Raw genomic sequence first — 72,089 nt, forward strand, 5'->3', positions numbered from 1 at the left:
GTTATCTCAATTGATGCTTATTATATGAATGACACAAAGTCAATATATATAGTCCAAAACTTATTAGCTAAGTGCAGGATGCATTATTGTATATAGTCCAATCTTGAAGGGAATATTATTCATGCTTAGCATGTTTATAAACTCATAAATATGCTGATGAAGTGATGATTAACAAATTGAAACCAAACACATGGAACTATAATGTAAGGTTCCCTCCTTCCTTTAACAAAAGATAGAATGGAAAATTAAAATATCATAAACAAAAGGTGGGAATTACATTCATGAAGCTAAGTTAGCCAATTACTTAACGACAATATACAAAATTAAGGCCCCACAATAAGATTTAATGCGGCGGCTAAAGGAGTTTAAAGTATATTTGCTTTATACTTTAAATAAATTATATATAAACATTAATTATTGAAGGCTTGATGCAAAGTAAATCATTGATGTCAATGTTGGAACCAATCGTTGCAAGTGAGTGGTTTTAGTTTGAGTCTCATATATTCTCTTTTAACTTTTATGTATTATTAGCATAATTCTTTTATACAAATATTTAACTATATATTGTTACATTTGTAAAAGTTTTATTTTTTACAATTAGTATTTAAATAATTCCATAAAAGGTGAATTTAATTAAATGTTTAAATGATCAATGCATCGAAATTAAATCTATATTTTTTTAACTGCATAACTAATTAATAATAAGTTTGATCGATTGCTCTAGAATTAAAGATGTATGGTCTCAGAGTTATCTTTGTGACTGTCTTTCTCCTCAGAATCCTAATGACTTTGGACATGGTGAACTGCATCAACAGAGATGCTTAACCCATTGAAGAATACTGACCGTAATCCTCAATTGCTTGCCATCATTTGTTGAAACTGTTGGAAAGCTCGCAACCAGTTGATTTTTGAAGGTTCTACTTCAATGCCGTCTGCCATTCTAGCAAGCTCTGTCAAGTTGCTCAGTGAAATCCAAAAAACTCCCAGTTTAGGTCGTCATGACGTCATCTCCATGAGGCAAGCTTTTAGTTGCATTCAATTTGATTTATCATTCTTTCTTCTTTGAGATTTTTCTTCTTTTTTCGACCACACACCATTAGATGAATACCTTCAGTGTAGTGTTTTTGGAAAATCCCCACCTTTCATTATGCTGTTCTGCTTTTGGACATCTTTATATTCCATTTTTCAATAATTAATAAAATATAACCTATTATATTTGAAAAAAAAAACTAATTAAGAATAAAATTACTATTCACACATTCTCGGGCCACCCAATGAGTTTTAAAATTCATTATATTTGAAAGGCTTTAAACGTGGCTTTTTAGATTGAGTGATCTAATTATCTAATATTTCCTTAGAAAATTTGGCGTGGAATTTCTTTGATATCCCTTTCATTGAATATTGTAATTTTTTATTCGATAATTTTAGAAACTACAACTAACTTCTTGAATTTTTTTTTTAAAAAAATTAATATTTTTTATTAATAGTAACGATCACTGAATCGTCCTGTTTAATTACTTCATCAGTAAATATTCATATGAAATATTTTATTTAATAAAAATTTAAGGGGAAAAATGTTTACACTACTACTATCAAATGTAAAGTTAATTTTACAATGATTTTACTTCTTTCTTTACCTTTTTTTTTTAATTACATGATAATATCAGAAAAAATAAGAGATATTTCATAAATAAGAATAAACAAATTCAATAATAAAAGACTTTTAAATTCAATGGATAGACACCGAAGAAATACTTTTTTTTTAGTAATTCGTTAACTAGTACTAATATAAAAATAAAAATAAAAAGTAAAAAACTTGTTGCATAAGTAATAACACAAGCATCCAATAATTGATTGTTTAAATAATTGAAAGTAATCAACCCTACTCAGTAATAGAACGTTAGGGGTCTCTTTGATTTAATTTGTTTTTTTTTTTTTTTACTTTTATTTTCAATATATTCTATTTTTAAATTTTTATAAAATAAAATAAAAATACAAATAAAATTATATTTTTAATTTTCAAATTCTGTTTACATTTTTTAAATTCTAAATACAAAAATCACTAAAAATAAAAAATAAAAACACAAACTAAATATTCTTCAACGGATACTTTTATGGTAAAAACTCAGGTGAAGTCAATAGTTAATACCTGAGAGCCGTTAGATGAAAATTTAGTCAAATAAGTCACAAAATTTAACGGCTCTCATATATCAACTTCACGTGAAGTCGACTGTACCTGAGTTTCCATCTACTTTTATATATACCACTCTTTAACAAAAACCTAAACAATAAAGTAAAATTAAAGAACGTAGTGTATGAACAAATGACACATTTCATGATTTAACCTCGTGATTTGAGGAACTAATTATACTAATTAATCACCTTTTGCAAGATAGAAGAAGCTCCTATGATTATAGCTATACCCTAAGATGATTTTTATAATATTGCATTAGATCACGCCAACATACATTTTATTGTTTCACGCTTCACCGGCATGCATGAATGTACAAATTTTGAGGTCATATATATATATTGCTATTTATGAGCCTAATCCCCAAATGTTCATAGCAACTATATATGTATATAAATAGGTTTTTTTTTATATATAATTATATTTAGTACTTCTAATAATGATGATATACGAGGTGGGGTACCACAAAGGGCAAGAAAAAACTTTCCCAAAAGGGTAAGGAGCCATTAGGGTTACCCTTTTTGGTGTGACAAGAAGGATATGTTGTTAACATTACTAGTTGATTCCATGTGTTTTAAATGACAAGAAGTGACATTGTGATAAAAACACAGTTTTATTTTGTGGATTAAAGAAGTGCCACTTGCATCATCATCAACACCAATTATGGTGAGCATCTTCTTTCTACCATTGCCAAATCCTTTCTTTTCTACTCTTTCTAGAAAAAAAAAAAACACACACACACATATATATATATTAAATCTAAATATTTTTTTAGTTGTCAACGAGTGAGTGGTACTCACTCGACTTACTCAAATTGATTTAAATTAAATCCAAATATAAATGAGTTGATATAATATTTTATTATAAAAATTCAGGTACAGTCGACTTCACGTGAAGTTGATAACTAAAAATCATTAGATAAAAATTTTGTTAAATCAGTCAAATCATCTAACAACTCTCAACTATCAACTTCACGTGAAATCGACTACACCTGAGTTTCCACCATATTTTACACTTTTTTATAAAAGAAATAACTAATTCTTTCTTTTATTTTTTTTTTTAATTAATATTGCTGCTAAAAAAAAGAGGTCAATCTTTATGGACTAGCACGTTCTCCACAGGGATCCTTCCAGATGTGCTACTACCACTTTCGGCAAACCTAATCTGGGCATTCATAATGCCCATCAACTCATATATGATTCCTCCAATAATCCAATTTCAACAACATATTTTAATATATATATATATATATATATATATATATATATATAATTTACGATAAATTATTAGTGCAGTGAATGTGTTATATTTGTAAAAAAGTTATATCTAGAAAATTTTATTTTATTTTAATAACATTCAGTTTTCACAATGACCTAGTATATGGAAATATTCAGAGATTAATTCAATTCATGATATTATATATTCAACTTTATCCTTACAGGTTAAATCACATTATTGACCCTAAATTGTAGCAATTTTTTTTTTTTGGTTTCTCATGGTATCCCTAATCCGACAGGTCAAGGACTAATCCGTTGTGAATCTGAGCTCCATTTAAGGGTCTGCCGCTAGCTAATGGGTTGCTGTATGCACAAGGCGGGATTCGAACTCCCGACACTTGCTTAAGCGTACGAGTGAGCTGATCACTCGACCAATCCAAGTTGGTTAAAAAAAAAAAAAAAACAGAAGAGTCCAATATAACCGCTTTATATTATTCCTTATTAGTTACTATTTATAAGACTATGATAGATTGGTTAAATAAATTATATTATATAATAGAAAAAGAATAAGATTCAAATGCAGTAGTGAGACATAGAGAAGATATATATTGAAATCAAAATCCCACATTGGATGGTTGGGGTTGCTTTGCACTTTGCAGTGGCATATGATCAATTGGTTCATATATGTGGATTCCATAAACCCTAATAACAATAATCCCTTATTATTATTATTATAGACTATAGAGTGAGAGAGAGAAAAAAGGGGCATGTCCTTCGGAATTCGGTACAACCAGACATGTAGTGTGTTGGGAACAGGCCAACAAAGACTATTCAGTCAAACCACACCAGCCTCTCATTCTTTCTTTGCCTTATCACAAAAAAATAAAAATAAATAAAAATAAATAAAAAAAATAAAAAAAATAATGCCGATATGGAGATCTTTCTTTCTTTTTTTTTTTCCTTTAGTGAATGATTGGTATTTTGATTTTTGATTGGTTGAATTCGACCTAATTGAAGTTTTATAAAGAGATTAAATTTTTGTAATAAAGTGTATTTTTTTTATTATTTTTAATACTTGAATTCAACATTCTAATTATTATAAAGTTGTTTTGTTACCATCTTAACCAATACAATATTAATAGGATAATGGGAAAGAAATCAATTAGAAAACCAATTTTTTTAGTAAATATTAGTTAATTTTTTAAAATTATATTTTTTATCTTAAATTATAAATTTCAAATCTTAAACTTTTAATTATTCTAGATTTTAAATTTTAAATCTTCTAAAAATATGAGAGTCTTACTTTTACAAAAATATTTTTTGATAATTTAAAAAAATCAATTAATGTTGACTAGTTAAAAGTTAATTCTCTATAATTTAATAAAAACATTATTGCATATTTATTGAATAGTTTAATAAAATATATTTCATTTACTTATAGAATAATATTCATATTCAAATTCAAATAAAAAATATAAAATCATCAATAGTAAATAATAATGACATACGGTGTATCAGAGCACAGTATCACTTTATAAATACATAAATTATAATCTTTTAAAAGTATTTTAGGAAAATCCAATAACATCTCTTGTATGGAGTAGTAGTAAGGTCAATTCTATTGTTTTTAAAAAAAAAAAATATTTAAAGAACATTGTATTTTGATTGGTTATTAATAATTTGTGATGAGAGAAGAAAGATGGTGGGGTGGGGTTAGAGGGTTTTGCCAACTAAGGGTGATATGAGGATGCATGTGACTTGAATTTGGAGGCATGTGCTATGATCACACACAGGCATTCACACACATCTTTTGCTGTGCACGCCAATCCCATATTGGCTCAGTGTGGCGGTGTAGCAGTGTCTTTCTTATCCCCACCTTTGCATTTCAACTCAAAAAGGACTCATTTCTCTTCATTTTTTTTTTATAATTATTTGGTAAATTATGGTTTTTAATTATTTAATATTTATATATATATTTATTTTATTTAAAAAATATAAAATAAAAAATTATATTTTATTAAATAATAAAAAAATAAAATGATTTATTCTCAACTCAAATAACTACTGTTAGTGTGCTTTTTAGGGTTACCTAGATTTATGCAACCTAAATTTTATATTGGCCAAACTTAGGTGTAATACACATACATGAAGATAGAGAAGTGTCATAAGTTTGTATTGGCAATTTAAAGAGAAAAACAAATGGATCCACCAATTTTTGAATTTGATATAAAAGGTAACTCAGACTCTCAGATGATCTAATTTATGGGATAAAAAATCAGATTCTTTAATTTTTGTTTTAAATAAATTAAAAAATTTAAAATATAAAAATCGAACCTTTTGATACTGTTTCTTTCTACGATTTAAACAAAAATCTAAAATTATAATATTAGAATATACCATTTATTTTGTTTCCATAAAAAAAATACTCTTATATAATGTCAATAATATTTGTCGCATACTTATAGTACATATTACATGTTATCATAGATAACCGTTTATTTTTTGTATACATATCTATTGAAATATAGATATAGGAGTACAAGGAAGTACATATATAATTTTAATTTACTAAAAAAATTGATAAAAAATATTGTTATACATAAATATCCATTAAAAATATGTATTTTGTGTTTTTTTTAAATGTTAAGACATAAATTTTTTATTTGACGTACTAATTTTTTTATCAAATATAATATAAAATTAGTATCTTCTTATATCTATATACTCTTATATATCCATGTCTATATTTTATTTATGTTAAAACAACAACTACATGTAGATAAAAAATCACTGTTGTGTGTTGTATATCCCTATCAAAGCAACCAACTTAATTAATACATAGTTAGAATTTGACTCATCATTGTATTTGCCCTAACGGTTAGGTTAATTCTTTTAGATATATAGTCTAAATAAAATATATGTAAATTACTATAATCATGCGTTGATAATTATTACTTGACATGTAAGTAGGGTGGCTTTAAGTTTGTTAAGTTGTTAATTAGTTAGTCCAACTCAGTTTGTTAGTTAGATAATAAGTTTAATTTGTTATATTAGTTATTGTTATAAGTTAGTTAGATTTGTTAGAAGTTAGTTCAATGAGGGTGGAGCATGATGTACGCTAGAAGTTAGATAGAGAAAAAATGTGGTTTAATTTGATCCAAAATTATTTACCATTTTTTCAGAATAGAAAATCACGTTTATTTTTTATTTTTTATCAAAAATAAAAAGATTCAAACTCGTAATCTCTTAAATAAGTATGAAAAATTATGTCATTTGAATTATAACTCATTGACATTATTATTATTATTACATGTAATCGGTGATGAGTTTGTGCAATTTACTCAAAATTACATAAGATGACATTAATTTAGCCAAACCTAAAAAATTAAATAATATAAGAAAGTATTTGTTTTCATAATTTTATTATTTCATGGAGTGAATTTGCACTTTTAAAAAAACAGGAAATAAATAATTTCACATGAAATAAAGAAAAATTAATTACAATTTCCTTTTATTTATTGTTGTTCTTATATATATATATATATATATATATATATATATATATATATATATATATATATATATATATATATATATATATAATATCTTAAGTTTTTCATATAAATGATTTTGAATAGTATAAGAATTTTCATAACAAAAAGTTTGAAAATTTGATCCTTATTATTTAAAAAAATATAAAATAAACAAAAAAAATCTATAAAAATTTTAAATAAATAAGAAAATATAATTAAAGTGCAAGAAAATTATAATCACATAGTAAATTTTATAAAAAATTATGTTATTTATAAAAGAAGTAAGTCATGAAATCAATCATGTATATAAAATATATATTAAAATATAAAATATTTATTAAAAAAATATAAAATAATATATAATAAATATATAAAAAATATTTAATAACTAATTTAATGATTGAATTATTGTGTGTTTATAAAATTTTTGTTTTACGAATTTTTTGATTAACACTATATTGTAACTAATAAAGAAGAGACAGTAAAAACACTTTAATGGTAATGTTGTCAGCCTAACGAAAGAAGAGACGTATCTTTTTTTTTGTTCATGAACAGGGACGAAATATACATATCTTTATTTTTTCTATTGAGCTGATAAAATAAAATACTTGATCCACTAAACGAGGCCCAAACAGCTGATTGGGCTATACAAGTGTTAATAGGTAGTAAGTACATCCTTTACAAAAAATCATATATGTACTAAAATAAAACACATGAAAAGATGTCACACCATGAGATGAAATGACTAAATACAAAATTTTGGTAAATACAAGAAAAAAATATATTTAATTTTTTTAAAAATTTTAATTTTTAATTTGGCTAATTTTTTTTATTTATCAATGCAGAAAATCACGGTTACAAAAAGCAACTATTCTTAATTTTTACGTTTTACTAATGGACTTTTAGTCATTAACACTAAACATTTATTTACCTTTTACAAATTTTATGCTTTACGTATATTATTGTATTATTTATAAAATTCTTATTATTTCTGTTTATATTAGCTTTTTTATTATTTATTATTTTATTTTTTTAACTATTTGTTTGACATTATACACTCTTATAATTATGATTTTGTGTATTATTTTAGTTATTATCTTTTTATAATATGATATATTGATATTCACGAGCTTCTTTTTTTGAAAGGTAAAGTAAATTAAATAAAAAACTAACCGTAAATAATAATAGTAAAAAATTATAACATACTAAAAAAGAGTACTAAAATATTAAAATTATACTGTATAAAAAATATCATCAAGAACTTTTAGATTTGTTTCGATCACTATCAAAGTAAATATTTAATTTTTTATTATTTTTAGTACTCTCTTTTATAATTGTAGTTCTCTTATACTATGTTTTAGTGTAATTTTTTTATAATATAGATTATGATCCTATTAAAAAAGACAAATTAAATAAAAAATTAACCATAAGTAATAATGAAATCATAAATGTTAGATTTTAAAATAATATTAAGAATAAGATTATTGAGAGTATTAGAATAAGGATACGATATAAAAATATTACTAAATTAACATTCTCACGTTAATACTTAAAATTTTAAAAAATTTAACATATTTGATTAAATATTCTTTTATATATAAAATTTATATTTTTTGTTTTAATTAAAAGTATATTTTGCCAATTTTTATATGTTATTTTTATTTTAGTACGCAAATATTAATTTTATTATAAAATTAATTAATAAGATCTATTCAAATATCTAAATTAAAATGATAGGATAATATAAAAAAAATTATTTCAGTTGAAGTCTATTTTAGTAATTTTTTTATCTAAAAGTAATTTTGAATAATGTAATCCAGACAACATTTATTTTACTATAATCCATTTTGATATAAATTAAAGATTGCCAAACATAAATCACCTTAACAAAAATTTGCTTTTCATTGAAATCAGTTTTATTTGTAAATTGTAATCCAAACACACACTTAATCCTTTAGGCAGCGATTGTTTTGAGGTATTGAGACGAAGATTGAGAGGTATTGAGACGAAGATTGAGAACTGATATTTAGTATCATGTTTGTTAGTTCATAGACTGTATTAAAATTTCAGTTCCATCCTCAAAATTTCAGTATTTTAGTACCTCAAAAAATTAAGAAAACAAGAAACTAAATTTTTTTGAGACGGAGACTAAAATCTAAATAATATTTTCTAATCAAAATACCCTCGTTCTAATTAATTAATTCTAAATTTATTCTTTATACAAATTAAATTAGGGCCACTTCTTTACAGCTTCTCATTCATTTACCTTCTCATCCTCAGGACCACTGCTGTGTGGTTGCTGTTGTAGCTCCAACAAAAAAATTTGAGCTTGAGCAGGTTCCTGAAAATTATCACACAAAAATTATCAATCAAATTATAGTTAGAGATTATGTAATTATCTAGACAAAAAATGTACCCCAAAATTCGGATGATATATGACATGAAAGAGGAACGCAGAGATGAAGAGAAAGAGAGGAGAGCAGAAACACAATTCTAAAATGAAGAACAGGCCTAATAAGGAGGAGGTGACGAGACAGAAGACGGCGAACAGTGACGGATCTAGAAAATTTATGTTGGGGGCAAAAATAATACACATTATTATCAAAAGATATATTAATTTAAATTTAAAAATATAAAAATGCATATTCATTATTCGAATACAAAAAAAAACTAAAAATTACATTAGCTGCTAACTTTTTTCTTCGCTTCAATTCTAAGAACTTCTTTTTATTAGAAGAGAAGACTAATAGAGTGATTTTAGATTCTAGTGGTAGCTTTTTTTTGAAATATTTTTTTATTATTATTTCTAAAAATAAAAAATATATATTTTAAATTAGTAAATTGATCAATTTACTTTAAAAATTTATATGCAACATAATTACATATAATAGAATAGAACGAAAGATAAACAAATAAATAATAAGAATCACTAAATTGAGAATAAAATAAAATAAAATATATAAATTTATGAAGAGAATAAAAAATAGATTAATACCTAAATTATAATTATTTGAATTAAAATTTACAATTGAAAATATAAAAAAGAGAAACAATGAAATTGAAAGATATATAGAGTCATAGAGAGCTATATAAAATAAAATAGAGAATTTAAAATTTACCTTTTGATGAAGCGAAGATGATCTCTAGATAAAGAATAGAAAAAGAAGATTGAAAATATGAAACTAAGAAAATGGTTTAAGAGAATAAATGAGTGACGGCTGTGATTTGAAAATAAAAGAAGACTAAATTTAATTAGATTAACTAATAGTCAAAACAATAGAAAGATAAAATGGGTTTAGGGCTTTTAATAATGGTGAATTCTACTATGTAGATGGCTGTTGACTTCTATAGGTATAGAATTGTAGTGATAACTTATGGTTATGACAAGTGTCACGGAAGGATATATTTTTTGAATATTTTAAAGCATGGCTGCAGGATAGACAATTTACTTTATACTATTCATCCATGTGATGAGAGATTATTGTGTTAATAATTAATTTTAATACAATAAATTAGTAAATGCTTAATAGTGGACCTATATCTATTGGATTAACATAATTTTTGTCCCTTTTTAACAATAAAAAAAACCTTAGTTTACAAAAAAGTATATATGAAGTAATTACAAGTCTTTGATTTTTTTTTTCTCTTTAATTTGAGGCATGCTCTTAATCTCAGCTCTTTGTTTTTTTTTTAAGTAGTTTTTCAAAATGTAAGGCATAAATTCTAATATTATATATATTTTTTTGTTATTAAATATATGATGAATATTTATATAAATGTCTTTTAATTTGAGATATGCTAAAAAGGATTTTTTATTTTTTTATATCCAATTTTTTTTATCCAAACGTATTCCATAACAACATTTTTAGGGTGCAAACATATATACTATAATTATCAATTTATCATTAGAAAATTTTTTTTGTTTATGTTCATAGCAACAAATATTATTTTTTTTATAACAAATTTTTAATAACTTTTTGCTCTTTAAATTTTTTGTTGAGTATAGTATATTGATATTTTTAATAACTTATTTATAAATTATAAATTTATAAAAAAATAATTAATATTTGTAATTTAAATCATATAAATAATTTCATTAAAATAATATTTTAAGCATATATATTTTAGTATTTATTCATAATTATATATTTTTTATTTTTGTTTCTTTTGCTTATATTTGTTTATAATAATGTGTTTAAATAATATTTAATAATATAAAAAAATGTGCAATTCTATAAGAGAAAAATTAATTTTTTTACTATTATTGTATACTTGAGTTTTTTTTTAAATTCAAATAAATACAAAAAAAATAAACTTTATTATTTGATTTACTATTATAAAATTCTTATTTTAATTTAAAATGATTCATTAAATTAATATAATTAAAATTAACTATAAATTGTTTTATATAACACATGCAGATTTAATTAAATGGTGTTCAAAATTATTTCTAATTATTATTATTATTATTATTATTATTATTTTAATATTAACTTTTTTTGCATATGGATGACTATGAGGGTAATGTATGAATAAGAAAATGGCATACATAGTAGTAGTCAGAATATTTTTTTTTTTTGGGTATTGAATAGTAGCAGTGATATTTTTGTTTTTGGGTACTGAATAAGAGTAATATTTTTAGACTTAAACATGAAAACATCCTTCTAAAAACGTGAAAAACCCAAAATACAGGACAATGGTAATCAACTTTAACTTAATAATCATAATAAAATATAATTATCAAATCAAAGCATTAATCTCCTCTACTCCTCACATGAATACCACTAAATCTTTTCTATAAGTTTTCTGCCAAAATTCAGATTCTGTCTCCTTTTGGGACAAATGTCTTCATCTATATTTGCCACTACAATTCTATACTTATAGAAGTCAACAACCATCTACATAGTAGAACTCATCTTTAATAATTGAACTTAATTTATTTATAATGAGGTCATTTAAAATTTAAAATAGAGCATATATTATCAAATCAGAGTGGGGCAAGTGCCCCCCATCATGATGCTTGGGTCCGTGCCTGGCGGCAAAGGACACCAAACAGACGACCATGTGAAGTACTTGGTGGCGCAATTGAGAAGCTATAGAGACGCTGTGGTGCGCTAGGCTCAACGGGAGAGACTTTTAAGCCGGCATAAGCGACAAACGGAGAAGTTGACAGACAACTTGTGTCCTGAAGCTTTGTGAAATTTGACATAGATTGAGAAAGGGTTTGGATTTTATAATTTTAGGGTATTTAAGTAATTTGTAACATTTTCAATATTTACTTTTATTTCAAATCAAACAGGATACCGAGATATAATTCAATTTTGTACACTTTTATACCAAACACAATATTGATATTTATTTCAGTTTCTGTCTTCTAATCTTAGTCTCAGTCTCTCTTCTAAACACTACTTTGGTGCTTTTTAAAGGCAGAGACACAGGAACTAAAATTTTTAAAAATAGAGCAGAAACTTTAATAACATTTCTTTTTAAAAATATTTTTATTTAACTTTTTAAATTCTAAATATATCTTTCTATCTCTATATTTATCTTAAATCAAATATTAAACTAAAATATAATTTAATCTTATATATTTAATACTAAACATAATCCATAGACTTATTTAATTTTTATCTTTTGGATTTTATCTTTCAATCTCTATCTTTCAGTTTTTGTCTCCTTTTTAAATGTCTGTCAAAAAAAAAAAAGATTGTCCAAGTTTGTTTCGCCAGAATGATCTGCCGCCGGATGCCACTGCATGGGTGAATAGGCAATTGTGATGTTTGGGGTTAGATTGAAATGAATTAATTCTGATTTAATGTTTGATATAATATTTAGAGTTGTTTTAGAAATATAAAAAGTCATGTTTAAAATGAGCAAATACATACAAAATAATAAGATTAGATAAATATATATTATTCTTGTTATGTTTACATTCTTTATAATTTTAATATTAGTATTTTTTTAATAAATAAATATTTAATTTTTTATTTGATTAGTTTAAAAATAATTTAAATATATAATTAATTAATTAATTATAATCGTATTTTATATAGATATTAAAAATATTTAGTGTATGAATATTATTTTTAATATATTAATATTTTTGACGAATCTATTACTCCAAGTCAATGGCAAATAATGATTTCCTCCAAGCACGCTGCATAGACAAGAAAATTCTACGGCCAAAGTCAGTAGTATTTGTTGGAATTTAGATGAGAAAATGATTGAAACTTGTCTAGCTATGTGATTAGCTCATTTCATTTTTCTTTTTATTTATTTTGTTTTTCAAATTGTAAGGTGTTTATTAGTGCCGTCAATACTGAAGAAATCTCCTTTGAAAATTTGAAAATTTATATTTTTGAAGTGAAACTGCCTCTAAATGAAACCTTTCTTAAATGGAGTTTTTTTTTTTTATAATAATAATGTCTTTCTCAGTGACTTAAAAAATATTCGTTAAGATTTTTAAAGTGAAAAACTTTAATTGAAAATATAAAAATTTTTAAATTACAAAAGTATTCAGTATATTTAAAGTTTTTACTCCTACAAATCTTATGAATATGTTTTAAAGTTCTTATTAACAAATTTTTCTTTATAATTTTCATTACGTGTGTCAAAAAAAGAAGATAGAGACTAGAGGTGGCAATATGTATCCTACTCGCAGGTATCCAATCCGATTCCACCCATTCGGGTAGAGTAAGATGCAGGTAGGGTTTTCGTGCAGGTCGGATAGGGTGCGGGTTGAACTTCAACCCTACCCGATCAGCCCGCACTCTATATATATTTATATTATATACTTATATAAAAATATATTTTAAGTAGATGTTGAATCAAAGATCTCTCACTAAATGTAAAAGATCTTTAGCCACTAAAAAAAATCATTAATTGATAATTTAATATTTTTTTTTACATAAATATCAATTTTATTTTAAATTATCATCAAGTTATATAATAATGTTGTATATTTTTTGTAACCTGCGGGTTAAGAGCGGGTAGGGTTAAGGTTGGAATATTCTCAACCCACAAATAGAATAGGGTTAGATTTATATAAAAATCTCAACCCGCGAGTAGAGTTAGGGTTGGATTCAAACCCTATCCTACCCTACCTATTGCCTAATAGAAACTCGTATTTTCTCTTTCAGCTTTTCAAAAATGTACAGAAAATAACGTGATTTTTCTTTTTATTTTTTATTTCTTTTTTAAATTTTATCTTTATCTTTATTTTTATAATGGAAGAAATTTTTGTATCCTTTATATCTATAATCCTATCCTAAAAGTACAGTATCCAAATGCAGCATTAAACATATGTTTTAACTTTTAACACTCCTTAAGGGAGATAATAAGAGTGCATTTGATTTATATTTATATTTTTAGTATTTTTTATTTTTAAAATTTTGTAAAAAATAATACAATTTTTTTATTTTTATCTCTTGTTTTCTTTTTTTTTTCTTTTTAAACATATTTATAAAAAATATTAAAAATAAAAAACACAAATGAAATACTCTATAATTTTTCTTAACTTTAATTCTTTGTTAATAAAACAAAAAAAAAATATAGAATAAAAATTTAAAATAAAAGTAAGACATTTAAATAATATAATCTTCTCATCCTCATTTATAGGTTTCGAATTCGAATCTCACCCCTAACTAAAAAAAAAAAAAAAAAAAAGGCAAGGCATCCAAGTTCCAGTTCCAGCCCTTAATTGTCTCTATTTTGGACCCCACATTTCCACAATCCCCTCAAAAATTCTCATTACCCCTTTTCATAAAAGAAGCCTTTAGAACCTTAAATAGAAGAAGAGATTAGAATATGCAAAAATACAAAAATCCAATTAATCTTCTTCTTCCTCTACTACTATTTTCTTTCTTTCTTTCTTTCTTAGCCCAATTTCCATGGAAAATTACAACAGATCAAGGTCCTATGGAAATAATAATGGGCAAGTAGTGGTGCATATGGAGAGCTACTATGGTGCACCACCACCAACTATGCCTCATGATGATCATGATCTAAGGTCCTATAGTAGTGTTTCATATGCACAAAGTAAAAGTCATCAAAGGGGTATTAAGTTGAAGAAAGGGAAAAGTGTTTCAACAAAGTCATGGGGTTTTGGAAGTGATCCTGAGTTTCAAAGGAAGAAGAGAGTTGCAAGCTATAAGATGTATTCTGTTGAAGGAAAAGTCAAAGGTTCTTTTAGGAAGAGCTTCAGATGGCTCAAGTATAAGTACACACAAGTTCTTTATGGATGGTGATGAATCAATGATCTAATTATTGGTAATGTTTGTTATTAATTCTTTTTGTAACGTTTGTATGCTCTAATTATCTGTTTACAAATTTGAATATTCTGTTCATGAGGATGAGAAATTAATTGTAGATTCATGGATCTTGATATAATTTTATTTGAGGACTGATAAGTTTATTTTGTTTCTATATTATGTATTTTCATATATATTTTATGAATAAGATTGATTGATTTTGTAATCAAATAAACCGCTTCATTCATTAATAGGGAAATAAGATTTAAATTTCCGACCAATTAGTTCTTCATTTATCAAACTAAAAAAATTCTATAAAAAAAATCTTGTAAGTGTCCTTTTAAAGATAAATATTTAATACATTAAAGAGAAAAATTCAAAATAGTCCTGACAATTATTTTAAAAGACAACGAGATCTTTGACAAAAAAAAATCTAACTTGACCCCTAATAATTATCTCGAAATGACAACGAGATCCCTATGCCAAAAAAAAGTCAATGTTATTTTTTTTGGCACAGGGACTAATCAGTCTCCAAAAAAGATCAGGGATCGAATCGGGTGTTTTTTTTTTTTGGGGCTTCATTGTCATTTCGAGGTAATTGTCAGGAGTCGGGTGGGATATTCATTCTAGATTAAATGACAACAAATAACTTATTAATCAACTTATTAATCAAATAAAAATTTGATTTACAATTAATTAGCCATTAATCTATGAAAAAAAATGTATTCACATAATTTAGAATTGAGCTAGGGACTTATAATGCAATTTTTGTTGAAGCGGTTTAGGTGTAAATTGTTGTGATTATTTTATAATAATAATAATAATAATAATAATAATAATAATAATCTACTAAAGCCAAGAAGCAATAACTCAAATGACATAGTCTCCCCATACTTAACTAAGAGGTTGCGGGTTCGAATCTCCATATCTTCGGTAAAAAAAAAAAATAGTAATCTACTAAATATTAAATATTTTTTTTACTATATAGTATAGGAAAATTATCAGGTGTACCGGGAAACATCGGTGTTCCAGTTGTTTTAACCGTTGATTTTAATTAATATATATTATATATATCTTTTATAATTAAGATCAACGGTTAAAACAACTGGAACACCGGTGTTCCCGGTACACCAGATAACCTTCCTATAGTATAGTCTTTAATTTCTATCAATCCATCCCATTTCCCATCTAAAAGAAAGTCTTTCTGTCATATCAACACAAAAGAATACCATTTCTAGTTTTCTATCTGAGAAATTACTAGATCGGATGTTCATGTTATTATATATTATATATTAACAATAAAGATTTTACGTGATGATCTAATTGAACCAAAATTTTCTTATCCATTGTGTATATTTTTTTTGGTGACTATCCATTGTGTATATGCTAAATCACCACATTTCTATCTAATAGAAAGTATTTCAATATTTAATAATTAATTAATATAGTCTAAGAGTGAGTATATTATTCTAGAACATAAAGAGCATAATTTGTTTCTTAAAATTATTGTTGATCATGATTATTCAAGAAGCTCCCCACTTGTCATGGCCCATTGATGATGCTTTATTTCAGATCAGAGTACTTATCATAATTTATAATCCATTATCTTCACTCTCAAGAAATCATTGAACATTATATGATGATTTTTTCTTTTTGACAAATAAAAAACTTCAAATAATTTTCAAAAAAAAAAAGGGGGTATGGACTAAAAAGTCCTTTTCATATGAAGTGCTATAGGACTTAACCTAGCATTATATTGGACATATTCTAATTTAAGGGTGTTAAATTTAGTGTTGAATATTTCTAGATTTTTATGTATAAAACTATAAAAGTAACAGTAAATCTTACTATCAAATAAACCAAAACAATAGTTAATATCTCAAAAGGATTTTTTTAAATTTTTTGACGTAAATTTTTCATTCTTTAGCCTTTAGTTAGTGCCTTTTAAAACCTTGATTAAATTGCTACAAATTAAAGACTATTATATAGATAGATGATATATACTCCCATCCCATGCAATAATTTCTTCTTTCTTTTCACACAACGATATGATATGATATATATGTTATCAAAATCAAGATCTTTTTGACACAATACATGATAGCATGCTTTGATTCCACTTATCTTAGTGTTATACAGTTTGTGCAATGCTGTTTTTTGTATAATTATTTTGCAATTGTCATTTTCCCCAAACATTAATTAAAGTTGTCTCATAGACATATATAAAGCATGTCATGCATGTGGACCAAAGTGAAATATGGTAACTCACCAACAATAACATTACTTTGATAATGTATTATTGAGCCTAATTCTACCCAACACAAACTTATAAAAGCAACTAGAAAACGTGTCTAACCTTTTCTTTTTGGAAAAAAAAAAAAAACACAAATTTAGGTTTTTCTTCTTTTTTTTTCCCTACAAAAAAGCATAAACTTAGAAAAATTGCTTTTAGTAACTGAATAACTCAAACATTGGCCAATGAGAGACCTTTAAATTGAACCTAGATTCGTGACGAATTAGTCCTTAGCATGTCAGATTGAAAGATATCGTAAATAACAAAAAAAAATAAATAACTATTTTATTTAAAGAAAAAGATTTTGGGTCTCTGTTTAATTATTTATGGAGTTATTAAACACATTATTACATTTTTGGATTTGAGCAATTAACTTTAAGTACCATTAAGTGGGTTAGGCCTTTGTACATGTGGACTGTGCCCAAGTTTAATGAAACCCTAGGCAAATATGAAAAGAAGATCCAATTTGGTAATAATATGCTTAAATGTAGATGTGTCCAATCCAACTCACTCACTTATGTTAGGTGAGGTGGTTCTCTATAGCAAATACAGGGATAAAAAAAAAGAGTTTTTTAAGACTTTTTTATTAATATTTTTTGTTATTTTAATAAATAGATAATAAATATATTAAAAATTCAAATTTTATATTTTTATATATTATTTCTCAATTAATAAGAACATATATTGACTAAACATATTTTCTTTATTATATTGTATAACAAAATATATGGATGGTTAAAAAAGAATTTAATTTATTATAAAAGAGTTTTATAGAAACATTTAATTATGTATTATAGTGTACTATCCAATATATAAAAATGATAGGTGATCAACATTTTTTTATTTTTATCTCATATTTCATCTAACACTAATCAATTTTTTACACTAAAAATATTGACTTTTAATATTATCTAATATATTAACTTCATTTGATAACTGTATAAAACTATTTATATTTTTAGTACATCACAGTTAAATTCTAAAAATACTTATAAAAATTATATCTAAATAACATTGAATAAAGAATCAATTTGGATTAATTTAAAAAAAATAATTATTTTTTGAAAAAAAAATTAATAGACAAAAATTACTTAATATTTGAATAAATTTTTTAAAAAGAATTTTTAAATATTAAAATGTCTTTTATTTTTAATTTTTTAAAAACAAAATATTGTTGTTTTTAGAAAAAACAAAATTTATTTTTTAATAAAAATATTTTTTTTAAAATACATCCAAATAGATTTAAAATTAAATAATTTTTTTTTTTACAAAAAAATTTGCCTTTTTCAATAAAAAACCAATCCAACCAACACTAAAATTAAAAACGGAAAATGAAAACATGGTTTCGTCTGTTTTTAAAGTAAAAGGGATATGCTAAGCATCTAAATTTCGTGTTGTAGTGTTCTTTGCTTTATTCTCAATTCTCAAACCCTTTTTTGGGTTGAAGGTGCATGCAACAACCGGTAGTTCCGTAGACCGTACCTATTAGTAATTAATTAATAATTAATTTACTGATATTAATGAGTGATGTGTACCAAAATAAATAAATAATTAACAAAAAGGAGGCAACGCTCACCCATACGAGCGTGTTGCGAGTGTGTCAACACGCGCACTACTCAATGATTTTTGAAGCATATTTTGTGTTCATTTTCTTCCTCCTTTTCCTTCTTTTTCTCCTTCTTCTTTACGTTTTTTCTCTCTTTTTTCACGTGTTTCATTTTCATCGTCGTTTTTTTACTACTGTCTCATTCTCTTTCTATTGATTGTGCAACATTATGTATTTTTTTTTATTTTTTCTTCTCAATAAGAATTATGAGAATATGAAATAAGAAGATGAAAAAGAAGAAGCAGCAAAAGATGAAAAGGAGGAAGACGAAGAGTTTTGAATTATGCATAACTTATTAGAATAAAAAAACACCCAAAATTCTTAAAATACATCCAAATATCTTCGTGTTACACTCAAATTTGTTGCAATACAGACAAATATTTCTTCTAGTGCTGCATTTTTTTCTTTATTTCTTTCTTTCTTTTTGTTAAATGAATGTAAGTTCATCCTCTTCCAAGTAATTTTGCAGCATTATGTGTTTCTTCTTTTTTTTGTTTGATTTTTTTGTTTTTATGCTTGTTGAGAGAGTAAAACAAGAAGAAACTTGAGAAGATAAAACAAAAAGGAAAAGATGAATAAAAAAAAAGTAATAGAAGATGAGAAGGAGGAAGAGGAAGAGTTTTGAATTATGCAGAACTTATCAGAATAAAAATACACCCAAATATCTTCGTGCTACACCCAAATTTGCTGCAAATACAGAAAAATGTTCTATTGCTACATTTTTTCTTCTGAATTGAACACCTCAGCTACTTGATTGAATTTAAAACAATAATCAATTTTGTTCTGGTTCAATTGACAATCTGAACCTGAATTATTCATTTTCTTCAACAACGAGATAACTAATGACAGAGGAGAAAGAGAAAAAGAAAGGAAGAGAATAAATTCCAATGAAAAAAGGAGGAGGAGGAGGAGGAGGTGATGTTGATGACGATGAAGAAGATGAAGAAGACCCGTGCAATAACGGTACGAAACGCGTGAATATAAATGACTTATAAAGACTTGTATAGAAAAAAATGCTTTTCTGAAAGGTGGAAACTTTGATGCAGGCGACTTCATGTGAAGTTGATACTTGAGAGTCGTTAGATAATTTAATTGATTTGACTAAATTTTTATCTCAGATATCAACTTCACGTGAAATCGATGTGAGTTTTTACCTCTCTAAAAACACATGTTAAGACGATCAATTAGAAAAATTTTGTTTGAAAAGTGAAAACACAAAAAGTTTAAATTTTTACTGCATTAAAAATATTTAAAATATTTTATTAATAGTGATTTTATGATATGTTCTTAAGGTACATGTTAACTAAACCCATCAATTAATTAATTAATTGCTTTGTTAGCTATCAGTCTCTCAAAACAAGCACAGATCTTGAACCACACCAAGAAGGAAACACAACACAGCAAAATAATAAAAATAATAATAAAAAAGCATTGATTTTGAGAGATTGGAATCATGTGGGAATCCATTGTGTTAACGGTGGCTGCCACCGCCGGAAACAACATCGGAAAAATCCTTCAGAAGAAGGGCACCGTCATTCTTCCTCCTCTCTCTTTGAAGCTCAAGGCATGTCTCTTCTTCTTTTTTTGGTTCATATTTTTTAAAAAAATTTCTTATTTTGATGTGCCTCGTGACTCCATCTCATTAAAGGTTTTACCTTTCTTTGATAACAACTTGATTTGAAGCTTTTGAGCCATATTGGTATCCCTGAAATTAGAAATTGTATAGCTTTTAATGTGAAAGCTGCAATATATAATGATGAAGTTTGAATATTTTCAATGCATGCGTAAGATTTTAGTGTGAATCTGGAAATGGGTTAATGACAGGTTCACATTTTTTTTAATCATTTAAACCTTAATTCAATGCTTATGAGCCATTAGTCACTGTTTTGTTACTGATTCAGATATTGTGATCTCTATCTGTGTTTGTTTCATTCAGGTGATAAGGGCTTATGCATTTAACAAAATCTGGGTTATAGGTTTTCTGATGGATATAGGTGGTGCATTATTGATGTTAAGAGCATTATCTTTGGCCCCGGTAAGAACTCTAATAACACTTGTTGTCTATATTTAAAATAAATACATACATTAATGAATGAATGAATCTGAACTTAATGAAGATGGATCAGATTTTGTTTCTAAAGTTGTGTTGAAAATTCTTCTATGTACTTAAAACTGCATTTTCACTCTCATACTAAACTGATCTTTTATCATGATCTGGCAGTGTTTTGCATAGATTATTGAAATTGGGGATCCTGGGGGATCCTTGTGGGTTTTTGTTGTCTAATATACAGGTATCTGTGATCCAACCGGTTTCGGGAGTCGGACTAGCAATTCTTTCAATCTTCTCTCATTTTTATCTGAAGGAAATCATGAATGCTGTTGATTGGGTTGGCATTGCCTTGGCAGGTGTTGGCACAATAGGTAATGTAAGTTTTGAATCGCCTGCATAGTATTACTTTATGTTTGATTCTTTTGCATCATGCAAACACAACAATGAGCTAAGTTGTAGGCAGTACTCGGTAGTTATAAAAAGATTTGTAGACTGTGTATCAAGGTTATCGACTCAAGAGTTCACTTACACTCGTGGACTTTAGGTACACTTGAATCATAAAACTCTACTTGTCAACTCATAAGAGTTTACTTGTAAACTTGATTTGGGACCCAAGCTTGTAAATTTACAAGTTAACTCAGAGTTTTATAACCTTACTTTGGATCCATTGTTGTGAGTTGTGACCATTTTCTTTGTGTATATACTAAATGCTACACTCGTTGACAATGGACGAAGGCTTTGGGGTTTTTGTTAAATCTTTTGTTTGGCTGCTAATAAAACTGCCTTCGGGGTTTTTGTTAAATCTTTTGTTTGGCTGCTAATAAAACTAAGCATGCAGTCTTTTAACTCAATCCGCCAAATTGTCGCTGTACTTCTATATGCATATGCATTTGTGCAATGCTATTTGTTAACTCTTACATCATTACATGCTTTTCGAATTTTAGGAGTTGGTGCCGGAGGTGAAGAGCAAGAGGCGGCTACTCTGTCCATTTTTCACATACCATGTCTGGCATTTGTTGTTGCCATCTTGTTTGTAGGTACCTTGTCTTATGAAGAAACTACTTTAATTTTTTCACATGCTTTTATATTCCAAAATATTCAACCTTCACAGTTTTGTGTATTAGCAAGAACTCATTTGTGTCACTTGATTTTACAATAGTGACTAGCTTTTGAGGAAATGCATTTGGAAAGACAAAAAATCCTGTTATTATCTGGAAAACTACACATGGAATTGCTGCAAACTCATATCGAGTCTTGAATCTGATGCAGTAAACCCTTATTAGTGGCATATAATTGTGCACAATGTTGTATACATTTTTCTTAATCATTTCGTATCAATATTATCCCCGTTAGGCCTCTTGGAATGCATTAAATTGATTATGCTTTCCTTTTTCTGTATGTGGTAGGTGGTAGCATTATCAAAAGACAATTGGTCATTACAAAACTTATGAATGGAATTTTTTATAATAGGTTTCAGCAACTCCTCTTTAGAATATTGTAATCCAGCAGTGCAATCGAGTGTTATTACTTTCTTTGAGACTTCATTATTCTTTTAATTGATATAAACAGTTGTATAGGTATTGCTTAATGGAGGGCTTAGAATATGCAGGCGTCATCGAAGAGAACAAGAGATGGTAACTCGTGCTTTCATCATATCTTTAGATTTACATGTTTGTGTTTATTTTCATTATTATCACCTGCAAATAGTGATTAATGAAGTGTTTTTTTTCAATCATTTGACAATTTTAAGTTATATACAGATGGAATACGATGTTGTTGAGGAAATTATTTATGGCTTGGAATCTGGAATTTTGTTTGGGTACTTTTCCTTCCCTCCCTACTCTATTTATGTGTCCCCTTCTTTTAGAGTTAAATAAGAGTTTCCTTCTTTAACACGATTAAATTAGCCGTTTCTTGCTTTGGTAATATTGCATGCATTTGTATTTCACTTGTTTTAACGCAATGCTTTGGCATTGGTTGCGATTGTAGCATTTCTTTCCGTTTGTCTAATTAGAATGGCTAGTTTATGCGACAAGCGCATTCATATGGCGTAAAATTAGAAGAACTTGATTATATGTCTTGACTCTTAATTATGTTTACACCAAAATGCAGGATGTCTTCGGTAATTTCGAAGATGGGATTTCTGTTCCTAGAGCAAGGTTTTCACCAACTGTTGGTTCCTCTGTGCATCATATTCAGTGTGTGTTGTAGTGGAACAGGGTTTTACTACCAGGTATTATGAAGGCCTATTTTCTATGATCTAATTCTGTGTGAACTTTAATTCAAGTTCTACGCTGCCGATTCCGGTTTTGATTACCTCAAATAAAAATTTGTTGTCTTCTGTGCTATGCAGACACGGGGACTAAAGCACGGTAGGGCTATTGTGGTTTCTACATGTGCAGCCGTGGCATCAATTGTGAGCGGTGTACTAGCTGGAATGCTTGCATTGGGTGAAAGACTGCCTTCTGCCCCGAAAGCTCGCTTGGCACTTCTTCTTGGATGGTAATATAAGATTTTTTGCTTTTATTTGTTAATTCCAATTACTTACATAATCTTAGTATAAAAATTTTCACACCATTACACATAATATTAGTATAAAAATTTTGGTGGTTATCATTTTTAGATCGAAAAGTGTCCATCCAAGAATCCAAACTTATTACTCTTTTTCATATTGATCTGATCAATAAAAATTTCTACCTGACATTTAGTTTTCCGTTTGAAACATTTTTCGGCTTTTATCGAATTTTTGTTGCTATTAGGAGAATTGGGATGAAAGACCTAGATCAGTATCATTATTATGGTAGGAACTAGTCTAGCAATTCTTGTTTCGCAAGCTTGTCGCGCAGTAGCTTGAAAATAAGTTGATACTTCATACATGATAAACATTATGTTATGTTGCAGGCTACTTATAATCACGGGTGTAATTTTACTCGTTGGTTCGACGCGGCTAGTGAAATTTCTCTCGTGTTCTTCAGGACGCACAAAAAGAAGCAATGCTGATAAGAGTTACAGCGCTAGGAGACCAAGTTCTTTGCGTATAAGGGAACCGAATCCAAGCGCCGTGATACCAGCCACGACGTTAAATCATCTGCTACCATCGGCTTCCAAAGAAAAAGCATGAATGAATGTTATTTCATCGGTTTGGCGAATTTAGGGTTAAGGGTTGTATACTGTATAATGATCTAACAGTGTTGCTTTCATCAGAAGGCATGAATGTTTTTAGGATCATTCCTTCTGGTTTCAAATATTTTGGATTGATTTAGACACCACCTTGTAAAAACTATTGATGTACTTTTAAGGATTGTATATGAGAGTGCTGGTGGCAGTGACATTAACACATTTTATTTTATTTTTGATACAACACAGAATTTTTGCATGAAAATGAATTTGTAATGCACAACAATAATGATATAATATAATTATTTGTGTGCACTGGTGAAGTAGTGATACTTGCATATAAACAATAGCAACATGCCCAGAAACTATATTAAAGCTTAGTTAGCTTTTAACGTATAAGAATAATTTATATCTTTATATATATATGCCCAGGTTAACAATTTTGAGTTGCAATAAATCTGGAGAAACAATATAGATTTTGGATGTTATTTTTTTTAATGTACAAATCTTTTGTTAGTTTATTCTTCTTGTTCCCATTAGAAAAGACCAATTGAGTTAACATTCTTGGTTTGATTAAATATTGTTATGTTAGAAAAGAAAAAAAAAAGTGCAAAAAGACGCGAAGGCGATTGATAATTATCTTCAAAAACACTCGAGTTTAATAAAATTCAGAATAACATCACAAATTAACCAATTCTTATTGTTTGTGTAAAGTTAATTTACAGAGACTGATTTAACAAAACAACTATTAGAATTATACTTTTAAAATTACTATTTATTCACATTTTTTAAAACAATTAAGATAATAATGCTACATAATTAAAACAAATTAAAGAACCCTAGGGAACACAAAAAAAAAATAAAAGAAAGGTTCCTTCAAGTTGTAGTGGTGGGAATATAGCATGGTGAAGATGAACCTATTCATCATCTATCTCTGAAGTTGAAAATATGATGCCGCGGCACAATGGGCAAGAATATGGCAACTGACAGTTGGCACAGCGTCGGAGCCAGCGGAGCAAGCAGCGATCATGAAAAACATGCTTGCAATTTGTACGAACAATTTCTACGCTTGAATCTTCGTTACCATGGTCAAACTTCTCCAAGCAAATGGCGCATTCAGCATCATCATCTTGCTCATCAGAATCTTGAACAACATTGTACGAGGTAACATGAAGGTTCACAACAATCTCCCGCGTGTTGGAGTCACACCTTCTTGCAGTTTCGCGTATGTCAGGTAAAATTTGGTCTAATAGCTCAGGGGACACACCTAGTGAAGAACAGATTTCATGTAACAAGATTGTGTCTTCTCTGCTGAGCTCTGTGAGTGGAGTACCACTCCATAGGATCTCTGAAGGAATCAAGATTGCTTCAGTGGCTGTACTTGTAGTAGAACAAGACTCAACCTCAGCACCTGGGTTTGAGCTTTCAATAATTTGGATCAATTTCTTGGTGCAATTGAAGATGACGGAGAAGCAATCACTGAAATAAGACACTTCTTCAATGGGAGTGATTTGCAAAGAAAAAGAGGAGAATTCCATGGAAACGTATTATAAGAAGCTATTAGGGGATTAGGAAGTTTAATAAATTGGAAGTATTAAAGTCTCAACAGAAGGGTTGAAAAATGAGATAACAAAATTATGTAAATTACCTCACCAAAAGTGTTTAAATAGACGCTAACAAACTAATTAAAAGATAAGATAAAATAACTTAATTCAAATTTTTTAAAGATAAGATAATTACCATAATTATGTATTAAATACTAAAGATAAGATAACTAAATTGAAACTTGATTTATTTTAAGATAAATTATATTTATTTAATGTAAATTAAATTTAATTAATTTGATTTATATTGAGTTATAAACGAGACAATCATATAACACAATTTAATTTAAAATATCTACTTAATATTAATTTTCAATCTATTTATTCATATAATTTATCTAAAAATAAAAGTTGTCTTGTATGAATATGAATACAGATTTTTCGTGTTGAGTAGTTAAAATAGGTGTCTAAAATTAATTATATGTAAAAAATTAAAAATAAATAAAAATATTTTGATTTTAGATCAATGAAATTAAATGTATAAAATAATTCTTAGCTAATGATTCTTTTCATTTATTTACTTTCTTTTTCATTTATAAATCTACTAGTAAATATTAAATAGTAATACTTTTTCACTATAAATTTGATGGTAAATCTTTCCATATTATAAAAAGATGTAGATGTATAATATTATTTTATATTATATTGTGGTCAATTATATTTGTGTAGCATTGTTGTACTTTTTTTTGAAAGTAACTGAATTTTGAACTCCTTACCAAAAGTAATACAATCGTTGTACTAACTAACATGAGTTGCATAACGGTTTTAATTCAAAAAAAAAAAAGTTTTATTTCTAAAATTGTTGAACAACTAAATTTAGAATATTTTTTAACTATGTAATAAATTAAATCAAATCATAAGGATTTTTTCTAATTTTAGTCATCGGCACTGCATTAACTCCTAAATTCAAGCAACAAAATTCGGATAATTTTTTGTTCAAGAAACCTTAGGGGGGAAAAATTAGGCACTTGATTATTTCACCAAAATTCATTTTTTTTCTTTTTTTTTTTCATAGGATTTCCCAGACACCCTTCTTTCCTAGAGCCTTGTCATAGGAACAAAAAATTTTAACCACAAGAATACTAACACATGCATAGGAAAAAGAGAAACATATTATAGTGATAGTGGTATTAAAATTGCCTAGACCCCCTTCCAATTTTTTTTTTTTATTATTTTAGGTGATGGGAAGAAGGGTCCCTGATAACATTTCATTGACAAAACCATTTGCATATTTTTCCTTTTACTTTTTAGGTTTGATTGCAACCATGGCTATAATCACAACTCTATGTAGTGTTAGATTTAGAAGAAAAAAAGCATCAAAGGAATCTCAGAATCCAACTGGCACAAGTCCTTTGATGAATGTAACTTCTCCGGATCGAACCACGGAAGCCGGGTCGGGTGCGGTGTCGCCGGATCGGCCTCAAATGTCAAATTTCACAGTGAAAACAAACAATAAGGATAATAATTTGTTGGAGAAGGAATTACATCTTTCGCCCACAAAATTAGAAACTAAAGAGTCAAAATCATTTCACATGAAAAATGCAATTTCTAAAAGGTTATCTTTTAACGTGAGTTTAAAGTTACCGAAGAGTTTGTCTATAGCAAAAAATCATGATGGCAATGACAATGGAAAGAAAACAGATAATTTAAAGAAAGATGATGCTGTTTGGATGAAAACAATTATATTAGGAGAAAAATGTAATCCGGATGAAGAAGAAGAAGAAATCATATATGAAGAAGGAAAAGGGCGAAGAATGTCATTCTCAGCATATCACCCTAGAATGTCACTCTCAAATTGACAATAATACCCTTTCTCACCAATAATATTAACATATATATAGAAAGAGAAAAGCTTATCCCTTGAAAAAGAAAAGAATTTGATTCTCCCAAAATCAGAGAAATGTTAACCTCATCACCATCATCATCCTCATCCTCATCCTCTTGCTTCTCACTGAACACCACCCCAATCCTCCGTCACCACCACCATCATACCCTCACACTCTCTCTTCCCCCTTCACCTGTCACTCTCACCCTCCACCACCGCATAACTCCCTCCTTCCTCCGCCCATCCCCGCTTCCACCGGCGCCGGCAAACCTCCTCGTGCCGCACGCTAAGCCCCCTACGGCCGACAAGTCCGGCGAGCAGAAGTGGGTCCACGAGGGCCTCATCACCGAGTCCCTCCCCAACGGCATGTTCCGCGTTCGCCTCGACAACCAGGACCTCATTCTCGGATATGTTTCTGGGAAAATCCGAAAGAATTTCGTCAGAATATTGCCCGGGGATCGCGTGAAGGTTGAGGTCAGTCGCTATGATTCTTCCAAGGGACGTATTGTTTATAGGCTTCGTAGTAGTAGTTCGTCTTAGTATTAACATGGACATCAACTGTTTGTGAAAATGTCTCAATGCACCCCAAATTGGGTTCTTAGCTTTTTGTGTGATTTCGTAAGATAAGGATGGATTTGTTATTGTTTATCTGATTTATGCTGAATTAGAAAGAATATACTTTGAGCATATGGTTGTTGTATAAATAGTGATTCATGTTTGATTTGGTTCCATATATTTTAGTTTTGTTAAAATAGTGTTGTAGTTTTCGACTCTCAATAGCATTTTTGAAACACCCGCACATGGCATTATGGTAGTTTAAGGTAGTACTTCTTAACATAGATGTTTGATTGAAACCTGAATTTTTGGCAACTAGAAAATTGTATGTGGCTCCAGTTTTGTCAAGAAGTAAACACAGCTAGGCTATAAACATTGAAACCATGAAAAATAGAAGTGGTCTTCTGCTGTTGACTTGGACTTGCTGAATTTGTGGTGTGGATAATAGAACTATAATCAGTGTCCATGGATTGTAGAAGTATAGCCTTTGGCATAGGTTTAAGAATGTTCCACATAATTTCCGATGATGCAATTTCTAATTGGTGGGACGCTGTAACATTTTCGACCCAAGACCATGAATTGGAAAATTTGAATTTGGTGGGACATTGGTGGATTGTGGCACACTAAGGGAGATGCCTGTTGAGTTAAGGAAGAAGGTAATGTTATTACAGTCATAAAGTTGAAAGGAGATGGTGGGGATGATAAGGTTGTTATTCTTGTCAACATCTGAGCAACCTTCTTATAAATACTTCAATTCTCTGTGATAGGACTTCAATTCTTTCTTGTGGGTTTAAATCATATGATCTACATACTCTATTTGAAAACACACATTTTCATTTAACAATATTAATTATTGCTATAATATTTCTTAAAGCTATAGCATCACAATACAATTTGTATGGTCTAATTAAACTTTACGTAGGTCACTCTAGCTTAATTTGTTCTGTTTATGACTCTAAGCTTGACACCATGCTTGAAATTGAGAACTATACCATATTCTAGTTCTAAAGGCTTTTCCATGTTAGGTGAATGGCGAAACAAATATTTCCTATACAAATGAATTAGAGAAAGCTTGATCTCTTGTAGGGAAAATTTTTTGCCAATACAGGCACGAGGACCAATTCCAAATGGTATAAATGCATAAGGGTGCCTTTGTTTCATCTCATCACATTTAGGGTCAAATCTCTCTGGTTTGAACTTCTCTGGCTCTGGAAATTGTTTTGGGTCTTTTGCTAGAACTCCAAGTGCTAGCCACACCCATGTTCCCTGCTCATAAAATAAACTACATTAGTATTCCATCAAGAATTTAACCCAATATTTAGCATTGGACAAAGATGTAATTATTACCTTTGGAAGGAGATAACCTCCTATCTCTACTTCAGTTGATGTTTCTCTTGCAACTAATGGGGAGACAGTGTAAATCCTCATGGCCTCTTGAATAACCTGAAATAATTAAATACACCATAAAATATTTGCTTGGTCAATGAAAGTTAGTTTGCGAACTTAATTACCTGAAGCTTAATAAAGCTACAAAATATGAATACAACCAAGATGGTATCAGAGGTATGGTTGGTGTTACATAGTTAGCAGTTAGTACAAGACATATATAGTTGATCAACATCAATCATCATCAAGTTTTAACTTACCTGATGAAGATAAGGAAAACTATCTTGAAGATCTTGGGCAGTCGGCATCCGATCAGGCGGACCGAAGTCATCGATCTCTTGAATCAACTTGCTCTCAACTTCAGGATGGCCAGCAACCAAATAAACAACAGAGGACAGTGTAAAAGAAGTGGTAGCTGACCCTGCAAGCAAGTGTTCATAAGTAACAGCACTAATATAATCATGTGTGAACACATCCTCAGACACATTTCTTGATTCCCTTGCATTCAAAATAAGTGACAAGAAATTCTTGCAACTCCTGTTACTTTCTTCCATCCTCCTTTTCACAATCTCGTCGAGTCGGCGGCTCAATTTCCTGTTGGTATTCTCTATTTTCTGATCCATGGTACCCGGAATCAGCTTCAAGATCCACCGAAACGGTTCTTGAAGCAATGGTACAATTAATCCTAGTATGATAGAAAATGAACCGGATAGGTCCATTTTCAGTTGTGTAGTGGAATAAATGTGTTGATTAATGAAATCAGAAACTTCCTTGTTAACATTAACATTATTATTGTTCTTGATTGATAAATCACAATTAGATGAATAATTGGGATTTGAGAGTCCAAAGTTGACACCAAATGCAGCATCACCAATTACATCGGTTGCAAGCCTAAGTGAGAGATTGGAGAATGTTATGTCTTCATTAGTATTTGTGATGTGATCTAGATTTTGTGTTGCTGATTCTATGAATGATTGCATTCTTGGCACTAAGCTGGCCAAGTGTGATGGTTGGTACATTGAGATTATGGTGTTTCTCATGGTTGACCAACGTTGACCCCTGCAATTGCAAATATTACTAGATTCATTTTTGGATTTAATTTATTTTCTATTTGCTAACAAAGTGAAATAATTTTACACTCAACCAATAAGAATTAAAAAAAGGCCTTAAATCATTTAAAATAATTACCCAACGTGCACTTACAAAGATTTCTGCTAGATTATGATTAATAAATTTGACGCGTCTTATCTTTTTATGGCTAAATGCAAAAATGATATTGAAGGTAAAAACATATATCGGTATGAGTTGACCCTAGTGTGAAAGGCAAAAATCCTCCTAATACTATTTTTTTAAAAAAATCTATCATACTCAAATTTGAGGTATTATATAAGAAAAAAAAAATATATCATGCTTATTGCATGTTTGAATTCCATTTGCACCATCAAAAACAAAAATAAACTATGGGTAAAGAGGAAAAAAATTCATGCTATAACTAGGTAAAAAAGACACAATCTTAGAAGAGTAAAATCTCAACCCAACTCTTAATTATTGTTCAAAATGATAACTTATTCTTTATTTGATTGAATAATTAATTACTATTAAATTTTTATTTTCATAATATGTGAACCTTACTATTTAGGTGCAAGTATCAAAATGTAACATAAAACAGTTAAAAAATATTTACAAATGTTATCTTAAATTTGTAAATAAATTAATATAAACAAACTAATACTAAAAGGGAAAAGTGAAAGGGAATGTGATAATAATTTCTTATATAATCCTGATTTTTTGTTTGAATAATGACACTATAAAAATTTCTATCCACTTTTGTCCTTTTCCCCTCTAAAATGCCATCCATTGTACACACACCTTATATGATTTTTGCAAAGGGCATTCCATAATCCATATTTTATTGTGGACATGACAATTAAGTGGGGACACAGGATTTTCTGAAGATTTCTAAGTTTACCTATAAGTAAATACTATAGATTATAATAGATATAATTAATTATATATGAATAAATAAACAAATAAAAATGATAAAAAAATTTGTATATACCTGGTGAAGAAGAGACCTTTTTGGTGAAGTGGGGAAGCAGAAATAGGAGAAGGAATGCTTCTATTTGAAATTTGTTTGAACTTTCTTATTCCAACTTCAGTACAAAGTTCTGCTTCTGCTATTATTATTAGTGGCTGTCTTCCCATATGAAATCTGTTCTAATAAATAAATATTAATAATTAATAACATCATTAGCACTAACAATTAATGAAATTAAAATCATATAAAAAGAAAACAAACAAAAAGGTAACAAGAAGAAATAAAATAGTTATTTTTATCTTCACATGATTTCTCCTGCTGAAGAATTTGTTTGGATATTTTTAGAGTTTTTATCAGAAGTGATAAAATAAAATAAATAAAAAAATTAAAACAAATTACATTGCCACTTTAACCAACAATGTCATATTAATGCATACAAAAAGCAAAATGGTCATATAAATGAATATAATAGAATTTGAACCTTTTGTATATTGAATTGCTAAGAATGAAAGGGAAGTAGTTGATCATGAAAGGGGAAATAAATTATAAATTTAGTGCTTGAATTAACATTAACAAATTAATTTCTAAATATATGACATTACATTATTGATTTATATTCATATTTCTCTATGTCTTTTTTTCCTCATCTTAAATCATATCTATAAGTATCTCTTTTATGGTAATAATAAAAAGATAATAATCTAAAATTATCTTATTTAATTTAATATTTATAATTTTATATATATAATATCTATAATTATATATTTATTATATTTAAATATTTTTTGCTTCTTAAACGTATGATATTAGTAATTCATACATCTTAAATTTAAAACATTATTGTATTAACCTTTTTTATTTTTTTACTTTTCTTTTGTTTTGGTGCAAGATATGTGTTTTTTTCTTTACTTTCTGACTTAGTATCCCACTATCAAAAAGAGAAGGATTTTCCATACATACATACAATGATTAAGATCCTAGTCGCTAAGTCACCCAAGCCAATTGTTTGTCCTTTTTTCCCTTTTAATAATATCCGGTGCATTTTCAATTTCAACAGAACAACCGTGCTTTAGAAATTAGAATAGAAAATAACAAGCGTAAAATATTATTTTTGTTTTTTGAAGTTTAAATCGTCTTATTTGTATCTTTAATATTTATAAAAATAATTTAATATTATTTTGTTATCAATTATACTAATGAATTAATTATATTTTTTAATTATTCTTATTTAGATATATTTATTTTTAATTAGATCTTACTTAAATGTGCTTGATTTTAATATTGTATCTATTATTTGTATTCGTGTTTAATTATATTTCTAAAAAATGAATTATACAAAATGTTGCAGGAATTAATTTCAATTTTTGATGAATTATTATCTAAAATGAATCATCAGTTCTGTTCCAGACATTTGTATTTTAACTTCAAGAAAAAATTTTTAGAATTCTTACTAAAGCTCATAATGTATAATTAACAATAGCATTGAATCACTTCTACAAACGTCAGAAATACAAATAGGACGATTTAAATATATATATAATTAATTTTAATGTATAAATAATAATTTTTATATTACTTATTAGTCAATGACAATGATATCAACAAACTTCAAAACGTTTCTACAGTCTATAGAAGCCAAGGCAAATTTTATTAGTACATACATAGCTACATATATATCATAATAATTAAATTTAAATTAATATTTTAATGACGGACGGCAATGCTTCCATTCATTTTAGGTTCTTATCGTACGAAAATAATTAATTAACGGCTAGTTACACTTATCTTATTGAGATTTAATCAAATTTAATTTTGCTCGACTTTCTAAGATTTAAGTCATAATAAATTAATAATTTTTATATATTTAAAAACCATAACAATAAAATATTATTATAAATACAATATTAAAGTCTTCTGATAATTAATTTCTTGTAAAAAAATTTCCTCTAATAAATTAATAAAGTGAAATCACAAAACTTAACTAAACTGAAATGTTATGAAATTATTTTTAAAAGATTAAATTAATAAAAAAATACATAAATATTTATATCTTTTAACATATTTTTGTAATTTCTTATGTAAAAGTTTTTTGAGTTACAAAAATTTTAATATTATATTATAAAAATATTATTTATCAAAAACTTAAGTCGATAAAATAAAGGTTAAATTACATAGTTGGCTCCTACACTTTCAGTGAAATTGCAAATTGGTCCTTATACTTTAAAAGTTTATAATTAGGTCCCTAAAGAGAATTAAAATTTATAATTTAGTCCCCATCATTTAAAAAGTATTTGATTTAACAGAATATTCTCAGCATATTCTCTATTTTAATAGAATATTTTCAGTATATTCTGAGAATATTCTGTTAAATCAACACTTTTTGACTGGCGGGAACTAAATTACAAATTTTAATTCTCTTTAGGGACCAATTTATAATTTCACTGAAAGTATAGAGACTAACGGTGTAATTCAACCTAAAATAAAATACATAAATAATTATATTTCTAACGTAAAAATTACTATTAGCGAATCATAACAAATGGATACTTTATTTGATTATTTTATTTTTATTTTTTAGATATGCAGATAGTTTATCTAATTATATATGATTACCCAATGTAACTATTATTTATTTAAATTTATAAATTAAAATCATTTAATTAATCACTAAAACACTGGCCCAACACTTCACAACTAAAAAATAACTAAGTTCGCATATACATCCAAAAGGAATTTGAGGACTTAGAATAGCTTGTATACAATATCACATATCATATCAACAATAAGAACCTTATTGGCTTTTTCCTTAATTATAGAGACTAGAGACATACTAATTATAATGGCTATAAAAAAAAACCGACCTATAGTAGCACACCTACAAACTACTCTTCATTATTGGTTCAAGAGAATGTTATTTAATTTATAAAACTTATTCGGTTCGAGAAAAGAAGATTTGTATACAGCATAATAATTTCAACGAGAAAGTTAATATCTTATTGTATTTTATCTTTTCTTATTTTTTATGTTTTGTGTGATTATATTAATAGTGTAAGAAAAAGCATATGTTCTATGGACATTTGATTATAAAACTTCAATTCATCCATCATAAAACTCATCTTCTTGCTTGGCATTTTGTTTTGTGGTGAATAAAGTTTTAGTTTCAGATTTTGCAAATGAGAAAAAATAATGTTGGAAGAACTTGAGAGTAAATTTTGAATATTGGTATTTTATAGGATAAAAAAGGAAAACAAAACATAGTTTAACATTTTTTTTTTACCAAAAATAGGAGACTCGAACCCGCAACCTCTTAATTAAGTATGGAGAGACTATAGTTTAACATTTGATTAATTGGTTTATAAATAGTTTAATCTCCATATTATACAGAGATACACAAATGTTCATGTCTCTAACATAATTAATGAATCAATTAATTATGAGATATTTTATTTTATTCAGAAGTTGGGTTAAAACTTCAATCCTTTCCTCATCCCTAACCCATCTAAAGCTCTTAGAGAGAGGAAGAACTTCAACTCTAAACAAATTAGATGAAATGGATAAATTTTAGATATTAGTATCTTATGATTAAAAAAAAAAAAGGACTAACCTGTAAATTGGGCCATATTGCTTTGCAAGGACAGAGAAGACATCAGGGCCATACTTAGCAAGCAATGGAAGGTGTCCTACAAGAGGAAGAGATGGTGGGCCGGGAACTCTTCTTAGCCTCCAATAGGGCCCATAAAGGTACCATACAAACCCTACTAGCATGGTGAATAATATTGATGAAACCATAGGTACACTTGGAATAAATGGAAATAACCACCATTCTAATTCCATAGACACCATTTTTGGTTTTATAGATGATGATATGAGTTTTTCATTTGATAAAAGAAAGAAGGGTGCTTATATATATATATAGTATAAGTTGGTCAATTGGTGTTTTAATATTAAGGTAGTAAAATGTGGGGTAGGGCTAAGATGGTATTTTGTCATTTTGTTAATGATTATCAATTAGAATCAGATTCTTTTTTACACTGCGTATGTAATCCCATTTATTTATTTTACTATTATTATATTGAATTATGATTGTGGTACGGTCTTTATTTAAAACTTGTGGGTTTTGTAGGGTGGAGAAGATAATGGAGCATTCTGTATCTTCCTTTTCTATTTTTTTTTTGTTGTACAATGTCTTGGTGGTAATGCTTATGTGATTATACATTCACTAAAAAAAATCTATGATGCATACTTGTCGAATGCTCATTAGATAGCACGAAATAAATATCAAAACCAAAAATCAAGTTAAATTGGTATAATGGTTAGTTTATTAGTTCGATTAAGTAAGTGTTGAGAACCAATGAGAAATAGTTTTGGTTTGGCGCCCTTGTATATAAAGAACAACGCCGTTTATATGATATGTAGCATGAAAACAATTTTGTCTCTAATACAAACACTTCACTCGTCTCTTCTTCTTCCACCCTCCAACTTCTTCTTCGTCTCTTTGTCAATGGCGTTGGCGTAGAGTTCTGTTCTGGGGTTAAAAAGTTGAGAAAAGAACTAATCCGACTGAAGAATCTTTTAGTTGTTCCCCTCCTCCACTAGAAGTACGAGGTTGCGACATCCTAATCATACTTAAGGTAATTCTTTTTTTTTTTACCTTGAACTTTCAATAGAGTGTTGGTTTTTCATTATATGGTCTTTAGGAATGTACCATCCAAGCTTATCAACGGACGACAGCCAGCCTTGAACGCATTTTTACAACCATTTAAACACACATACATTTTATCAAATGTAACTTCACCATCTGGTTGTGGTGTGGTACATATTTGCACCGTTGATAGGCTTGGATGTTGCATTCTTAAAGACCATATAAGTCTAAGGTAAAAAAAAGTTACCTTGAGTCTGATTAGGATGTCGCAACCTCGTGCTTCGTGTGGAGAGGAGGGGATGGAACAACTAAGTGTGTGTTTGGATTAGAGTTTGCAAACGATATTTTGTATAAAATTGATTTTGGTGTAAACTCAAGTGCAGTCGATTTCACGTGAAGTTGATAATTGAGAGTCGTTAGATAATTTAATTGATTTGACTAAATTTTCATCTAACAGTTCTCAGCTATCAACTTCACGTGAAGTCGACTGCACATGAGTTTTCACCATTGATTTTATAAACTTAATTTTTTTATGGTTTCAGTGGCTAAGAGAAGGGGGGTTGAATCTTAGCCCCCTTTTTGCTTAGTAACACCTGCTGGCCTTTGAAATAACTTCAGGACACTTTTCTGTTTTTATCTCGTCCCTAGCCACGAGACTTTTTAGTTTTGTCTCGTCACTTGGCACGAGATATTTTTTGTTTTAGCTCCTGTGCAATAGAAACAGAAATGGAGTAGTAGAGAAAGAAGATTACACCCAGATATATCTTGGTTCAGCTGCTAAGTGCAATGCAGCCTACATCCAGTCTCCATCACAACAATGATGGAATTTCACTATAATCAACTTGATTACAAACTGTAAAGTGCTAACCCAACTTACAAGGGGATTCCCACAGAATCATGAAACACAACATAGACGTACAAAGGAACTCTAAGACATCTATGGATTTTTCTTTTAATTTTGCACTCTCTGTCTTTTTCCGCTTTATGGCTTTTTCATACAAACCTCACTGTTTGCCTTTTTCCATGAGACTCAAGACATGACAAAATTAAATAGAAAAATACTAAACAGAATACATTGAAGGAGAAGAAAAACTGCTAGCTTAGGTAGCTCTGAGACTTCTGTGTCTTGCACTCTCAAATCTTACTCATTGCTCCAAACGGTGGCTGTTCTCTCTTTTTATAGAAGAGGGAAGCCTCCACTTTTGAAGCCAAAAACCAAGCCAACTTCTTCTTCTCCAAGAAACAGATCTGGTTCGGCCACATAGAGAGAGAAGAGATAACCATGCAAAACCCAACATGCAATTACCTCTAGTCCTTTCTTGGTCATCACTCTTCATCAATCCGGGCTCTCCATCCTTGGCTTGCTCTCCAAGATGGATTTCTGGCCCTTGATGCTTCATGATGATGATGACTTCATCTGCTTCAATCTTTGCCTCTTCCATCACTTCGCCACTCTAGCTACTTCCTGTGGTGGTTGAGCAGAATCAAAGACAAGCCATGCCTCCAAGAATCTCTTCCTTGCTGGCCGAATCTTCTTCTTTCTTTTTGAGCATGAAGAGTTCGAGATTACCTCACCAAATCTACCCATATTTGGTGAAAATCTCAGCCACAGCACACTTTTATTTTGTTATATTTTCTTGCCATCATCATGATGGTCTTGTAGAGTGTTCTTCCTTCACTTTGGTAGCTCATTTTTGCTTCCATGGTTTCCTGGTTAATGACCGAAGAGAAGAAAAAGATGAGAGAGAATATAAAGTGGAACTAAAAGCATGTAAAGAGTTTGAATAAAGTAAAACAAGCTGAATTAATTCCTACTCCCCTTTCTTTCTTGGTGGCGTGTAGCATTAATGAAGCCATCAAATCAATTGACAATTTCTCTCTCATAGTTCCCAAGGTCTACAATAACTCCAATTAATAAAATTTGGATTCCATCAAAGGATAAAAGTGATATCCGTTGAAGCATGCAGCACATAATCAAAGGAATGGGTTTCTTTTGTTAAGTGAATAAAATAATATTGTGCCCCATTTCCTTTTAATTTCGGACCAAGCATTTTTGGTCTCATACCAAAACCTTTAATTGGGCTTGTTATCACAATTGCTGGCCTAATTAACAATAACACAGCTACCATGATCTCAATAATTTAACATCTAGGCTGAAAGAAAATTATTCCAATGGGCTTGCTTTATTTTTGTTCTTCTCTGTTCGGCCCATAAAAGAAACTGCACAGCAAAATTATTATAATTAACATATTTTAATCAAAAATAAATTAATAATTTTACTGTTAATAATGTTTGATCATCATCAATTTAAATTAGAGTTTTTCAAACTCATCAATTTTGATAAAAAGTGAGTTGGTATTAACGTGATTTATATTTGGTAATTTTGTACCAAAATAGATTATAGCAGAATGAATGTTGTTTGGATTACATCATTCAAAATTATATTTAGACAAAAATTACTAAAAAAGACATGAATTTATATCATTCAAATCTATATTATTTTAACACTTTTTGACTATAATTACTTTTGAAAAGAATTTAAATTTATGTGTTGAAATTTAGTACTTTTTTAGTTATAATTTGTTAGTACTCTTTTTATATTTAATTAAATATATCTTTCTAATAAAATTTATATTATGAAAATTAACAATAATAAATAAAATATATACTAATTTAAAAATACATAGTAAAAAATATACAAAATCAAATAAAAAAATAAAGTTCTATAAAAAAAATACGTATTAATAAAAATGATTAAAAAAAAGACATATAAACAATGAATACTAAAAATTCTATTAAAAAATACTACATAAGTGAACATAAAAAAATTCTAAACAAAAATATCCATACTATTAATAAAAAATAAATAAATAATTGATAAAAATTAAAACTTAACTAAGAGTACTAATAATAATATTAAAAAAATATTTGTGTGTAAAGCATAATCATAAAAAAATAATTCAAAAACTCTAATGATTATTTTTAGTATATTTTATTGTAGATAAGATTGAATGACAAAATCAATAGAATGTCAATTAATTTTTTAATTTATGAAGTGAACGCAGAAGCTAAATGTAAAAGTTACAATTTGTTGCTTCTGTTGAACGGGAGTTCAAATCCAGAATCATGTTCATGTGTAGAAGAAAAAAATTAGCCAAACAAAAATGACAGCGTTCAATGAAGATTGAACGTATTTTTTGTGCTTTCAACGTGTTTACCAAACACAAACTCTTTAGTCGGATTAGTTCTTCTCTCAACTTTTTCAACCCCAGAACAAAACCCTACGGCAACGCCATTGATGAAGAGACGAAGAAAAAGTTGGAGGGTGGAAGAAGAAGAGACGACTGAAGTATTTGCATTGGAGACAAAACTGTTTTCATGCTACATATAATATAAACGGCGTCGTTTTTTACACACAAGGGCGCCAAACCAAAAATATGCCCATGGACCACTATAAGTGCTCGGAGTTCTATCTAAAAGATTACTATAGAAAAATTAGAATCTTGAGGACTACATTAGGTATTTATTAAGTATTTGCACGAATCTCAGGGACTATTAAAAAATTTTACTCGATATTAAAGATTTGATTATCGTCTTAAATGTGAAAAAAGATTTAAAATTCCATACTATTTTGTTTATTTAGTAAAGTACCTACAAGCTAATAACAGATAAATTCTCATGATAGATTGATCCCGATTTATATTTTTTTCCACATTGTCTTATCAATATACTAAGTATTTTGTTTATAAGAATATTAAGTAGTGATTCAATATCACTAATTCGATCTGAATTTGGATAGTAAAACACTATTTAGCTTCATGATTTCAACATCAACTTTAAAGATTTAGAATGATATTTAAATTCTTGTTAAATATAGATACTTTATGCATACTAACAATTTAATATACAGAATTAATTTGAATTGACCAAATAGCCAATTCACTCATCCTAATCGTGATTTGAATAAGCAATTACTTATTAACTCACAACAAACCTTTAAATAAAACTCAAAATTACAGTATATTAATTTTTAATTTGTCGGATTAAAAAATATCATAAACAACAAAAAACGACAATTACTTGATTACTTTCCCCGCTAAAATATTAGAATTATATAATGATTACTTCAAAAATCATAAATATATTACAATGGGTCAATGACAAAATAAAAATAAAATTATAAGGTGTGCCACAACATTCATTTCAACGGCAGTCATGGTTTGAGAAATTATTGTGTCAGCGGCACCCAATTTATAAGAAAACGGCCAATTATATGGTAAAACTTTTCATTTGTTTAATCATGCACTAATGCACTTTATAACTTTCCAATCATTCCAACATCGAACGGTTAACAAAGATTAATTAGAAGAAACAAATAAATAAATAACTTTTTACAATTTGATAATAATATCTATATGTTTTATTCCCCTGAAATGCTTCATTCTCTTATTATTATACAACTTTAATCTGTATATTATTATTATACAATTTTAATCTGTATATTAGAATCCCTTATTTCAATTACCCTCCACCTCTGAAGAAATATCTACAACGTAAGCTACTAATTGCAAATGCAAGCTATGCAAATAAATTTTGAACTGATAAAAAGGAGAAAATAGCTTCCTGTCTTTTACTATAGCAAGTTTTCCATTTATTTTTCTTTATTATTATAGAAGACTAATATAGCCTGACCACAAGATAATCGAAAACAACTTTAGATTCATTTGTTAGTGTAGCTCACAAATTACAAAATAAGTTTCAGTTTTTCCACTGTTATTGTATAATTTTCTTCTCTTCTTTTTTGTTTGAAAAGAAAAGAGAAAATTCATGAGCATATAATTTGTACTTATTATTTAGTTAAAAATTAATAGATTATGTAGAAAAAATAAATTATTAAGAAGCCAATAAAATGTCCTCCATTGATAATCACAACAAAAAGCCAAAACGTAAATCAAAATACGCCAGAGTTTTGTCTTAATATTCAATTATTGTTAATTGGAAGAGACCATATTTAAATTTTAAAGTCCAAAGTTGCACAAGAACCAATATGATTCCATTGGAAAGAAAACTTGAACTCATAAACACTGGAAAATGCAGCCATTATTCTTGTGCAGCATTAATCCTCTTGATGTATCCTGCAAAATAAAGCAGACATTTCATCAGAATAAAAAATACAATACCAACATTAGCACTAGGCATATTTCACAAAACTTGTTTTCCAATTAATAAAATGATCCAAATGAAGAGCCATTTCTGCTTGTTCCTTTGCTTGTAGCAACTACCATTCTCCCCTGTTGCATGCAAAAACCGTTGAAATTCATCAATTAATTTCAACGTTTCATATTTAAAAATAAATCGGCAACATAAATCAAACTATACCAACGTGATGCAATATGGGACGTTGAAGACCCAGGAGTAGTAGAATACCAACCAAAACCACCATGATATTCATCATTTCATATTCCACTAAGGTTTGGAACCAAGATATCCCATATGATTCACAAGGTCCTGCAATTCCTCAGTCCAATCCTTAGGCGTTGCTGCCAAATCCTCCGCAGGAATATCAGTTCTTGAACAATCACCAATCACAACTTCATCCTGTGGGTTCCCAGTTACCAAATCTTCCTTGAGAAAATCCTCCAAGATTGTATCCCCGGATACCGAAGTTGTTGATGCAGGGTCATTATTTTCGTCGTTAGGCTCAGTATCATAAGATGTTGCGAAAAATGTATCCATCTCGAACTCGATATTTGCAAGTTCTTGTTCGTGGTTCCGATAGTCCTCCACTACTGATTCAATAGGCACTGCTGCTACTGTTGTCACCGGATCCACGTTTGGGCTAGCTGTTAGTCTCCTCTTCCTCTTAACTTCAACGCCAAACAATTGCGTGTTCTGGGAATTCTTATCAGCCAAATGCTGCATGAAAGATGGATTGTTCAGAGCTTTGGCAAGGAAAGTCATCATCTGTTGTTGTTTCTTCTCTGTGGCTTGCAACCTTGTCTCCATCAGAAGCACCTCATTTCGTGAATTATGCTGTTGCTGCCTCAACTTCACGATTTCGGCCATCAACACATTCCGGTCTCTCCTCAACCTTTCAACCTCACCTTCCAATCCATACTCCCCCAACTCGAGACAAGGACCTCCACCTCCTCTTTGCTGTGTTCCCTGAGATACATTTCTTCTTCTCTTTATGGTCTTCAACAAGTGCTTCTGTCCCGCCAAGAAACCTTCGTTAGCGAATTCCCACCGATCAGGATCAACTTTCCGAAATCCCTGGGGACATTTGTTTTTCACAGTCAGAGCATGACTGAAAATTTAACACTACAAAGAGAAACATTAGGGAAGTTTGTCAAACTATAAATGTAAAGCATTCAAGCCATGATTAACAGTAGAAAACCACATTCAACTAGCTAACAAAACATCCATTATTGTACATCTTATGCTAATTAAATAAATTTTAGACATAGCAACCATTTTTTTGTCGACAAATTTAACAGTAATCACCTCAATCTTTCAAATTTTTTTCCTATTAAATTTGAAGTTCAAGTGTTCAACTATCACCATCAATACAATGTATTCAGTAAATAGCCAACTTCAGAAAACACAATCCATGAACTGATCAACTGATGGATACTATAAAACATTAAACATTAAACACTTCATGTTCCCCAAATTGATTTCAAACAAGGAGACAATCCAACACATTAAATTATTTCTAACAAATACCATTCATATGAGTACTTTTAAGGGAATGATGTGTTGAGGGTGTACAAATTAACATTATTGATTTCAGAGAATAACTTTGCATACTTTCTTATTCATCTATAATCTTCCTAAACATCCTCCTAACTACTAAATAAGCAAACAATCAATTGCTTTTTCAGATTTCAACAAATTGAAACTATCTACTTTATAGTACTTTCTTTAGTTACTATTATTTAGTAACACTCATAAATTATTATATCATTACTCTAATGCAAGATTACAAAAGCAGTGTACTTATTCTATCTACAACACCATTCCATCCTAATACTTCAAAAATGCATGTTATTGTTACTAATGCACCTCCAATTGTAGAGATCATTACGGCAATTGCATTATAACAACAATTTAAAACCATAATAGCATTAGATCAGAAGTCATCAAAGCACATTGCCACCACAAACAACAACAACAACGAGATTCTACAAAGACTTAGTATGAACTACAAGAAATCAAATCGTTGGAAAGAGAACAGTGTATATAAGATAGCAGAGAGAGTGAGTGGCTCACATATGTGTTGAGCTGGCGAATGAAGCTGGAGAAGTTGGAATGCTTGAAGTAGCGAGGCAAGATGGTAGTGGAGAAGCTGTGAGGGTCCCAAACAACAAAGGAGTTGCGAGTAATGCTCCAAGAAACAATGGAGTCAATGGAAGAGTCATCCACCATGTCGAACGTCTTCGTTAGAAACGGAGGTGGAGACGCGTCGTTCAACCCTTCCCGAGGTTGAGGTTGTGAGTGTTCCGATTCTTCTTCCTTCACTCTAACTGCTCCTTCCATTCTCAGTTTGATGGCTACGGTTACGGAACAGTTGTGTTAGTTGTTTTTATGGCGGTGGAGGAAGAAGGTTCTAGAGAGCAGAGAGGCGTCTTCAAAGCAAATTCTATGTCTTCTGGAATCTTCCCTTCATATTTCATAATCACCATTACCAAACCAAATCTCTCTGCGTCTCACTTTGGACTTTAATAATACCAGCTGGAATTCTCTTCAAATATCTAAACATTGCTGTGTCTTTTTGGCATATTTTTTGTCAGATATATTTTCCCAGGATTAATTTGTCACGAATTGAGTTATATTTAAGAGTTTATTTACTAAGTACATAGGCCTTTTTATTTAACATAGTTTTTGGGTAAACTGAAGGCCTTTTTTTGGTGATCAATAATATTGGGATATGATACCAGTGGGCCTTCTGTTATATGCCCAACAACAACTTATACGCGCTCCCGATGAATATGGGCTTCAGATCCCAACAAGTGACCATACAAATTTACTACTTCCAATCTTACTACCACAAATAGGGAGTAACAGTGCAATAACCATAAGCAAGTGTCGAGATTTAAATTTTACTTTGTGTATGTAATAATTTTTTAATTAATAATAAATTTTTAAATAAAATTCAGATCACAATGAATTAGTTTTTAACTCTTTGGTCTGTCAAGTTGAAAAATACTATGGACAATTAAAAAAAATGTACTAAATATAAATACACAACAAATTAAAATAAATTAAAATTTTATAATTAATTTTAATTTATCAAAAAAAATATGAAAATTTTAATTTTTATATTTATATCTTTTTGTATCTTATTTTTAATCTCTTATTTTATCCTATTTTTAAAATTAAGAATAGACATATAGATTCATATCCTTATAAAATTTAAAATGTTTGAACACACTATTAATCCACTTGAGGCTAAAAAGTTGGACATATAAGGTAGAATTTAAATTTCAACATCTTGACCATAGGAGAATAATTATCACAAAAGCTCACTATTACTATAGAAGATTTTAAAACATTATAAAAAAGAAAAATAGACAAAAATATACCCAAATTTTTATACGATGGACAAATATACTTTTAAATTTTTTTAATAAGTCATTTGTGCACACTAAAATAAAATTTTGTTGTCAATTTTACCCTTATGTAGCGTGAGTAATTTTTTCGGCGATGGTGAAAGTCAGATGGCATGGGATTATGTGATGTGGTCAATTTGGAATGATACAGTAGAAAATAGAATTATTACATTATTAAATTTGTTGAAATAAATATTAAAAAAAAGGCATAATAGAACCACTATTCATCTTTTTCCTTCTCCAATTTCTTCGAACCCTAAGAATCCTAACACAGAGTGAAAAAAATTCTTCCTTCATTCTCTTCATTTTTCTCTGTACATTTCTTTCTGTCTGTCATAATAGGAGTTTGAAAACTCTAATATATTAAAATGTCACACTCACACTCTCAATGAAGGAAGAATATACCTCATGATTGTGCCAATGGATGTGGTGACTTGTCTTCTGCGCCAAAATATAGGAAGAAGAAGAAGTTCGACTACAACAATAGCAAGTGTCTGCATAAACTTGACGCATTGGTACTTGAGTCTGCTACATAGTGGAACCCTGAAAGATTGTTTTTTCGTTGTTTGTTATGGAAGGTATGTGAATTCTGATTTTGTTTATGATGACAAATGTTGTGAATCTTATGTAAAATGGTTGAAATTGTCGTCGGATTCATGATGAAGAAGGTTGAATTGAGGTGTAATTATTTCATTTGAGTTGATGAAGTTGTTGATGCTGGAAGAAATTGTAGGATTCAGGAGTAGAATGAAAAAAGCAAATGAAAATCTGCAGAAGATAGCAACTAGAAAATAGAAGAAAAAATAAAGACGTTGCAGACAATTGATGGAATTAATCAAGAGTTGAAAAGCATTAGAAAATGGATGCAGTATGTATGTTTAGGAAGAATTTTTTTCTACTTGTGTTAGGATTCTTAGGATTTGAAGGAATTGGAGAAGTGAGAGGATGAACAGTAATTTCATTATGCTTTTTTCTTATATTTATTTCAACGAATTTAATAATGTAATAATACTATTTTACACTGTGTCATTCTAAATTGGCCACATCATCTAATACCGTGCCACTTGACCTCCACCACCGCCGAAAAAATTACTCAGCTACGGAAGGATAAAATTGACAACAAAATTTTATTTTAGTGTGTATAAATAACTTAATAAAAAATTTAGGAGTACATATATCTACCGTGTGAAAATTCAGGTGCACTTTTGTCTATTTTTCTTAAAATTCTTTTTGAATGTTCTTGGAATATTTTTTTAGATATTTACTCTATTTACTTGATGGGAACTCGTAACACCAAATCACACGTGTCTGGTTGGATTTTGAAGAAATTTTTTATTTTATTCTTTATAACACAATACACCTGTATTATATAGAATTAAGCTCTATTTTAATTTGTAAGGTTGGCGAATTACACTAATTTAGTATTTAAATTTTTAATTGCTACAAATTAGTTTTTAAATTTAAAAAAATAAATCAATGTAATCTCTCGTGTATTTTTTATTATAATAACTCAACATCGTTAGTAATGTGGTTCAAGTCTTACCACGCTAGACATATTAAAACGACAATGTATGCATTTTAGTGCTAAAGAAGGCAGTAAATGACATCGTTTAAGGAATTTTAACAATACTAAAATGTTACACCCCTTCTTTTTTATTACTTCGTCTTCTTCTTTTTTACTGAACTTCAAACAAAAAAAATATATCCCATCCATGGGTGAAAAGAATCGAAGATTGCTGGAGGAGAAAGTGTTTGTGGTCACCTTTTGGTTTTTGCAAAGTGAGTATAGACATCCGTAGATCAGAGGTTGAGAAAGGATTTAAGACTTTTGCGTTTGTCCACAGAAGTTGAGTTATGGTTTCTCACATTGTAGTTTGGGCATCTAAAAAATGACTTATTAGGGTTCGATTCTGTCATTGACTAACAGAAAACAAGATGACATCTGCAGCCACATCACCTTGATACTCTCGGTGCTCTGCTTTGACTTGGACCCCTGATAGTTGAATGAGTAGAACTCTAGTTACTACTTGAAATCATGATCCCATACTAGCAACTTTGTACAACAAAAAAAAAAAAGAACGACAAGAAGAAGATTGGATAGAACGTTCTCTATTTTAGGTTTTAAAAGGGAAAAAAGGAAAATGACTAAATTAGTGCTATTGAAATTTTTTCTCTAGCTCAACTGACTGTTAATATGTCTAGTATGGCAAGACTTGAGTCACGATACTAATGGTGTTGAACTCTGATACCAAAAAATACACTGGGGACTATATTAGTGCGCTTTTTTAAATTTGGGAAACTAAATTTTAGTAATTGAGAAGTCAAAAACTAAATCAGTACATTTCACTAATCTCAAGAACTAAAGTAGGGTTTAACACTATTATACACTACATACTACATTTTTACACTTATAAAATTGTTTCATATTAAAAGTTTTTTTTCATATGAAACCATTTGTAGGACTTGAGAACAAAAAAATCGTAAATCACTAATCTGGGCCTGGTCCCTAAACCACAACCCTAATACCATTACGTTGGTATAAGTATATAAACATTGGAATTTTTGCAGTATGAAAATAAAAAATATATGCTAAATTAAAAATAACAATTTATAATGATTGCTACAAGTTAAATAGCTCAATTGAAAGTTATAATATTCATTCAGGTTGATCATGAAAACAGTTCTAAAAGAACCAAGCTTATAATAGGGTACGTTAAATATGGTCAAAGAATCCGATACTACAACTGTATGTGTATATTTGAAGAACATAGAAGACAAGTTGCAAATAATAATAATGCTCAACGAAAACACACTACTCCCACCATATATGCATGGACAGTGAGCTCAACAAATAATTATTAAGGCATGGTAACCAATCCTTTCTTTTACTTTAATTTTTTGCTGTCCATTCAAGACGAGGAGAAATTAAAGTGAGAAAGAAAAAATCAAGAAATAAAACAAAATAAAATGATTTAATGCATGGTCCAATCATCCCATTAAGATTTATTATGTGTGCTGGATCTTGAATAATTCAATGTCAATATGATTCGAATTTTTGGAAATATTCCAAAAGCTAGCTTCTCCTACGTTAAAGAGAAACGGTGCACATGTTAATTAATAATAATAAGCTAAGGCCTAAGGTTGTTTTAGTTTTAAAAATTAGGTTTTAGTTTCTACATGTGTAGTGAATTTCGATTGTATACTAACTTCTTATACCTATATACTAAAAATAATTTGGCACAGTAGGTCTTTAATTCTTTATATATATATCAATTAATTAAAAAAATTTGACCTCGGTCTTTATGGTGATATTAATTAAATGGTGGAAACTCAAGTGCATTCGACTTCACGTGAAGTTGATACCTGAAAGTTGTTAGATGATTTGATTGATTTGACTAAATTTTTATCTAACGACTCTCAGGTATCAACTTCACGTGAAGTCAACTGCACATGAATTTTCACCTAATTAAATTATTAGTCTTTACTATTAGTTATTAAAATATAATCTTATTTTTGTTTAAGGTGAGTAATCATAAATATAGGTGTTTTGGATCCGATCACCGATCTCCTATTGGAGCATAGGTCTGGGCCACCACCCGGCCCAATAACCATAAATTTCTAATCAACTATCGAATTTAAATATTTTATTTATTTTAGTCAATAAAATAAGATAAGTTAACAATTTCAAATTATATAAAGGGAGTCAAAGGCTTCCACATGTATACTATACATTCGTAACCTCCACATATACTTCATATATTCATTTTAATTTGAACATCGAAATATCTTTACTCTTTACAAGTACCACCCCACTGCTTTAAGAATGTCCGACCCCGTCATTGTTAAAGGCCAACGAGTTCTTGATCCTCCTTTCAACTTGTACTAGGAAAATCCTGTATAATAGGACATAATATAACTTAACCTATACATACCAGTCTTTCATTAAGATTTCGAATAGCTGTCCCGAATTCAAGTTGATTATATTTCGTCTCTTTCTCGAAAAAAGCGATATATATATATCGCTGATTAAAGTGTTAAAAGATAGAATAACCAGTATATATATATATAACTAAAAATATAAAAGAATATTCATATATAATTCTACCAAAAAATAAAAGACAAAGTAATAAGTCTGTGTAAAATATAAAAGAAGAAGGTCAATTTAATAGAGTTTAATTAGATAATGACTAACTCTTTATTAGTCAATTTTTTTTCTAAAATTATATTTTTAACTTACATTAATATTAAAGTCTAAATTTTAAATTATAAATTTTAAATATTAAATTCTAAATCTTTTAATTCTAAACCTGACTCTAAATTTTAAATTTTAAACATTTTTTTAAAAATATTTTCATAATAAAAAATAATTAATAATATTGGTTAAAAAGTAATTCTTTATATTTATTCATTTTGAAATAGTATAACCGCCTAATGAAATACAACTATAACCTAATGGGGATTAAGATTTTTTAGTGTATTTACTAAAGAATTGTTTTAAGGGTGTACTAATTTTTCAGAAGTCTCAATCACCATTTTTAATATAAATATATCATTTATATTAAATTCAAAATAGTTATGAATTCAAATAAACAGGTATCCTCAATAATTGATAGATTAAATCTTTATTTGAGGTAACTAACTAACTATTAAGCTTAGTGCTGTCTAATCGCCAGCTTGACAAATGATGAACAAATGAAAATTAATTAAGTAGCTAGAGCTATAGCTACTTTAATTTTTGAATATGTTATAAAATGGATTTATAACTATCCTTTTGGAAAATTATACTGTGAATGTAATTAACTTAAGGAGTTGCAACTACACTACTACACTATCATTCATCGTAATTATATATCTATAGACTTTGATGACACTCCCAAAAATACGTTATTATTACAAGAGTCACCTTTGAGGGTTACAAATAAGTAATCGACAAGTGTTTTCCAATTAGTACATTCAATTTCAAGTTTTTTTTTTTTTTATTGGAAACTCAATTTTATTTCATATATCTTTTTCTGTTTTTGCTAACAAGTCCTCCTACTAATTATTGTTTGTTTTTCAAGTGTGATAGCAATTTAATGTCACATTTTCAGAATAATTACCATTTTAGAACATCTGTTGTCGTTTTAAAAGAGTAAACCACTAAAATTGAATTCGAAAAATTCAAACATCTATATAAAATTAACTTAATACATCAAAACAATAAAAAAATCTGAAAATTTTAAATATTTTATAAAATAACTAATCATTAATTAATTAAGGAAAAGTATTGGATACGAAGACTTTATCTGCTAACTTTTGACAACAATAATTAATTATTATTTTTTAATTACGATTAGGAATGTTTTGATAGGTCATTAAGCAAATTTTGAAAAATTAAGATTCTACTGCACCTCCATTTCATTATCACGATGCTTTTCCTTTGGTGAAACCACCAACCCCCCTCGCCACACATCCCAAACGTGAACCCCGTCACCCCAAACCTCAACCTTCCGATCCTCATGCTGAACGCCATCATCCATTCCACTGCATCACCAACCATATATATCACCAGAAGCTGCCCCAACGCCTGTCATAATGCATCCGAAAGAAGCACTTGCGCCCTCAGTAACACCACTGACAGCGTCCCGAAGCTGCCAACAAAAATCTCGCATCTTTCGACCACTTTGTCGATAGAACGTACATTTGGAGAAGAAAGAACGAATACATCATTCATTGATGTAGGTGATGAGTATAATTGTACTGATGGCAATTATAAACGTGTTTCAAGAGGTGTTTTTTGGTCCTTTTTTTTTAATAATTGTGTCTTCTAATGAAAGTGTCTTTTTATACATGTATCTTCAAAAAATCTTTTTTTATACATGTGTCTTTTAAGGAAGGTGTCTTTTATAGATGAATCTTTTAAATGGAGGTGTCTTCTCGAAAAGGGTAGCCGTCGGAGTTGGAGGATGAGACTGGACTTGAACAGTAAAGGATAGGGTTAATTATCAAGGTTCTGAAAATCGTACTGGACCAGCCGGTTCAATTGGGTTAACCAAAAACCGATCAGATAATCAGTCCGGTTCACTTGCAAAACTGTGCTGCAAAAAACCGCCAAAAAAATGCCGAACTGGCAGGATTTCAGCAAGTACGGGTTTTCCCTAAAGCCACGAAACGGCGTCGTTTTGGCGCTATTAAAAAAAAAAAAGGGGAAAAAAGGCTGGAGCATCAGTTTCTCTTCGAAGACTTCTAGTCACCTCCCAACCCTAACTTTCTCCGTTTCTCTTCAACCTTCTTCCTATTTCCTACAAAGTACAAACGCCACCGTCACCTCCAACAAATGCCTCAGCGAAGCGTCACCGTCACCGAAGCGTTGGTCGTCGTCTGGCTCTAACCTTCTGTGCTCTCGTCCTCTCCCGCGGTGAGTACTCAGTACTTCAATCTTTTTCTTCTTTCAATTAATTTTGTTTATTTGGTGACAAAACTATATGAATTGGACAGACTTGAGTTCATGGATTTTTTGTTTTTTCAATTAAACTTTTATTCAATGAAGGGCAAATTTGAGTTCACAATTTCAGATGCAGAGTTCTTCTTCTTCTGAGTTCTTCTGCTTTTCAATTTTTTTATTTTGTTAATTATATGGATTAATCATTTTGTAATTCTAGGGTTCTGAATTTTGAATTTTGCTATATAAGTTTAATTCTGCTCTATTGAATTTTGGTGAATTAGCTGTATAAATTGCTGAATTTAATTATGTTGAATGCTGTACGAATTGTATGAATTGATATAATCGTTTGGATTCTGAATTGTTGTCATTCTGAATTTTGTTATAGTTTAATCACTTCATTACTGTATCACACTACAAGAAAAACACCCATTCAGGTACACTTGAAAAGTGTAGCCAAAAGTGAAAAAAAAATGATGCCTTAGGCTACGGCTACGCTTTTTGGGGTGATTCCTATTCGGCCGTTGCCTATTCTCAAAGGCTACGCTTTTCTGCACCAAGGGCTACGCTTTTGGCATTTGGGAATAGGCTACGCTTTTCAAGTGATGCTGTCCAGGACCAAAGGCTACGCTTTTCAGCTTCCATTTTTGCCAGAATAGGCTACGCTTTTCAACGCTACTGCATCACTTGTAAAGCGTAGCCACATTGTATACCATAGCTATTTTTTATAAGTGTAGCCTTAGGTCCCTCATTTTTTTTTGTATACTATAGCTACTATATATAAGTGTAGCCTTAGGTCTCACTTTTTTTTTGTATATATATATATATAATATTCTACTAATTATTAATACAACATAATATTTAATAATATAATTACATGTATAATAATTCAGCATTTTTAATTAAATGAGTTAAATAATATTATAAAATAAAAATAAATACATAATTATACTAAATAATTTTTCTATATAATAAAAATTATCTATAAATAAAATATATTTATAATGATCCAAAAGTATTAATATTCATACATCTCACACTAAATTAAACATAGCTATATCAAAATAAACATGAGACCACTTAGAATTTACTACTAATACTCTACCAAAAACTAAAATATTGTATCCTAAATCTTCTCTGTCTTCACCATTTTATTTTTTGAAAGAGGAGCTCAACACAAGCAGTGGAGCAATTCTATCTTCACCATTACCACTTCCTATAATCCATGCCCTGCCAAAAAGGTTAAGAGAGAAAAAAATTCACATCAAAATTCACCATTATTTGGATGATTAAAGCTCGTAATCTTTACAGGGGGCTTTCCCTCTCCAACATGTTCAGATATTGGAAAGCTATGCTTCATAGATAAATCTTTTGTTTGCTTTGCTTTTGTATGGGGGAACCCTTATCCCCAATTTGTATTATCCTACTCTCTTCCTAATGAAATTCTTATTTTTTCAAAAATAAATAAATAAATATATCAAGGATAAGGTGAACAGAAAAGAATGTCAAGTTTATGACAAAGCAGTTTAAAATAAACCACTTGATGCATTTTCAAAGAGAAAAAAATGCCAATATAAACCATGATGCCTCTCTCATCAGTATAACTGTCCTCTTTACATTATTGCATCATGATTGTTTGAACTTTTAACGAAGTTCCCATTTCGGACATGCAAATGGACTGGCCATCCTACTTTGGAGTATATTTCTATATTTCACTCTCCATATAAATGTTTCCTTATTCTATTCTCTTCAATTTAAAATAGGAAATAATATCAAAGTTCTAAAACAGGAAAGGAGGAGGAGGGTTGGGTTTAAAACCTTAGGTATCACTGGTAACTCTGAGACTCTGCAGTTTCAAATACATAAAGATATGACCCCGAAAGCACCAGAAAACATGTTTGCCATGTAGCAACTGAATTCCCAATTCCCTGTAAGATGAGGGCTATTTAGGTTTCTGATTTAACGAAAAAAGTTATTACCTCAAATATAATCGCTAACGGAAACATTTTTAAAAGGTTTGCAGAAGTACCTTCCAAACTAGGATTCTACCATCAACAACTAGATCATGACTCCAAGGAGCAAGTTTGGAGTGTAAACTATCAGGTGTAGGCTGATTACATGTTTCCATAGTATTGGCAATATGTTCAGCAGTTCCATGATTCTACAAAATCTCTTTGGTGAAAAGTGAATGCAAAGATTTGGCACTTGAATGGATATACATGTCGATGGGTAACTTGGATGAGGCACTTTAATCTTCAGAAAACCAGAGGCACAAACAGGATAAGAACAAATTATGCTCAACAAAAATGCGATGCAGATCATTACTGTAGTACAGTTTTGATAAGTACACGACAGACAAACCTGATTAACAAGTACTGCCATTCCACACCTATTAATGACAGAATACACATTATCAGCTTCTTTGGCCCATGGTGAGCTTATTATTTGACTATCATGAGTTGGTTTAACCAAACTGCAACTCCCAAAATCAGAGCCACAGTCCATAAAAAGGCAGCAAAATCACGTTCTGATATGTAAAATCGAGAATAAAGATTATGCCTCTGCTCATCAGACTGGCTTTCCTGTAAAAACACCAAATCATACAAGAGAAGGCCAAACAACGTTGTCAATAAAAAGGCCAAACAACAAAAGTGCAACTCAATTCCCCACAGCTCAAGCAGCATACCGCAGTGTGTAGTGTAAAATGACCAAAGTCCAAAAGAAAATGACTATCACATCTGGCTGAACCACGAGATCTGAGAGGAATTCTAACTTTTGGAGCATCAAGATCAACATCGAATGCAAATCTGAAAGATCAATAAGAAATAGGAATCTGTAAATGAGCCTTCTATGCCTTTCTAAGTTAACCAAAAAATTATAAGATATTCGAAGTTTGTTCATCTGCTTAAAAACGGTGAAAAATTTCCCCTTGGGGCACAATAACTGCATTAAACTACACATCTCATGAAATGTAGTTCAAGAAGATCCCTACCCTGGAAATTCTTGTTAGAGGCAATAAAGAATTGGATCGGGACACAGGAGAATATGTCTCTAATACTTCGTGCAATTTTCATATTATGTTTGGGAATAACACACGTACAGAAATTATTGTGCATCTTATCTTTTATCCTAGCTTCATGTTATTTTCTTCTTATTTATGGCTACTCTAATCCAATACCCAATATATTCAAAGTAACAAAAAGATTAAAGACAGAAAATAAAACATAAATAATAAGAAAATAAAGATAAAAACAAAGAGAGATAACCTGCTTTTCTCCTCTAAAACCATCTGAAATTGCTCCTGTGCTCTACGAGTCACTTTCTCAATCTTAAAATTCAGTTTTAAAATCATTACAATTAACCAAAAATTCAGTTTTAAAATCATTTTTTAACCAATAAGGTACCAAAAATTTTCAATCAATCCTACTTGAAAGACACAAGATTCTGTAAAACCACTATTTTTCAAACACAACATAATGATCAGAGAAATTAAAGTGTATACTTACATTTTTCAGCGAGAGCTTGTTGGGCAGTCCCTTGCAAAAGCCCAGAATACCCACAGTTGTCACAGCTTCCACCACCGCCTCCGCCGTTGTACCTACCACCGCAGCTGTAGCAAGCACCATCACCACCGCCTCCTCCTCCTCTGTATCCACCACCACGCGCAATAACCGCGACCACCACTGCCATAGCTCTTGAATGGCTCTCACAAAAAGCTTTCCCTACAAAAATTTAAATTCAAAATAAGCATGATTACAAGAAAGGCATCAAGCTGATATCCATTTACATAGAATCAGCTTCATAATCCACAATGCATTACAATTTCTAAGAGTTGCATCAAAGCCGAAGTTCATATTCTTTCTACAAAAGCACCGCAAACAGAAGTCTTTTATGAAAAATAGCACAACTCAAATTTTATTATTTTTCTTTCAACAATTATATTAAATCAAATGTAGTAGAAACACACCAGCCAAGAAGAAACACCAGGCCATTCAGGATACAAATGAATACAAAAGTGCTTTTCCATCCAGGGTTGGTGTAAATAGAAGCTGCAAAATGAATATGAATTTTAATAACAAAAAGATGAAGTACCAAACCATGTTTTTAATTAATGCATGAAAATCAGTTCAATAGTTCATAGCCCCAGAAGTAAAGATAAGATATCCACATGTTTTCTTTTTCTCTAAATTTGCTTCTTCAAAATTCAAAATGTGGACATTGCTTTTACACACATCAACCTTGATATGAAGACTATTAATCACAATCCCAACAGTTCCGATCAATGGCTTTGCAAGCTTAGCAAACATCAAAATACTCATTTCATTTGTGTCCCAATCTAAACCCAGTTGTAGGACTCGCTGTGAAATACCAAGAAAATGCTCATTTCATTTGTGTCTGAATCAAAACCTGCCGAATTGCATACTAGGCAGAGCCCCAATAAGATGATGGCGATGTGGATTTTAGCCATTTCGTGCAACCACCTGAATACTGCAACAAGTTCAAGAGGATTTCGATTAATTCCAAGTACATAAAAAAATATGTCAATTGTGTGCATATGCCTCAGATTCAACACATTGAATCTCAAACAAGAACAAACCCCTCTCAATGTATAAAAGAATGCACAGCTTCTAGGGCTAGTAGAGATGGATCACTTAAAAGATGGTGCAAAAGAAAACTAAAATGGAACATAATGTTGATTACTCATTGAAGCTGGCAAAGTGCAGTTGGAAACTTGAGCAATTCATTCACTTAGAACCATCAAGATTTAGGATAAAAATTAATTCATGTGATTTCACAGGAACAACTTTAGCTCAAACCATGTGGAAAAATAATTCATGATATAGGGATATCATGAATTAAAACCTAATCATGTCAAATATTCTTAATAAAATATCAAAAACTACTATTTTTCAGGTTATAATATTGAAATGTGAAGGAAGTAAAACCTGATCAACATAGTTGACCAACGCATCCCTTGAAGACCCACACTAGGAGGGCATGAACCCAATGAAAACTCCTGCAGCTCGACACTTTCCTACAGAATGATTTCCCTAGTTTAGCACGCATGTATGAAATTTCCAGCACCTATTGCTTCCGTTTATGCCAAACACAGAAAAGAATCATAACAAATTAAGAATGAGAAGGCGAAACCCCCAAAATTAGAAAATCTAAAATTAGAACCCAAAACCCCCAAAAATTCACAGAACCAATTGAAAATTGATACATACCTTCTGTATCTCAATTAGCCATTGCAGTTCATCATCACTATCAAAATCATACACACCTTCGAACTACAAAGTGAGAGCGAGTTAGAGAATGAGCAAGAAAGAGAGGATACAGAATAGAGAATGCTTACCTGGTGACAGAGGATACGACGATGGTGTTGAGCAATGATAGTGAAGAGATGAGCGGCGACGCAACGGCTTGGAGACGGTGCAGCAGCTCAGTGGCGAGCTCCAATCGACGGCAGCGCCGCGACAGAGCACGAAGGCGGCGATACATCCCTCCTTCCTCCCTTCGAGCTCCTCGGCGGGGGCACAGAAGCCCGACGGTGGCAGAACGGCGACTTAAACAAGCCCTAGCAGTGGTGGTGGAGCTTCAGCGGCAACGGAGCACCTCCTTTTTCTCTCCTCCATCGCGTTTCCTCTCATCCTCGAGCTCTCTCTCTCACTGGCGCTCGACGACGACGGCGACGGCGGCGGAGCCCTAGACGGCGTCGTCCTCTCTTTCCTTCCTTCCCTTCTCCTCTCTGATTTCTTCTCTCTTTCGTGTTTGTGTATGTTGAGTGAGGATAAGAGTGTGTGCTGCACTGCTGCGTAAGTGAGGGGGAGGGCCAACAAATTTTTTTACTAAGTGTTTATTGAGGATTCCCATATTAGGAGACATTTTAAAAGCGCACCCGAAACAGAAAAAATAAGCTACTCTTTACAAGCGTTCCCTTAGATGAGAAAAGTGTATTTATAGATATTTAGATAAGGCTACGTTTTATAAGTGATTTCTAAAATACCTAAGGCTACACTTTTTAAATGATGCCACAATTGTGTATCCTTTTCTCATATAAAAAGGCAACACGGAGAAAAGCGTAGCCTATTCTATGAATAGGCTACGCTTTTCAAATGTAGCTTAAAAAAAGTGTGGCTGAATGGGTATTTTTCTTGTAGTGTCATCAGAATTTATCAAGTTTGAATTTTATCTATTTTTGGTGCATTTTATGTACTTAATTTTTGTTATATTGTGTTGGTGGTGAAAGTATTTGAAACTGATGCTTCGGAACCTGCAAAGGAGGATGTCCCTCATGCATCTCCTCCTGAAGATTATAGAGAGAATGGAATGTGAAGATTATATTGTGTTCCATTTACATAATTTTATTTAATATTTAATTAAATTAGTTGAATTCCAGTGAACTTCGATTGAACCATTAAACCAGTGAACCAGTTACTTTACCAGTTCATTGACCAGTCCAGTTCTCACAACCTTGTTAATTATGTTTATTAGTGGTAATTGGAGGTGAATTAAATTTACCATGAGTGATTGGACATGTGTTTTTTATTTTTGAAATGAACTCTGGAGTCCAACCTAATGGAAATTAACAGAAATTGGTAGAATTCCTGTTAATAACGTAGCGAAATTGATTAATTAATTGGCTTATACCAAACTACAATAGGGATCACACAATATTAAGAATTTTAATTTGAGCAAATCAACACTAAAATCTTTGCATCTTCAATTCACATACAAGTCTCCGTTATAAAAGTTCAAACACCATTTTAAATTTAGAAAATTATAATATCGCTCTCATTTTTTACAATGACATTTATAGATACTTTTTTTTTTGTATTATTTGTTAGCATACATTTATAAAAAAATGAGTAACATCATCTAAATAATAAAATGGGAGTGAAAATATTAATTCTCTTAAATTTAACATGAAATAAATGTCAGAAATTTTTATGGTCGACTTTTATATATTAATTGTCAAATTTTATATTTGTCAAAATAGGTTGAATGCTTAAATATAATATTTTTGTTTAAATTCATAAAGTTGTTGAGTGATTCAATTTATTTTGGATTTTAGATGTCATTATATATTATTACTTTTTGAGCCTCATAATTAGTTTAGTGGGTAAAGTATCGTTTTTGTCCCCAACGTTTGGGGTAAGTCCCAAAGTTATTCCTAACGTTTCAATCGTTTTATTTAAGTCCCTAGCGTTTCAAAACTGACTCAATGTTGTCCTGCCGTTAGGGATCCGTTAACAGAATTGACGGCGGGACAAAATTGAGACGATTTTGAAACGTTAGCGACTTAAATAGGATGAAAACGTTGGGGACAAAAATTATACATAGAAATAAATTTTAATTTTATCATTCAATAATATCACTCTTTTACTATACATAGTATTCAATTATTTTTTAATCACATCTAAATAAATTACACTTAATCATATTACTTTCATTTTAAAACAATTAATTTTTTTATAATTTTACTCTTAAAGATTTTTAGTTATCATGAAATGTTTGTAGAATGACTAGTATATAAACTTGCAGAAAAGAAAAAAATAATATATATACAATAAAATATAAATTATACATTTTGTCTCTAATGTATTAAAATTCTTTGAAATTATAAAAAAATAAATTTATTTAAAATAAAAATAATGTGATTAAGTGTAATTTATTTAGATGTAATTAAAAAATAATTGAATACTATATACAGTAAAAAATTAATATTATTGAAAGATAAAATTAAATTAAAATTTATTTTTATATATCGTTTTTGTCCATAAAGTTTTCGTCCTATTTAAGTCTCTAACGTTTCAAAATCGTCTCAATTTTGTCCCACCGTCAATTCTGTTAATGGATCCCTAACGGAAGGACAACATTTAGTCAATTTTGAAACGTTAGGGACTTAAATAGGACGATTGAAACGTTAGGAACAACTTTGAGACTTACCCCAAACGTTAGGGACAAAAACGATACTTTACTCTTAGTTTATATAATAAGATCAGATAAGAGATAATGATATACATAGGACTCTTGTGACTTAAATTTCATTTAGTTAAAACTTAATCACTATATTACTATAACACATAACCAGCTTTTAGTAGCGATTTTTTAACCACTGTTTTTTTTTAGTGGTTAAAAAAAAATTGCAAATGTTTTATGGGAGTTTTGAAAAAAAGAAAATGTGGCTTTCAGAGGATATGAGGTGATGAATAGTTGAATACTGATGATGGATACTCGATAACTTGTGTTATTCAATTGGTATATATTTGATTTAGAGGCAGTTGGTTTTAAAATCGTCGCTAAGTTGGGAGATTTTGCAGCACAACCTAAAACCGCCTCTATAACTGTAACTATTCAAATTAAATTGTCGCCGCCTTATGCTAGAATCATTGTAGTATATATATACCTATTAAAAGAAGAGAATTACTCAAATGAAAACACTAATATAAAAATATTTTTTTATAAAGATATTTTGTATAAAAATATAATTTATTTATATGATTATATTTTAAATAAAAATAATATTTTTATAATATATTAAAATTTAATTTTATAATTCATCAACCAAAAATAAAAAAAATGTATATAAAATTAATTATAAAATTTTTATTGAAATGTCCGCCTTAAAAAAAATGTCTATACTCACATCTAATTTTTTTTATAATTATTAAATCCATCACGCGTCACTTTCAAAAAATTTAGACAGACGTGTATTTTCGAATATACTAACATATATATATAGGTATACTTTTATACAAATGAGATAACATAATAACATTATAAACGTGAATTCCTCTTACGCATTGTTATTAATATATATTTTTATTGTTTTGATATTATAGTCCTAAGTATAGATCCATTAAAATCCAACAATAAATCGAGTTATAATAACCATTCTTTCTAGGGTTAATTAAATATATCAAAATTCAAATCATGGATGGAGTACACTAACAAAACGGTCACGGTAAATCATGTACATAAACAGTTATATATGCAATGAATATACTTGAATAGAATTTATATGAAGCGACAGAGATTCAGAGCATGAAGTCATAGTGTCCCACCGCTGACATGACAATGTCATTTCATAAATTTATATATGACGTCATCCCATGTGTCACACCCAACAATTCTTGGTCAACCACCATAAATATATTTTTTATTTGTTTTTAATTTGAGGCTTCAAAACAAATTAGTCCTCCATAATCCAGCGGCGCCGACAGGTTTTTTCATCACTAATTAATAAACCCTCCTCCATCGTCCAACCTTCTAATGTGCAAAATGTATTTAATTATTCATTTCGTGGTTCTTCAATTAAGGGAGTTATATAAATATTGCAACTTAATGCATTTGTATGTAGTTAATGGGATTATACTAATGTGTTTTTTTTGTCGCTATATGATGCATGAACCAAAGTATATATTGAAGTAATTGATATGCTTGTTAACCAAGTTTGGTTACGACAAAGAGAGAGTAATTTTTGCATGAAAAGTGGTATTTTTGGGATCATGGAGTGAGTTTTAAGATTGATCACGTGATGCTAAACTTATGGGTTATAGCTTAGGAAATATTTCAAATGCACCGAGGAGTACCGGTGTACCAGTTGTTTTAATCGTTGATTTTAATTAATATATATTATATATATTTTTTATAATTCAGATCAACGGTTAAAATAACTGGAACACCAATACTCCTAGTGCACTTGAAATGTTTCCAATACTATACTATTCCGAAGAACACAATAATAGGCTTGAAATTAAAATTCATTTCTGTTATCAGAATTAATTAGCTTATCATCTTTAACTTATTAGAATCCTACGTCTATATATAAGGTAACCGAAAATATGGCTTATATTATATAGTATACTTGCTTTTATTATTTTTAGTTAGGGTTTAGGGTTAGATATAATAAATTGTGCTTATCTTCTCTCTATTATTAGTCAATATAAATTAGGTATATTTAGGAACATTTGCAAAAATGATTTTGGCATCATTTTAGAATTGAATATATATGTTTAATTTGATCTTCAATGGATGTGAGCTTTATAATTTCATAAAAGGTTAAAAAAACAAGAAATGTATATGAATTTTTTGAACTCTTAGATATATAATTATTCATGTGGTTTGTTCCTCCTATCAATAAAATTTTTTTATAAGAATTAATTTTATCATATATGATATCGGAGTTTCTATAATTTAAAGACCTATAATTCGATTGTTGTTGATCCCAAAAAAAAAATAGCATAAGATAGAAAAAAGTTACCTTTACAAAAATTTATATAAACCCAAAAAAAAAATTATTATGTGAAAAAAATGTATTAGAAATAAAACAATTTATATACTTCCTATTAGCTTGATAAAAGTGGTTTCATGACAAGAACATTAAAAAACAATGGAAAGATGTCCAAAAGTAACAAAAAAGATATTTGTTACAAAATAAAAAGAATACCAAAATAAGATCTTTACTTTAATTTCTTTAGAAGATGCAACAAATTTAAGGACTCCGAAGAGCAAATAATAATAATAATAATAATAATAATAATAATTACTAAAAATATTTGTTTAAGTTATTAAATATAGAAAAAAATTATGTCATCACAAGACTAGAAATTTAAAAAATTTAAAGTATTTATGGTGTGAGAAATACATAAAAAAACTAACATTTTAATAATATAAGTAACCAAACTAAGAACCCTAAATAGCAAAACCCTAACTAAGATCGTCAATTATGTAATAATACGTGCATGGTGACCACGAATGATGCCTCCACTCCACACATAAAGGCTTTGGCTAATTAAAAGACGAAGAAGCCTTTTTGGTCCACTAACTACTACTTGGTATCCATGGTGTGCATTATTGACTCCTCTTTGAAGCCACGTCATTTATTCCCACTCAATTTGAATCCACCCATCCAATCAACATGGAGCTTCTTTTTTTTTTTTTTTTCCTATGGAGGGAAAGTCATAGTGATCATTAAATTAGTAAACTTGCAACTTAGTAATTAAATTAATAGAGTATTGCCTTAATTTATTTTGAAGACATTTATTTTAATGATGACATAGGTTTGATGAATCGACTGCTTTTTTATTTAGCAACTCATTGTTAGAGATATAATAATTAATGGTATCTTTTTTTATTAGCTTAAATTTATGATATTTATATTTAAAAAAAAGTCTATACACAAATCAAATAAATCAGGCAAATAAAAAAATGATACATAAATCAAACAAATCCAAATGCTTTCATGACACTCATCACTCTCTTTATGAAAATTTTTTTTATACTATGGACATTTACATATGTCTTTCATCAGTAAATAAGATAGACAATAACTGTTGATTTATTAAATTATTATCTAATAATTTATAATTATCTGTTAAAAATTTATAATTTTATAAATTATTTATGAACAATATATATATATAATTAATTAATTACACTCATACTAGCTATTTTATATTATATGATTTATATATATATATTGGTAATCTTATTTATTGCAATAAAAATTAAATAAAATAATTTATTATTAATTTTAGTTTGAGTTTAAAAGAAAAAAATTAGATATTTTATTATATTTAGACTTTAAAATTTAATAAAAATCATATTCAAATATAAATAGTAACTTAAGATAAAAATTCAATAGATTTTAATTGATAAAGATTAATTTAGAATTAGGAACAACAAATCAAGATGTGTATGGTGATCAAGAATTGAGTCCATATAAAGAATTACTCATTTTTTAATGATTTAATATGGATAATTTTGAGGTTAAGAAATTTAAAAATTCTAACATTATCACCTTCACATGAATATATTTTTCTGTGAATATTCACAAATATAAATTTATATTATTAAGAAGTGTTTTAATATTAACATTTAAATATATTTCTTTAAATAGGAATTAAAATAAAATATATGAAAATTTTTATGTATTAAATGTTTTAAATTTTTTGTTACTTTGATTCTTTAAAGAAAATGTATTAAAAACAATTACTAGCTTCTCTGCTGGATGCAATTTTGTAATTTTTATCAACAATGAAAATAGAGACACACTTTGACAATTTCTTAACGCAGTACTCAGCAACCGACACCGACGATTGGATTATATGCTATGTCGCTGAATTTTCGAGAATCACAGTCTCGGCACCAAATGACGTTGCTTCCTGCACCAGACCCTTCTTCGTTGAAGAGCCTCTACACATTTTTAGTTTTAAATCAATCTGCATTAAAACAACACGAATTCAGTTCCAAAATTCTCTCTAGAATGTAATTATATAATGGCTTCAAATATCCAAGCTTAGAAACAGAAAATAACTGCTAGTAGCATACAAAAAGCATAATAGAGATCAACATGAACACCTTAGTGTTTTTCTGTTTTGATCTATACACGCACCTAAGTCCCTCTTATTTAATGATTCCAATTCCAAAACTAGGAAGCACATCCATGACCAATTCATACCTCTAATAATGATAATGACCATTTTTTTTATTTATTTGTTCTAACTATCAATTTCAATACAAAACACCCATTAAATAAAAAAAAAGTAGTACCTTCAAATTTCTAACTCTAAACAGCAGCAATTAACCCCAATTAATGGAAAGATATAGACAAATTTTTTTTCAAAATTCTGAACAAAAAATGAAAACAAGAAAAAAGATCAAAGTGGAAGAACGAATCCGTGACAGGAGAGAGGCCGCGATAAATCAAATTGGCGCACGGTGGAGGAGGATGTAACGGTTTCATGCGGTTAAGGAGATGGGAAACTTCGACGCTGGTGAGAGAAATACGGATGGCAGCTACGCGTCTCGGCAACCCACACAGAGGCGCAGGGTGGAGCAGAGGTTAGAGATTTCGCACACCGTGGATGAGGAAGTTTGGGGTTCAGGAATTGTGGATGAGAGGCAAAAGTTCGATGCCAAATAGAGGAGGACGGATCGACAGTAGTTGGGCATGGTAGAGCAGCGATGGCGATGTTTCACGCGCGCAAGCTCACGTTGCGGGTTTCTACAAAATTGGGGGAATCAATTAACTATGATAAGATAAAAAAGACAATAATTAAAATCGAACTATGATAAGATCCTCACCTAGCTGCGTTTCTGGATCGGACCGCCGTTGATATTGCGGCACACAAAGAAAACCTTCTTCCGCAAACTTGTTTTGCGGCGGCAAGGTGAAAGGCCCCAATTTTCTACCGCGGTGCTCCGTTCGTGTTGTGGTGTGTGTGTGTGTATATATATAGGTGAATGCTACCCAACCCCCTCTAAAATAACATGTAAGTTACCCTTCATTATGTGTCACATTGTAATTGGTCCTTATCTTAACCATAGTTGGGTTATTTTAATAAGAGCAATGCTAGGGAACCAAAAGGGTATTAGCCAAAAACCAGCCAAAATATCTTTGGTGAATCCAAAATTTATACGAGTTAATATATATGGATGTTTCTTCTGTTAAGTATCATAATGTTTCTTTTTCATACTAAATGGATGTTCTTTTATATATTTTTCGAATTTTTTTGTATTGCAAATGTAAATGTGTCTATTTCTTTAAAAATTTTATATTTTTTTAAAATTTTATAGATAATTAATTATTTTTGCTAAAATATAATTAGATATTTCTCTTGTTAAGTATTAGGATGTTTTTTTTTATATTAAATGAATGTTTTTTTTTTATATTTTTTGATAAACCGTCCTCGAGTATTGCTTCCACGGCCTACCAAGGTACGTTTTCACAACACTAACGCGAGGGGCCAAATCTTCAGCAGGTCGAATCGTTGCGTTGTGTATGGAGATTCCGGTATTTTGGTTGGGATCGGTTCTGCCTTGTGCGGTAATTGAGTTGAATTGGCTGGTCATAGGGAGGCGGGGGAAGATGTTACAATTTTGGAAGACTACGGCGGCGTTACCGAAAATAAAATCAACGGTGCCATAAATGTGGCAGTCGCTATAGAATTGACGCATGGAATGGGCGTAGAGTGTGCCTTGGTAGCCCTCGAAGCTGCACATGTAGAAGGCTGATAAGTCGGCTCCGCTTCTAAGGGCAACTGCTTGGTGCTTGCTTGGCCCTGCTGTGTTTTGGAATGTTATGTTCACTGCTACAAAATAGAAGTGGAAGCCATCGGAGGAGTGGGTTGTGGTGGGGAGGCGGAAAGAGCTTGACGGAGAGAGAGAAATTTGTGCGTGTGATTGTTAGAGGTGGGTAGGTTAATGTGAGAGAGAAGAAAAAGGTTTTTATAAGTTTCAATTTAGGTTTAGTTAATGAATTTTAAATTTTTTAAATTTTGAATTTAAAAAATTTAAAATTAATTATTAATATAAATTAATATGGTTTTGTTTAGTTTTGGCTGGTAACCTTTTGGTTCCAAATACTTTTCCTTTTAATAATGGAAAAGTATATGGAACCAAAAGATGATCAGCCAAAAAGTAAACAAAACCGTTTAATTAGAATCACTTTTTGAATAATATGTTTGAAAACTGCTCCTGGGATCACGGAGCACAAACGAAAACCCGATTTTTCATGGAGCACAAACACATTTTGGCTGGTTTTTGACTGATATGCTTTTGGTTCCTTAGTTGTTCTCTTTATAATTTATTATTCTTAAAATATCAAAGCTCCACTCCCGTTAATTGAAGCATATTCCACTCCTCTATTTTTTGTTCATCACTTCATCACCTAGATTTGGTCCTTCCAAGTACCGTCGCGTTCGTGACAAGAAGCGCCAACGTCATCGCCATCTACTGCCCTCCCACACAACCCCTATTTCTTTAGTGCATAATTCCTTATTCACGTCGTTGAATTCCGTCGCCCATAACTTGTTCTTCCCAGTATAGCCAGCGCCTCTTTTTGCCATGGATCACTACTTATCCACATAATTAATAGTTAATTTTGGTTATTAAATTTTTTTATTAAAAAAATATATCTTTATTTAATTACGTGATGAAACATATATTTATATGTAAAATATAATATAATAAAATAAATCTATTCAAAGTATTTAAAAGTATAATTAAAATTATAAACATACAAATATAATGATAAAATTTGTACTCCAAACAAATAAATATATTTTTTTATCATACATATATTATTTAAAAAATAAATATATTATTAAAATTAATAACAGAAATTTAAAATGATAAAATTTAACTTTCTTATCGTATTTTTTATAGTATTTTTATTTTTTTATTTTTTAATTTATTAGTACTTTATTATTTAATTAATAATTAAAAAAATTATTTTTATGAAAATTTATTTTTTGTATTATATTAGAGAAGAGACCAATATAGCAGTTTAAAAAATAAATTGTATAAATATTTAAGAGATAAATATGAAATACATACCTAAAATAAATAAAACAGACAAAATAGGAGTACTCTTGAGAAATGGAGAATTATTTTTGTCTGTTTTATTTATTTTAGGCATGTATTTCATATTTATCTCTTAAATATCTATCTATATAATTTACTTTTGTATTTAAAAATTTTAATATTATCTATTTTTTATTTAAAAATCATTTTTACATTATTTTTTAAACTGTTATATTGGTCTCTTCTTTAAGATAATACAAAAAATAATTTATCATGAAGATAATTTATTTAATTATTAATTAAATAATAAAGTACAAATAAATTAAAAATTAAAAGAATAAAAATACTATAAAAAATACTTGTGAGAAAGTTAGATTTTATCATTTTAAACTTGTGTTATTAATTTTAATAATTTATTATTTTTTAAAATAATTTATGTACGATAAAAAATATGTTTTTTTCTGATTTTAATTATACTTTTAAGTACTCTAAATAGAGTTATTATATTATATTTTACATATGAATATATATTTTATCGTGTAATTAAATAAAGATTTGTTTTAATAAAAAAAATTAATAGCCAAACTAAATATTACTTAGGTATGTATTTCATATTTATCTCTTAAATATTTATACAATTTATTTTTTAAACTGTTATATTGGTCTCTTCTCTAATATAATATAAAAAATAATTTTTCATACAAATAATTTGTTTAATTATTAATTAAATAATAAAGTACTAATAAATTAAAAATTAAAAAATAAAAATACTATAAAAAATACGGTAAAAAAGTTGAATTTTATCATTTTAAATTTCTGTTATTAATTTTAATAATATATTTATTTTTAAATAATATATGTATGATAAAAAAAAATATGCTTATTTGTTTGGAGTACAAATTTTATTATTATATTTGTATGTTCATGATTTTAATTATACTTTTAAATACTTTGAATAGATTTATTTTATTATATTATATTTTACATATAAATATATGTTCTATCACGTAATTAAATAAAGATATATTTTTTTTAATAAAAAATTTAATAACCAAATTAACCATTAATTATGTGAGTAAGTAGTGATCCACGGTAAAAAGAGGCGCTGACTACAATGGGAACTGGGAAGAGAGGTTGTGTGGGAAGGCAGTAGATGGCGATGACGTTGGCGCTTCTTGTCACGAACGCGACGTGCTTGGAAGGACAAAATCTAGGTGATGAGGTGATAAACAAAGAATGGAGGAGTGAAATGTGTTTTTTTTTTTTTTTTTTGGTGACTAGTGAAATGTGTTTCAATTAACGGAAGTAGAGCTTTGATATTTTGATATTTTAAGAATAATAAATTATAAAATAACCCAACTATGGTTAAGATAAGGACCAATTACAATGTGACACGTAATGAAGAGTAACTTACATGTTATTTTAGAGGGGTTGGGTAGCATTCACCATATATATATATATATATATATATATATATATATATATATATATATATATATATATATATATATATAAGCAAAGAAAAAATGCACTTATTAACTACTACTATTATCCTATAGAAAATATTGCAATTATACCATTAAATCTTTCTTTTTCTAGAAGGACTCATAATTGGAGTGAAGTGGGAGAAGCCCATATGAAACTCTACGAGGATATGAAAAAGGAAGAAGTGAATAAGGAAAGCAAACGCATATTTGTGGAAAAAAATAATAAATAAATGCACAATTTCCTTTTGCACTATACTACTTGCAATTCTTTTATTAATTGAAGCATGTCAAAAAGAGCATATTAGAAGATATATAATTAAAGTGAGAAATAAAAATAATTTGTTGGTGGTGACTTTTTTCTTATAAAATGGTGAGACTATTTGGCTTTTTTATCTTAACGCTCTCTATATAGGATAATTAGTATAAAAAAGAGTAAAAGGATACTAGAGCATGTAGAAAGAAAATGAGTTTAAATTTATTAATCATATATTTATATCGGATGTAATTAATAGTTTATTTAATTAAGCATTTTGTATAACATAAAGATTTATAAATTATTAAATCACAAATTAAATTTTTTAAATAACAGAGAATTTAGTAAAGAAAAAATGATGCGACATAATTAAAAATTAAATAAAGTTATAAATTAATAAGCCTTTTTAAAAGAAAAAAATGTTTCACGTATGAAATTATATATAAAATTCATCATTCTTAAATATTTAATTTCTACTCTAATTTTTTCCTAAACCAAACACACTATATATCCTAATATGAGAATCTAAAATCAAACTCAAATTCTGCAACAATATATATTAATTTTAAAATGACTACGACATTCTTATGTTTGCAAATATTTGATAGATAGCTAACATATAAAAATGAAAACAATCACTAGTTAAAATCCTCACCAGTAATCTTAATTATTATATGAAAATTAGTGGAAATGTGGAAATTAAATAGGATAAAGGGTGGGTGACGTTAGTGAAAAACGTGGAAGTGGAGTTGGAAGTTTATGGTTTTTTTTTTTAAATTATTAATAGTAAAATAATTTGGTTCCAAGAGAGGAGGAGGGGCCCGCCGGGCCGGGCCCTTAAAAAGGGTGACGCAAGGCATAGTGATGACATAGCATATGGCAGACACAATATCTACTTATTTTTGCACCATCAACGGTCCAAACTTTGCATCTGATGTGTGTTATGGCTCTCTATTATTATCACTATATATAATATATCACTATCACTTTAGAATCCATGATCATCATCATTGTGGGAATTAGGGACCCACACCCACCACAACACAAATTAAATTAAACACCTCTATCTCGCACTTTTTTCTTATTTATTTTTTAGGGCAAATCACTGATATAAGGTAAGGAGAAAAAAAATTTAACACGAATCAGCCAAATTAAAAATTGGTTCATGAATTAACCAAGAGATATTTTTATATAGTTTGAATCAATCAAATTCAAACTTCAATCTCCATGTAATTTGAATCATAGTGATTCGAATTACATACACACGCACACACCCACTAATTCGAATCAACCTGATTTGAATTACACACAAAGTAATTCGAATCAAGGTGATTCGAATTACACACCACACGCATTCCAAGGTAATTCGAATTGGATTGTTTCGAATTACTCATGCTTCGGCTATAAAAGGAGTTCGAACCAACCTCATTCGAACCACTTTTTCATTATCATACCCCACCAAATCCCAGAGAAAACGACCCAGAACGACTCCAACAAAGGCTCGAGCAGGATATTCAGCCCATGCGGGATGATCCGAAGAGACTATATCGTTTGGATGGACTAGCTCATATAGCCGGAGCCATCAACGAAGAGGTTAGTACGTAATCTTTTTTTTTAATTAGGATTAAGTAACTTATTCGTTTGTTTATATACGTTATGTTAGTAGTTTTGATGGTAAATGATGTTGGTAACATTGTATGTGGTTTTGTTAGTGGTTTTGTAAGTGGTTTATGTTATTGGTTTTGTTAGTGGTTTTGCAAGTGGTTTATGTTACTGGTTTCGTTAGTGGTTTTGCAAGTGGTTTTGTTAGTGGTTTTGCAAGTGGTTTATGTTAGTGGTTTTGTTAGTGATTTTGTAATTGGTTTTGTAAGTGGTTTTAATTATCTGGTCCATTATATGTGCAGCCCCAGCGATGCATCTCGAGCATGCGACGGCAGCAGGGCATGCGACTGGACGAGAGGTACGTTCCGTACTTGCAGATGGCGGGATTATACCATCTTGCGAGACTGAACGAGAGATGGTTCAGATTGGATGAGCCCCTTGTGAGTACTTTCGTCGAGCGGTGGCGTCCGGAGACGCACACGTTTCACATGCCATTCGGGGAGTGCACGATCACACTTCAGTGGTTGCTTGACGGATTTCCAGACATACATCCAAGGTGGCTGTCCAGCTTGGGTGTAGTTCCAGGAGTTGCTACGTGTGTTACTTCCTGTGAACCAAATCCAGAAGTTTGCAGTGAACTGCAGCTGGTTCCAGGAGACGTTTAGAGAGTGCCCTGCGGGAGCCGATGAGGAGACAGTCAGGCGCTATGTGCGGGCCTATATCATGATGCTGTTAGGCATCCAGCTGTTTGTTGACAAGTCCGGCAACCGTATTCATATTAGGTGGCTACCCTACATGGCTAGGCTTGAGGATATGGGTGGCTACAGCTGGGGGTCGGCAGCACTCGCGTGGTTGTACTGGTACATGTGCCGAGTGGTCAACAGGCATGTTGTGAAGTTAGCCAGTCCGTTACAGCTACTTCAGTCTTGGATCTTCTGGCGCTTTCCTGGGTTTAGACCTGCTGGGTATGATACGTTCATCTGGCCCTTGGCATCGAGGTACTGTTATCATTTTTTCTATTTCGTCTAAAATTTGTTTATTCCGTGTCCGCTTATAATGTTATACTATGTGGTGATATTTTGCTTTCGTTATACCACCGATGTGAGTTGCAGGTGGTCAGGTCACAATCCTTCTACTAGCGAGAAGGGACCTCGAGTGCAGATGTGGAGGCTGAGGATAGACCTGTTACAGCTGGGGATGTAAGTATACGAACCAGTTGTTTTTAATTAAGTTACCTTTCATAGTTCGCATCACGGTATGGCCTAACGTTGATGCTGTGTATTTACAGTTTATTTGGATGCCGCATAGGTCTCCCGACGTCCTTCAGGTTGTGCATCCGGAGGTGTTGGAGCCTCGGCATACGGCGTTATGGCGGTGTGTGACGAAATTGATATATTTCGCCATGATAAAGTGGCACCAGATTGATCGGGTGCTACCGCAGTTTGGTGGAGTATAGCCCCACCCCAGCCCACCCTAAACATCGACTTCTTGATGTCGAAGGATGGCAGAGGTGGTGATCGTTGGTTCCCATACAGTTTGTAGTTATAGCATCTTCATTGGGAGAGCCATGCGGATCATGTTCTCCGATTTGATGTTGTGCTGTCACCTGAGATTACCTTGGAGATCCGAGAGCCGTGCCTATTCCGGTCGAGGCGACACAGAGGGGTGCCGGACGAGTGCCTGAGATAGATCGTGTTGATGACGTTCCGGATAGGCGTCGGGTTGAGCGGAGAGCTCGTGTTGGGACGCGAAGGAGCCAGCGTGGGTGGAGGTGGCTCGACCAGGACATGGAAGATAGTGACGCTATGGGGAGGGATGGAGGCAGACGACGAGGCCGTGGAGGACGACGCAGGGCCCGTGCTGGAGTTGACGATCACGGTGGCCATGGTAAGGATGAAGATGATGGTGACCAGCATGGGGATGGTGGGGAGAGGACAGAGGCCATGATGGTGGAGGGGGCGGCGGGATCCCTGCTGGGATAGGGGGCGTTAGTCCTCATCCCGGAGGTCATGGTGGAGAGTGGTACGGGTCTGGTGTGGGAGATGATTTGGACCAGGGTGGCGGTGGACTTGAAGGAGGGCAGTTCGGCGATTACT

General features: G+C 29.8%; 6 protein-coding genes and 1 long non-coding RNA gene across 22 annotated transcripts; 4 read left to right on the top strand and 3 right to left on the bottom strand.

Annotated features, from left to right (window-relative positions):
* Window positions 1-14,830: 14,830 nt before the first annotated feature.
* LOC112755897 (uncharacterized) lies at window positions 14,831-15,187 on the top strand. Its single transcript, XM_025804221.3, has one exon. It carries the CDS (start codon window positions 14,831-14,833, stop codon window positions 15,185-15,187), a length of 357 nt encoding a protein of 118 aa, XP_025660006.1.
* Window positions 15,188-20,275: 5,088 nt separating this feature from the next.
* Window positions 20,276-24,571, top strand: LOC112755896 (probable magnesium transporter NIPA9). Of its 3 annotated transcripts, none has more exons than XM_025804219.3 (9): window positions 20,276-20,653; window positions 21,026-21,124; window positions 21,381-21,515; window positions 22,084-22,172; window positions 22,717-22,773; window positions 22,890-22,958; window positions 23,252-23,372; window positions 23,493-23,641; window positions 24,041-24,571. In XM_025804219.3, the coding sequence occupies exons 1-9, from the start codon at window positions 20,543-20,545 to the stop codon at window positions 24,258-24,260; spliced, it is 1,050 nt and encodes a 349-aa protein (XP_025660004.1). In that variant the 5' UTR covers window positions 20,276-20,542; the 3' UTR covers window positions 24,261-24,571. The 3 variants fall into 3 exon arrangements, with proteins under 3 accessions (XP_025660004.1, XP_025660003.1, XP_025660005.1); XM_025804218.3 differs by having other exon boundaries at window positions 21,381-21,510; window positions 22,709-22,773; XM_025804220.3 differs by having other exon boundaries at window positions 21,381-21,510; window positions 22,900-22,958.
* A 3,189-nt stretch (window positions 24,572-27,760) lies between these two features.
* LOC112755901 (translation initiation factor IF-1, chloroplastic) lies at window positions 27,761-28,225 on the top strand. Its single transcript, XM_025804226.3, has one exon. It carries the CDS (start codon window positions 27,761-27,763, stop codon window positions 28,223-28,225), a length of 465 nt encoding a protein of 154 aa, XP_025660011.1.
* Window positions 28,226-29,056: 831 nt separating this feature from the next.
* On the bottom strand, window positions 29,057-35,538 carry LOC112755898 (cytochrome P450 711A1). Of its 2 annotated transcripts, none has more exons than XM_025804222.3 (5): window positions 35,269-35,538; window positions 31,686-31,838; window positions 29,887-30,685; window positions 29,588-29,683; window positions 29,057-29,506 (listed from the first exon to the last, which is right to left on the bottom strand). In XM_025804222.3, the coding sequence occupies exons 1-5, from the start codon at window positions 35,505-35,507 to the stop codon at window positions 29,174-29,176; spliced, it is 1,620 nt and encodes a 539-aa protein (XP_025660007.1). In that variant the 5' UTR covers window positions 35,508-35,538; the 3' UTR covers window positions 29,057-29,173. The 2 variants fall into 2 exon arrangements, with proteins under 2 accessions (XP_025660007.1, XP_072053860.1); XM_072197759.1 differs by having other exon boundaries at window positions 31,686-31,843; window positions 35,269-35,407.
* Window positions 35,539-41,273: 5,735 nt separating this feature from the next.
* Window positions 41,274-44,113, bottom strand: LOC112755899 (heat stress transcription factor A-2). 3 transcript variants are annotated; one of them, XR_003179099.3, is made up of 3 exons: window positions 43,579-44,113; window positions 41,690-42,579; window positions 41,274-41,597 (listed from the first exon to the last, which is right to left on the bottom strand). XR_003179099.3 is itself a non-coding variant. In XM_025804223.3 (2 exons), the coding sequence occupies exons 1-2, from the start codon at window positions 43,843-43,845 to the stop codon at window positions 41,773-41,775; spliced, it is 1,074 nt and encodes a 357-aa protein (XP_025660008.1). In that variant the 5' UTR covers window positions 43,846-44,113; the 3' UTR covers window positions 41,274-41,772. The 3 variants fall into 3 exon arrangements, 1 of the variants encoding a protein (XP_025660008.1); XR_003179098.3 differs by having other exon boundaries at window positions 41,686-42,579; XM_025804223.3 differs by having other exon boundaries at window positions 41,274-42,579.
* An 8,185-nt stretch (window positions 44,114-52,298) lies between these two features.
* On the bottom strand, window positions 52,299-57,248 carry LOC112755904 (uncharacterized). 11 transcript variants are annotated; one of them, XR_011862024.1, is made up of 11 exons: window positions 56,696-57,248; window positions 56,568-56,630; window positions 56,286-56,424; window positions 55,578-55,827; window positions 55,307-55,388; window positions 54,972-55,061; window positions 54,846-54,923; window positions 54,026-54,146; window positions 53,369-53,921; window positions 53,158-53,267; window positions 52,299-52,569 (listed from the first exon to the last, which is right to left on the bottom strand). It is a non-coding gene; the product is annotated as an uncharacterized lncRNA (long non-coding RNA). The 11 variants fall into 11 exon arrangements; XR_011862025.1 differs by having other exon boundaries at window positions 53,369-53,592; window positions 53,690-53,921; window positions 55,709-55,827; window positions 56,568-57,248; XR_011862018.1 differs by having other exon boundaries at window positions 53,369-53,592; window positions 53,690-53,921; window positions 54,846-55,061; window positions 55,307-55,827; window positions 56,286-56,430.
* Window positions 57,249-69,912: 12,664 nt separating this feature from the next.
* Window positions 69,913-71,449, top strand: LOC140173779 (serine/threonine-protein phosphatase 7 long form homolog). The gene is made up of 6 exons (XM_072198366.1): window positions 69,913-69,984; window positions 70,104-70,196; window positions 70,296-70,351; window positions 70,638-70,991; window positions 71,106-71,192; window positions 71,302-71,449. Exons 1-6 carry the CDS (start codon window positions 69,913-69,915, stop codon window positions 71,447-71,449), a joined length of 810 nt encoding a protein of 269 aa, XP_072054467.1.
* The last annotated feature ends 640 nt before the right edge of the window (window positions 71,450-72,089 follow it).

This window comes from Arachis hypogaea, chromosome 6 (assembly GCF_003086295.3).
Source record: "Arachis hypogaea cultivar Tifrunner chromosome 6, arahy.Tifrunner.gnm2.J5K5, whole genome shotgun sequence".
Taxonomy (NCBI): Eukaryota; Viridiplantae; Streptophyta; class Magnoliopsida; order Fabales; family Fabaceae; genus Arachis; species Arachis hypogaea.

Bases quoted from the DNA above. Each gene is read 5' to 3' on its own strand.
- LOC112755897 (XM_025804221.3), top strand. From the start codon at position 14,831: ATGGAAAATTACAACAGATCAAGGTCCTATGGAAATAATAATGGGCAA.
- LOC112755896 (XM_025804218.3), top strand. From the start codon at position 20,543: ATGTGGGAATCCATTGTGTTAACGGTGGCTGCCACCGCCGGAAACAAC. The intron at 21,125-21,380 runs GTAAGAACTCTA...TCTAATATACAG, and splicing joins GAGCATTATCTTTGGCCCCG to GTATCTGTGATCCAACCGGT. The intron at 22,774-22,889 runs GTAACTCGTGCT...GACAATTTTAAG, and splicing joins ATCGAAGAGAACAAGAGATG to TTATATACAGATGGAATACG.
- LOC112755901 (XM_025804226.3), top strand. From the start codon at position 27,761: ATGTTAACCTCATCACCATCATCATCCTCATCCTCATCCTCTTGCTTC.
- LOC112755898 (XM_025804222.3), bottom strand. From the start codon at position 35,507: ATGGTGTCTATGGAATTAGAATGGTGGTTATTTCCATTTATTCCAAGT. The intron at 30,686-31,685 runs GTATATACAAAT...TTGCAATTGCAG, and splicing joins AAAGGTCTCTTCTTCACCAG to GGGTCAACGTTGGTCAACCA. The intron at 29,684-29,886 runs GTAAGTTAAAAC...TAATTATTTCAG, and splicing joins GTTTTCCTTATCTTCATCAG to GTTATTCAAGAGGCCATGAG.
- LOC112755899 (XM_025804223.3), bottom strand. From the start codon at position 43,845: ATGGAAGGAGCAGTTAGAGTGAAGGAAGAAGAATCGGAACACTCACAA. The intron at 42,580-43,578 runs GTGAGCCACTCA...AAATGTCCCCAG, and splicing joins TTCGCCAGCTCAACACATAT to GGATTTCGGAAAGTTGATCC.
- LOC140173779 (XM_072198366.1), top strand. From the start codon at position 69,913: ATGCGGGATGATCCGAAGAGACTATATCGTTTGGATGGACTAGCTCAT. The intron at 69,985-70,103 runs GTTAGTACGTAA...TGGTTTTGTTAG, and splicing joins CCGGAGCCATCAACGAAGAG to TGGTTTTGTAAGTGGTTTAT. The intron at 70,352-70,637 runs GTACGTTCCGTA...AGTGAACTGCAG, and splicing joins GGCATGCGACTGGACGAGAG to CTGGTTCCAGGAGACGTTTA.